The 67322-nt window shown below is 35.6% G+C and overlaps 1 protein-coding gene and 1 non-coding gene across 3 annotated transcripts; one reads left to right on the forward strand and one right to left on the reverse strand.

The window, feature by feature from the left end:
• Positions 1–26309: 26309 nt before the first annotated feature.
• On the reverse strand, positions 26310–26382 carry TRNAK-CUU (transfer RNA lysine (anticodon CUU)). Its single transcript has one exon. It is a non-coding gene; the product is annotated as a tRNA-Lys (tRNA).
• Positions 26383–26467: 85 nt separating this feature from the next.
• On the forward strand, positions 26468–60704 carry LOC112023959 (uncharacterized). 2 transcript variants are annotated; one of them, XM_024056589.2, is made up of 18 exons: positions 26468–26550; positions 26875–26988; positions 28398–28518; positions 28715–28815; positions 38834–38987; positions 39087–39225; positions 45717–45810; positions 46230–46364; positions 47880–47980; positions 52299–52412; positions 53221–53447; positions 54552–54607; positions 54697–54882; positions 54979–55102; positions 55327–55385; positions 58948–59093; positions 59235–59399; positions 60144–60704. In XM_024056589.2, the coding sequence occupies exons 2-18, from the start codon at positions 26898–26900 to the stop codon at positions 60444–60446; spliced, it is 2316 nt and encodes a 771-aa protein (XP_023912357.1). In that variant the 5' UTR covers positions 26468–26550; positions 26875–26897; the 3' UTR covers positions 60447–60704. The 2 variants fall into 2 exon arrangements, with proteins under 2 accessions (XP_023912357.1, XP_065616648.1); XM_065760576.1 differs by lacking the exon at positions 28398–28518.
• Positions 60705–67322: the final 6618 nt, after the last annotated feature.

Consider the following 67322-nt stretch of genomic DNA (forward strand, 5'->3'; position numbering starts at 1 on the left):
TATTTTCCATTTATGTTGTTGCCCTAGTAATAAGGTTGTTTAAGGTTTCTTCATATATATATATATATATAATAACTCTGCATCCAGTCCATCCCTACTATGATGTAATGTTTATGAATTCTGTCTTTCTTTCTTTCTTTCTCATAATTAAAAGAAAATGTCAGAAACTTTTATTTATTTATCCTTCATCCAGATTCTTCCGTAGTTGAATTAGTGCAACTAATACGAAGCCAAAGTCGGCCAACTTAATTTGATCCAAACCGCACTATCAAAACATGGGGCCTATAAATACAATCCTATTGACCATAAAGAAGCTTCAAGTTGCACTATCCCCATCGATATATCTTCACCACCTAAATTAATTATTGACCGTGTCGTATGCCTAGGGCTAGGGGTATGGCCCAACCATGACGATTCTTCAAAACATCATGGGAAAAGTTTTGAGAAGTTTTCTCACATTATTGCAGTCTGCTTCATTATATATACAAATATAATACAGATCAGGATGGCAAAAAAAAAATGCATGCTTTTGTTCAATGCACACGCTCGCTCATCAAGATAAATAGGAGAAGAGAGAGAGTACAGCTAAAATTTCCTGCTAATTAATGGAGGGGTGGAAGCTGTACTCCCTCGCTTCTCCTGCTTATTTTTGATGAAATTCTACATTTATCCTCTCTCTCTCGCGAACCCATACACACACAAACAGATGTACTATGCACTTTCTGGTTGCATCACAATTTCATGCAAAAAAGATTTTGTCCAAGTTGCAAAAGGTATACTGTTGTTCATCAAAGCGCGCAGAAATAAGCAGTAGGGATTTTTTTTTTTTATATATAGTAGAATGCAGCAATAATACTTTTTTCCCATATAAATTAATTTATTATCTTTTTTGCTGCTTCTGCTACTAATTTAAGTGGTGCTACCATTTTTTGCATCTCTTTTATCCTTTGTGTTTCGATTGTTAACCAAGGTATACCTTTGTATCATTGACCCGAACAGATCAGGGGATGTTAATTAATTTACAAGCCTTCTATCCTTCCAGCAAAGTATAGGGAAATTCCTGTCTTTACTTTTTTTCTTTTTAGTAGGGAAAAAAATTGCTATTCTAGATCCTTCTTCCTTGTAGTTAGAGAACTTCAAACCCCCACCTTTGCTTCTGTTGCTGTTATGTATGCACTAAATAGCAGATATTTCTCATCTTTGGTCCCGGTTTGGCCCTCTTCCCCCCTTATTGTTCACTAACTTCTATTTCTTCCTCTTATCATGAGGATGGGTTTTGTATTGTTGATGACTGGTGGCCTGTGTGCGCTGTCCTGATATGGGTTGAGCTGACTGGGTTGTCTAGATTAGGGTCATGGGGGGTTTTAGACTTCAGGTCTTTTTGCATCAAAGTGGTTGATCCATTGTTAGTATTTTAATTTCTTTCCGATTGGAACAGTATAACTATTAATTTCATTTCAGTAGCTAAACCAATATATGTAACTCATTTGTTTCATCTAGATTAAAATCTCAATATGTTCTAACATGTTTTGGCTGTTTTAGCTTGTATATAAATTCCCATCATGTAATGATAATGTTAAGGATGAGTTACTCATTAATTAAAAAAAAATCAAATTTGAGCTCAAGTTTAAGATCAACAAATCAATCTATATCTACTATAAAACTGAAGCATCTACTTATTTATTTATTTTTTTACTCTTTTTTAACTTCCTGAGTGCATACCATGTTGGATTTAAAGCTTCCACAATTTTTCGCGTCATCAAGCCCATTTTTTTTATTAATTAAATTTTTAGGTTAAGTTTTTACTTGCTACCCAATAGCTCTTTCTCCCTCCTCGATAAACCCTTCTTTTCTGCTTACCTTCCTCTCTATCTGACAAACCATGGGAAGGGGCAACGATGAAAAAACCAGGTTTCTCAACAACTGAATCCAGACCGTATGCTATTGTTTTTCTCTAATTTGTCAGAGGCACACATATATAACCAAAGAGTCAGACCAAAGAAACTGACTCTTTGTTTTCTCCTCATCGCTTTATAATAGTCCTCAAGTCCCATCAGACTTCTCTCTTATTATTCTTGTTTATTTGCTGGCTTTGTTCTGCAATCTTTTTCTGACAATTCTCTGCAGCCCTCAAACCTTTTAGGCAAGCATAGAGAGGCAAAGAACCCACTCTCAATGACTCTATTAGGTTCCCTACATAATTTTGATTTATGCTTCTTTTTTTTCTTTTTTCTTTTTTTGGTTTGTTTTCCGTGAAATACCGTGTATCTTTTATTTTTATTCTCGGGATGTATTTGAATTTTGATCAACAATTTTCTGATATAGCTGAGAAGAGCATCACCTTTTGATTTGTATTGTATATATAGAATTTTGTCTTAGACGCAATTAATGATAAGGTTTTTTTGTATTTGTTTAAGGGAGCAACCAGCTTGTGCTAACCAGAAGGAAAGAAAGCACAGAAGAACGGGCTGTTAATGATTGTTATTTTTATTCCGTTTTCATTAAATTTTAGCATAAATATTAATAGATTCTTATCATGTTTTGTGACGTAAGGTAATTTCAAAAGTGGAATTACATAATGATAGAACAAAGCAGAAGGCCATGAAAGCCGCCTGTAGCCTTTTAGGTATCGTTTTTTTCTTTTTTTCTTTTTTTTTTCTTTTTTTTTTTTTTTTTAATGCTTTTCAGAGTATGTACTTGGTTATGTGATGGCAGTGCTTATCTTCCTATTTAATGATTAATTGTGACATATAAAAGAGTCAATCATGGAGGTTTCAGTTGCAATAGTAAAACTTAAGAGGGTACTTAATATTTCATGTCTTTTACCCAAATTATGAACTTGAGGCATGGGAATGTTTTTTGTTGTTAGTTTGTGATGATTGTGACCCCTCAAATTTTAGTAAATACAACATTCTTGATGGTTGTGATGTCAAAGCTTACTTCTTTATATTTTTCATTTCATTTTTACGATTTTGTAGAAATTTAGAAGGCTATTTTGGCGTTACAATGAAGAAGAAAGTTCCTGAGAACAATAGGTTTTTGTTGAAGTCTGATGAGAAGGGGTAAAGGGAGTTTTGAGAAATTGGAGAGTTTGTCGACGAAAGCGGATGCTAGTTTAGGACCTTAGGTAGTGCTTCTGAAATTGAAATATAAAATTTCTATATTCCCAAATTCTCCACTGAAGCTTAGGTTTCCATGGAAAATTTACAATTGTTGTCATTAATTTAGTTTGTGAACTCACTAATTTGTCATCCTACTACCATGACCGCAGGATTACTATAGCAATATTAGCATGTGGGGATAATAAAGATGGCTGAGAAAGGAATAACAATATCTTCTCTTAATAGTGTAATTTTGTGTTAAAAGTTAATTTTTGTTCTTCTCTTATGATTATTATATTGGAATTGGAATTATTAATTCAAAATCGTTTATAACTAATTGTACCATTGATCAAAGTTAACATATATAGCTTTTGCTAATTATACCGTGCATTGCATGGGTTAGTAACTACTTTTAAATAAATTCAAGCATGACTTCATATGTTTGTGAACACTAATAAGAATACTTTCTACTATTAATGGGCGTTTATATATATATATATATATATTAGGATTTTGAAAGTTTTCAAATAAGTAATTACAAGGTTTTTCGAATTTCTAGATGTCTATGATAAATTAGAGGGGTTGACCTAGGTCAAAGTCTTTTTGTGACTATTACTTAGAAATATATATCATGATCAAATGACATGGTCTTGTGTCATGCCAAGCCATGATTTGATTTGAGAGAGGAATTTTGGTTTATTTGAACACATACACATATAATATTTGAGACTAATTTGAAAAAATAAAAACCATTCATTTGAAAACTAAGTAAAATTTCAGTGTAAGAAAACATGTTGTCGTTATCTCTATGTGTGTCCGAGGTCCTTCTCCCCCTTGACACTTGTCAAATAGATCACTTGAACCTCCCATACTCGTGTTTGATCAAACCTCTTCGGATCCGAGGACGCATGACTACTCGGACATATGAGTATCTCCTCGGATGGTATACGTGCTCATCCCCAGGCGTCCCCCATTGGCGTGGGCTTCCGACTGAAGGCCTTATCTCCTCGGATGAAGAGTGTTCCTCATTCAGGGCCTCGGGCCCAATAAGTTGGGCTGGGTTTTTCTCCCCCCACAAAAACCAACATAAAAATAAAACAGTTATTAAATTGTTTTTAATAATAGGCCTTTTTTACATGAATAATCCTTTTTTTTAAGGTAGAAATTCTACTTACAAATGGAAAGATTTTTAGTAGGTAGACATATACAATGTGCAATAGACATAAATATCTATATATTTTTTTTAATATAAACTCATAAAATATTTCATTTATAATGATTAAAAGCTACATTATGAGCATTTTTTTTAAAGGAACAAACACACTCACAAGGTAGAGGGAATAAGGTTCTAATATAAAGGCACATCACAAACTTCACTTAAAAGTCATGGTAACTTTTAAAGAAAGGTGGAACAAGTTATGCTTACATTATGAACATTTATGTAAAAAAAAACAAATTGAGAAAGTATTATATATCATTTTTTATAACTTTTGAATTTTATCAACAATATTCTCCTTTTTTTTCTTTTTCTATTTTTGTGAAACTCTTGCCTTTTTATTTTCCTCTTCCCCCTAACAATGTATTCGACAGTAAGAGACTTTACTATTTGAGTTAATAAGAACTTAGCCACTACATATTGTAAACTATAATTGACATTGATATAATACATTTCTCTCTATTTGTTAAATCAAATTTCATGAGTAACATAGATAATAGATTAATAATTATATCAAGAAGAAAATTTAATTTAAGAAAAAAAAGAGGATTATGGGAGATGTAATAAGCATTACCTAATTATAAATATTTAATTTTTTTAAAATTATCCCTTTCTCGACCCCCTTTGTCAAAACCTTAATTTAGCATAGTTTGGATGTATAAGAGTTCATGGTAATCACCATTTCATAAAGTCAAACATAAACTTTGTCCCTCTCTGTGGCGTCCATATTAAAAAAAATCCTAATTTTCTTACTTTCACTTCCTTCTCATTTTCAAAGAAAAACCTTCAAATTATATATATATAATGGAAAGCATTCTCTTTTTATTTAGGCATAAAACAATTTCTACAAATTGTTTTTGTAATTTTCGTAATTTCTAATACAAGAAAATGAAGTTTATTTAACAAAATTTGAAAATTACAAAAAAAAATTATTAAAAAAAATTTAATTTGTATATTCTATCCTGCATCAGTTTACCAAACTCACTTTGATCTCTTCAATTTACTCTCACTAAATTGGTAATATACACCAAAGGATCAATTAGTGAGATTTTTATCTTTTCAAGCTTAATTAAGAAAATTAGAGAGAATACAAATGATGGATTTGTTAAAAAAAATTACAGTAACTATTGCTTAGGTAAGCTTTTAGATTATAATTTTGTTTATGTCTATTTACACGTGGATGGTTATGAATACAGATTCATTTTTGTTTGGGATCATGTGATTGTGTTTGTTAGATTGACTCATTCTTATATATATAATCGTAAGTATATTATTTTCTTTTGTTTTTGTTATGATGCTTTAATTATCATTATTGTGTGATTAATTAGTTTAATAATATTCATGTCATGTATTTCCATGATCCCAAATGTTGATAAAGTTGAAAAATAGGTGATGTTGATCCATATGTTTGTAATTGATTTAGATATGAATATAAGATACTTTGTTCCAGTACTAATTGTATGGCATACTTGTTCTAGATGATTACTTCAGACATTAGGAATAATATATGGTTATATTTTTTAGATAAAATGTATTCACTGTCTTGTTTACATATACATCTCCATTTTTCAAATTAGATGCTGATTATTATTGTAATATTTATGTTGGATTGTTTATATTTGGTTTTAGTAGTTTTTCAATTAAAACCAAGTGATTTAATAGTAGAACATTTTTTAAGTGTTATGATGGAAGATCCATATATATTAGTGGTTGTTTATCATAATTGTTTTCTTATTGACTATCTTAAAAAGAGTTATATTGTTTTGGAAAGAAATGGAGAGATGATTGATACATGTAAGAATTGTGATATTAACAACTAATTAACTGTAGGTATAGAAAAAATGGTTGCAAATATTTCAAGTTAGAAACTACAAAAAACTTTATTATATAATGTCTAACTAAGACCAAGATATTAAAAGTTGTCTATACTTTAAAATAAGATGTTAACTTATAGTGAAGGAAGATCCATATATATTAATGGTTTTTTTTTTTTTTTTATCATAATGATTTTCTTATTGACCATTCCCTGAAAAGTTATATTGCTTTGAGAAAAAAAAGAAAAAGAAAAAAAAAAGAGTTAATTGGAAAAATGTAAATGAGAATTTTTATGTTAACTGCTTATTAACCATTGAGATAGAAAAAATGTTGCAAATATATATTACAATTAGAGACTACAAATTATTTTATTATATTGTGCCTAACCAAGACCAAGATTATATATTTTGTCCATACTTCAAAATAACCAATTCACTTTTTATGCCTTATGGTAACATGTTGTACTTTGAAAATATTATATTTATAAAACAAAAACAAAAAATAATGAATTTTAATTTTTCAACATTTGTAGTGTCAACCATTTTAAGGCCTTAATTATAACAAAGTTTGGAGGGTATGTTGAACACAACCTGTGAGAGATTGTGTCCCCAATCTGCCAAATCAAAGTTTGGTCAAACTTATGTGAACAAGTAGAGTCATGTTGGTGTCTCTTAATAGTGGAGGTTCTACTTATTATATTTTTCCCCTTATATTGAGGTGTTTTACAATAGAGTCACCACTTATTTTAATTCAAGGAAAAATAAGAAACCATATGAAAATACAACATTTTTATAAATATATTTGAATGTACATCATTTTAAAAATAACTAAAGTAATACATGGCGTTGACTCTAGATAAAATCTAAGAACAAATACATTGTTTTGATCCTAGTTACAATCTAGAAATTGAAAGTGCAAGGAAATATTCTAATCTTTGAACCTTTGATTTGAGTTTGGAAGCTATGTTACAAGATGAAAAAGTGTTAGGCACCCATCTTGTCTAGAGAAACTAAAAGCTAGTAAATGTGTTAAAACACAAGAGCTGTTTTGACCCCCAAATTAAATTTACGGCTCGATTGATTTTACTCTAACTTAACTAAGTACGGAATAAAGTAAATGCGAGTAGATAAACAAATAAGCTACTCTAACCCATATTCATTATAACACAGCAGTAAAATGAAAGGTAAAAGAGTAGGGAAGAAGAATGCAAACACAAGATAACACGCCAATGTGTTATTGAAGAGAAAACTGAAGAACTCAGAGAAAAACCTCTCCGTCGCCCTCCAAGAGGTAAATCGATCTACTAGACAATCAGTTAAGATACATGAGTAGCAAGAGACCCTCCAAGCCTAATCTACCTGATGCACCTAAGCCCTCTAAACTCCTACTCTAATAAGGCTTCTCGAAACCGTGTCTTGTCTAACTCTCCGAATCCTGCAATACGCCCGATTGCATCCACCAAAACCTGACTTCTTCCAATACTTCCCAGTAGCACCAAAACCTTACTTGACACTTTAAAAGGGTGTGGTAAGTATTTGGGCTATCAACCTTTCAAGTATATGGAAATAGAGAGGTAGTAGTTGAGGAAAATCCACAATGAATTGTGTAGAGAATTATGGGTATAACAATCTTTAACTCTCAAGGTTTGTGGTTAGGGCTTTCTCTCAGAAGCACTCCTCAACATATGTGGGTAATGGGGGTAAATATAGTATGGGTACAGATAGTGTGCATCAGAAATGGTTGTTCAGTAAAATAGAACGTTTTGTGGGTATCTCGCAGGAAGGCCTTACCCGTGAAACACTTGCGAAAACCAGCCGTTACCAACCTGTCCTGACTCTTCGCATTCTAGTCACATGCAAGGCACATGCTTCACTTCGAAAAAAATGTTGCAAATATATATTACAATTAGAGACTACAAATTATTTTATTATATTGTGCCTAACCAAGACCAAGATTATATATTTTGTCCATACTTCAAAATAACCAATTCACTTTTTATGCCTTATGGTAACATGTTGTACTTTGAAAATATTATATTTATAAAACAAAAACAAAAAATAATGAATTTTAATTTTTCAACATTTGTAGTGTCAACCATTTTAAGGCCTTAATTATAACAAAGTTTGGAGGGTATGTTGAACACAACCTGTGAGAGATTGTGTCCCCAATCTGCCAAATCAAAGTTTGGTCAAACTTATGTGAACAAGTAGAGTCATGTTGGTGTCTCTTAATAGTGGAGGTTCTACTTATTATATTTTTCCCCTTATATTGAGGTGTTTTACAATAGAGTCACCACTTATTTTAATTCAAGGAAAAATAAGAAACCATATGAAAATACAACATTTTTATAAATATATTTGAATGTACATCATTTTAAAAATAACTAAAGTAATACATGGCGTTGACTCTAGATAAAATCTAAGAACAAATACATTGTTTTGATCCTAGTTACAATCTAGAAATTGAAAGTGCAAGGAAATATTCTAATCTTTGAACCTTTGATTTGAGTTTGGAAGCTATGTTACAAGATGAAAAAGTGTTAGGCACCCATCTTGTCTAGAGAAACTAAAAGCTAGTAAATGTGTTAAAACACAAGAGCTGTTTTGACCCCCAAATTAAATTTACGGCTCGATTGATTTTACTCTAACTTAACTAAGTACGGAATAAAGTAAATGCGAGTAGATAAACAAATAAGCTACTCTAACCCATATTCATTATAACACAGCAGTAAAATGAAAGGTAAAAGAGTAGGGAAGAAGAATGCAAACACAAGATAACACGCCAATGTGTTATTGAAGAGAAAACTGAAGAACTCAGAGAAAAACCTCTCCGTCGCCCTCCAAGAGGTAAATCGATCTACTAGACAATCAGTTAAGATACATGAGTAGCAAGAGACCCTCCAAGCCTAATCTACCTGATGCACCTAAGCCCTCTAAACTCCTACTCTAATAAGGCTTCTCGAAACCGTGTCTTGTCTAACTCTCCGAATCCTGCAATACGCCCGATTGCATCCACCAAAACCTGACTTCTTCCAATACTTCCCAGTAGCACCAAAACCTTACTTGACACTTTAAAAGGGTGTGGTAAGTATTTGGGCTATCAACCTTTCAAGTATATGGAAATAGAGAGGTAGTAGTTGAGGAAAATCCACAATGAATTGTGTAGAGAATTATGGGTATAACAATCTTTAACTCTCAAGGTTTGTGGTTAGGGCTTTCTCTCAGAAGCACTCCTCAACATATGTGGGTAATGGGGGTAAATATAGTATGGGTACAGATAGTGTGCATCAGAAATGGTTGTTCAGTAAAATAGAACGTTTTGTGGGTATCTCGCAGGAAGGCCTTACCCGTGAAACACTTGCGAAAACCAGCCGTTACCAACCTGTCCTGACTCTTCGCATTCTAGTCACATGCAAGGCACATGCTTCACTTCGCAGGAAGCCTACTCACGAGCTACTCGCGAAAACTGCTTTAGTCTTCAATTGCCTTGAGTCTTCACACACACTTTCTCTTACACAACCCTTACAAGAAATCCCACATAAAATACAAGGTACATAAAATTGAACATAATTACAATCAAATTTGGCATGAAATTAAAGCCAACATAAAATAGTTGTAAATTACAACTTTACATAAACCAATCTTCTATACTATGATGGTCAATGGTTATATTATATCATCCAAATAGCAAGTCGTATCATTTAAAAACACATTGTCCATGATTGAAACAAGCATTCATATAAGCATGGTGAAAAACCATAATTAAAACATATAATCACATTTAAATAATTTGGAAACATGGTGATTATGTGTGTTGTAGGTGAAAACCCTAATTGAAACATGTAATTCAATTATTTTAAATCAAAGGCATGGAAACATGTTTATAGTTAGGTGTAAAAACTTAATTCTAAACATGTGATCACATTATTTGAATTAAAAGCCTAGAAATATGTTTAATATCAAAACTAACAAAGTTCTAAAATCTAGCACACTTGCATATAAGAACATATGAAGAACATTATGAGTCTGTTTGGATAAGTGTTTTCAAGGACAAAACGTGTGATTAAATCTCAGTTTGGAATTTTAGAATCATTTAGCATTGCGTTTTTAACTAGATTACATTTACAAATCGCAAAAAATTGCGTTTTAAAAAAGCGACTCTGGCATGCTTTTCTCAAATTGTGCAATTTTAACCAAAAATCATGTAACGCCCAACACTTTAGACATTGACAATACCTAAATTGCCCTCTAGCTATTGCTTAATTCTCAAACGATTAAGTAAATAGAACTTCAAACATCTTCCCCAGAATGTTTGTTTCAGCAAACTTCTTGCTTAAGGACCACCAAAATATAAAACACTTCCCTCCACACTTAAATACCACGAGTTGAGAGCTTGAGTCCCATTGAAGAAATGAAAACCAGCAATTGTAATCATGCGAGTTTCAATGGTTGGTGTCCTTTGCAAGAAATGTTGTATCCTAGTCCTCACACATGTCTCTTAGTAGTTAGTTCTATTCTAATATTCACACATGTATTCCACTTTGTGTCTTGTACACAAAATGGACTATGATATACTATTAATTATGTTCTCTTTTGCACGAGCTAAAAAAAATTTCTATCTTTACCATAAAAACAATATAGTTAAGTCCTTTTTGGTGGGTTCTAGTTAGCTTAACTAATAAAGTCTCTGATAATTGTATAAGAGATTTGAGGCTCAATCCATGTCTACACCAAAAACTGATTGGTGTCTTAGTCTGATGATAAAGAGTTATTACCAGGAGTGGATGCCATAGGTTGAAACTCTCACTCAAAAAAAAAAGAGTCATTTTTGGTAATTTGCACCTAATAACTTCAGAACAGTTTTTCAAAAGTTTTACCAAACACTTATTAGTGGTTTTAAAAGCTATGTTTTCAAAATACATGTTTTTAAAATTCTGTTTTTTTAAAAACGTACGTCTTAAAACAGCTTATCCAAACAGACTCTATGAAAACATCCAAGAACATAAATATAAGCATTAAACAATATTCAAAATAAAAGCGTGTTTTTTTTTTTTTTAGAAACAAATAAAAAGAGTTTTAGAAAAAAAAAAGTTTTAGATATCATATCTACATGCATTAGCACTCCAAGGGAAGCGATGGGTTCCTCTTAGAGGTCATTAAGGAGTGAGGCAATATATAGGGAGGTTTGAAAACTCAAAATCGAGAGGATTTGATGTTTATCCCAAAAGGGCACCTTACTTTGTTACTTCCTCTAGAGTGCATAGTTAAGGTGTCAATGTCAAGTCTTAATTTTGTGTCTAATTTACTATTTTTGCGAAATAGGAATAAAACTTTTATTTCATAATTTTTAAGCCTATTCTTTGGATCTTGATACACTCAATGTGCATTGTATTTTATTTATTTATTTATATTTGATATACAATACTCATCATTGATAAATATGTTAGCCACTCTAATTAAATTATATAATAGATGGAAGCAATTAACAATTAAAATATATATGAAGAAATTAAAAAAAAAAAAAAAACTTAATTATTTATCATTAATAGTTTTTATTCCAAATTCTTGTTATTCTTGTTATTGTGGGCGCAAGCGCCCACGACGTGGTGTCATCCCCCCATCGCATTTCAGGGAGTACGCCTTGGCCTAGGATGGACCATGGTAGAGGGTGTAAAATGGAGTTGCCACCTAGTTTAGGTTTAGGAACCATAAATATAGCGCTCTTTGTGGAAGAACTGATTTTTACCAAAACATGTGTTCGGAGTTTAGGTATGGAAATGAGAAGGTGTTAGGCACCCAACCCAACCCCACCTAACTCGTGGGTTGGCTTCCACTCATTGTGTTCCAAATCTTAATTTCGTTAAAGGCATATTTGGCATATTATTGTAACTCACACACACACACACACTAGCATGCACCTAAAGCAATCAACATTGTATAATTATCCCCAAACCTAATATTCATCTATCATGACATGTAAGCATATATCTCTAAGGGCAAAAACATCACAAGGCAAGTCAAGACAAGCATGTCAAAACATCAAAAGCATGAAATTCAATTAAGCATAGCATGTTTATTACCCCTATCATATTCGTCAAACAAATGCATGTTCATGTGATAATGCATGGCTTACCTCGCTTACCTCTTTGCATTACAACATCCATGCATCAACGCATAATTATGTTCAAATGCATGTTCATGGTATCCAAGCAATCTAAAACCCTAATAGGCATTAAAGTGATAAAACAACAATGAAATGAAATAAAACAGAGAGACAAAGACTTAAGGACAAATAAAACAGGTTAAATAGAAAATGAAACATGTGAATAAGATAGAAGAAAAACAAACATAAACAAAATTAGGGTTTCTGGTTAGGAGTATGCTTGCGTATAAATAGGGCATGCGTACACAGCCCAACTATATGCGTACACATACTACGTGGATGTGTTCGCATGCAGATAGCATGCATGCGCATCCACATCAAAGAACACTCACTAGAAATTGTAGGACAAAAACTTTGAAAATAGAAATCTATCAACCTAATATGCTTTAAACACAAACAAAATGTAAACCTAGGCTAAACAAACATGTTATAAACATATAAACACATATAGAATCGTAAAGAAATAAAGGAAAACAAAGAAAAATGAAGAGCCAAAGTTAGAAACTTTACCTCAACACTAGGACTCTTTAAAGTTTGATTTTGACCATTCCCTTTAGTCAATCTAGTCACAACCAAATCAAAATAAGTTAATAAAATTTAGAACTCAAAGATCAAGACCAGAAAATGTCTTAATCAAGCAAAATTTGACTCAATAATGTTTTGTGAAAAACTCCCTCTGTAAGGCCGCAATTTAAGTCCCTAGCCTAAAGGATGGATGATTTTAGGCCCAAAAAGCCCAATACAATGAATTTGTAGAAAGTGAGTTGAAAAACTGGGTTTTAATGAGTTAGACAACAAGTGGATCTAGATGACAAAAAAATAAATATAGACTGGTTTAATCTAAAGAAAATAGTCCTCGACACAATCTGAGGAGATCAATTCTTATATATTTCTTCTCAAGTTTGATTACAAGTTCAACTCTTGATTGCTACAGTGTTTTTCTCTTAATTTTTCGATCCCTTTCCTTCAAGGTCTTCTTTCTGTTTTATACTCTCTTCCTTCCTTCATCACTACCCTCCACGTATAGAGTAGATTGTTGGTGTTGATTCTTGTTCTATCAGCACATTCATGAAATCTCTAGTAGTAGTTGTAAGGCTGAAAATTACTGTTCAGATATCACTTCCTTATTAATGTGGCCAGAGAGTTAGTTACAGAGCATTAAATGTGGTGGTAGCAACTTTCTCTTTAGATATTTAGGACTTTCCTTATATCCTGCGCTTCTATGATGCTTATCTGTATCAATAGAATTTCCTAGAACGTTGCCTTAGATGGCAGACCACCCCTTTGGACCTTGGCTTTGCTCAACCGAGGAGGCATTCGTCCTCGGACTACCCTCGTGGACCCTTATGATCAAAACTAACATCTTCACTTACTAACACAGACTCTCATGATAATGTTCACCCCTCCTCAGATTACTTCATGTCCTCAGATTGGGCCCCCGACCCAATATGTACATAGATATATATATATATATATATTGTTGGTTCTAATGCCCCTACAATAACCCCTCAAAATTCTCCTCTTTGGCTCCTTGGAAAGAAATGAGGATTTCGATATCACTACAATGACCCCATACCTTATCACACATCATCCCTATCTGCGCAGGTATCTTTTTAACTGCCCAATGCCCACTCCTAACACTTTGACATCCCAGACGCACCTTTATTAAATTTATGCGGCTATATATTCCTTACATTCTATGGCATGATGCAGATCCAACAGCTGAGGATTTTGTGGGAACTCGAGCGGGAATTTTCCCGCTTGTCACCCTTTCTTTGATATAAATATCATCTAAACACTTTGTTCACCTCACTTTAGCACTCATAGACTGAACTTGCGCACTTACTCAATTTACTCGTGCCCTCACATATACTAAGAGCCAGTCCGAGGAGAGTTTTCTTCTTCGTGTAAGTCTTTATAAGTCTTTCCATTCATTTTTTCATCTACTTTTCTTTTCTCCTTATCCTTTTCTCCTCGGCCCTTCTATTTTCTCTTTACCTTTGTAGTACCCCTTTAGTACCTTCAACCCTCTATTAGGAATGGCTATATTTGCTTACATGGTAGACTTCACGGAGAATATAGAGAGCTTTAAAGCTCAATATAGAATCTCGCCAGGAGTCTCCATTAGGTACTGTAAGCAAAGGGACTAGGACACTGATAGGCAGGAGGGAGAGGTGGTAATCCCGATGATTGCCTTTATAGATGGAGGGATGAGAATCTCCATAGGCACAGTCACTAAGGATTACCTTAAGGCTCATAGATAAGCTCTCACCCAATGTGCCCCAAACATGTTTAAGATTTTAGGTAGCGTCAATGCTCTTAATGAGAAAATGAGCTTAGGTCTTACCCATCATGATGTTAATTGGATTTACAACCTCCACCACCTAAAGGGGTAGGGGTATTACTTGAAATCTAGGCACCTCGAGGTTAGGCTCATCCAATGCCTCCCTGGTTCCAACAAAGGCCTGAACAAAGACTTCTTGATCGTTTCAAGAGAGGGGACACCAAGTGGGCTTTAGGTCTAGGTTAATTATTTCAAAGTCACCCCCTTCCCCTTTTCTTTTGTTTATGTTTGTATATGAGTTTTCCTTTGATTTGCGCTTTTTTTGTTGACGATGTTTTTTGTTTTTCCTAATGGTTTTGCGGATAAGAACACTACTGTTCCTAATTTCAGTCTTATTACTAGCCGAGCTTAGACAAGATACTAAAGGCCGAGGTGTTCGTCCATAGTGACGGTTAGCTAAGAGCGGCACACCTAATCCTCAACTACACCCCATCTCTAAAAGCTTCCAGGCGCCGAAATGTGTTATAAAAGCTAAGGACCCACGCCTACACCAAATAAGTGTTGCCGTTCTAGGTTTTCTCATCACTGGTGCTATCCCAGAAGGTATACCTAAAGTACCCTTGCCACCTTAGTACACAACCGAAGAGGCCACTTCTTCTCATCCTGCCATCAAAGAGGAAAAAGAAGAAGAGATAGTAGACGTCTTAGACTTAAAGGATGACTACAAAATTTTCAACCAGCCTCAGTCCCTAGAGATCCCTATTGGTGACCTCGGCCAACCTCTCCTGGCCCAAACCACTCACCACCAAGAAGTTATTAACATACTAGACACTATGGGGATACAGCACAAGTCGAGGTCCACTCTTCAAGAGCTACTAGAGTCCCAACTAGAGGGGAAACACGCCTGGGAAGGCAACCCAGGCCAGGCTTCCTACCCGTCCACCCACCCAGCCCCTCCGATCTGATCCCGCCAACCACAAAAGGAAGAGGGAGCATAAGGGTAAGAAGGTGGTGGAAGGAGGAAAAACTCACCCTTACCAAGAGGTTGAGCCCTAAAGAAGGGCCAAACAAGCCAGAGTGGGGCAAACGGGGGTTGACAAGAGGAGTGATTCTCAAGTCAGACCTCTATCCTAGACCCCCACTCCAATGCTGGATGGAGCTCCTTTGCCCGCCAATGCCTCTATCAGGGACTTCCTGCAGGGAAGGCCAACTACATGGCCAATGCAATGGAGTAAACACTGCTGCTCCTTGAAGACATGGCCGATCTAAGGTCCATAAGGAGGCACGAGGTCTTCCTCAGTCTGAAAATGGACCTCGCGATGGTATGTCCTTCAATTAGCCTTTTCTCTTTTTTATTTATTTTTTATTTTTTTTTATAAATACTGCAACTTTCCTCCCCTTTCTTCCCTTTACTGTTTCCTTTTTTTTTTTTTAATTTATGTTTCTTTCCTCGGCAGGCTATTCAAGCCACATTCCGAGCAGAGGAGATAACAAATTTCTACCACCGATAGATGAAAGAAGAAGAAGGAAGGCACATTGCAGTCGTGGAGGCCTTCAATGTGGCTAACAAAAGAATAAACGAGATGAAGAATAAACTGACCAAGGTAGAAAAGGACAAAAAGAGTGCTGAGGTTGCCTTGGACAGTGTTGAGAGATAGGCTGAAGGTCAACGAGTGCTCCTTTGTCAGGTCGAAGACTAGATGGTCACCTCCATAGAACAAATCATCACCCTAAAGAAGAAACTAGAGGAGGTCGAGAAGGCAAGGGACCAAGCCAAGCAAGATGGCTATGATGTGGGAGTGGCAGAGATCGAGGAGGCTCTTAGGGCTGAGGTCTCAGGGGTATGTAGAAACTACTGCCTCTAAGTGTGGAATGAGGCCCTTAACCAAGCTGGGGTTAAGGCCATTTCTGCACTTAGGAAAGCAGAAAGTGTATACTACTCTTCTACTATCTGCACACTATGCTTAGCCAGTTCCAAGGTTGACACCTCCTTTAAGGTGATAGAACTTAGGAAGGGCAACCCGGTCAAGGTCCCTCCTTCCTCTAACAACCCTTCCGAGGAGGCTTAGAAGCGTGGGATTGCTGAAAAGAAGCTTATGCTAACAAGGGAGTGGCCCCTAGTGCCACAAAGCCCCCAGCTATTCCTCAAGATCCACTTAAAGAGAAAGAGGTGCCCTCTAAGATAGAGATAGTTCTAGCAACTCTCCCAGTGCCTGCCAAGGGTGATCTTAAAAGTAAGGACTCAGGATCTTCAGAGGCAGCACTCCCCCCATCTACTAAGACCCCCCCAAAGGAAAAAATTGTAATAAAAAAGAAGTAGTTTATATTAGCAGTTTTTAGTTAGTTATATATATATATATATACTATTGTTCTTATTTCCAGAACTTGTAATTCAGTTTGATATTTTGTAAGCAATTTATTGACAATTATAAATTTTTCTTCCATACTTGTGTTATTTATATGGATCCTATAGCATAGCTTTTGTTTCATCTAACACTTAACTAACATGGAAATGAGATATAACTCCTTTCATTTATCTACATAAATGGTAGCATAGTTACTGCACCCCACATGATTGGTAATAGAACAAGTTAAATCTACTAAATCCATGATCTCAACAAAGTGTAACATTAACCTCAAAAACATACATAATGGTAGAGCATATATTCATATCAGATTTCCCATAGTTCTCCACTTATCAATAAGTCTAAAGAGCTGGGGATGACAATCAATTCTTAAACAGGTCATAAATATACTTCCAAATGCTTTAAGTGATGCTTATGAATGTCCATTTGATCATGTCACTACAACAAAGATCTTTGCCATTCAGCATGGCTGGCTCTGTTTGATACTTAAATAAATAATAGAAAGCATTAACTTACTCAAAGCATGTGGTCTGAGGAACCAAATATAACTAAGGTTCTGTTTGGTACTTAGAAAAATGACAACAAATATCAATTTACCCAAGATATGTGATCTGAAGAGCCAAGCATGACTAAGGTTCTGTTTGATACTTAGGAAAATGATTACAAATATCAATTTACCCAAGGTATGTGGTCCGAGGAACCAATTATGACTAAGGTTCTGTTTGATACTTAGGAAAAAGATTACAAATATCAATTCACCCAAGGTATGTGATTTGAGGAGCCAAGCATGACCAGTGTTTTGTTTGATACATAGGAAAATATCATGAAGTATTAATTTACCCAAAGTAAGTGGTCCAGGAACCAGGCATAATTAAGGTTCTATTTAACACTTAGAAAAATGATTTAAAATATCAATTTACCCAAGGTATGTAGTCTGAAGAGCCAAGCATGACCAAAATTCTGTTTAATACTTAGGAAAATGGCATGAAGTGTTAATTTACCCAAAGTATGTGGTCCGAGGAGTCAGACATAACTAAAATTTTGTTTAACACTTAGAAAAATTACTTAAAATATCAATTTACCCAAGGTATGTGGTCCAAGGAACCAGGTATTACCAATGTTCTGTTTGATATTCAAATAAATAATAGGACGCATAACGCATAATGTAATAAACCAAAATATGGCACAAGAAATTTTCATTAATAATAATACCTTCTCAGGTTGTTTACATTCTAGGGGCGTGGTACAACATTTTCATCTAGATCTTCAAGATAATACACACCTATTCCAGCTACCGCAGTGATGCGATATGACCCTTCCTAATTGGGCCCTAACTTTCCCCATGCTGGGTTCTTTGCAGTACCTAATACATTTCTTAATACTAGGTCTCCAGGTGCTAATGGCCTTAACTTTGCATTGGCATCATACCATTGCTTGAGCTTATGCTAATAATACGCCAGTTGGATCATGGCATTTTCTCTTCGCTCTTTAATTAAATTTAAGCTTTTTCCTAATAGCCCATCATTGTTGCTCAAAGTGAAAGAACTCGTTCTCAGTGTAGGGAATCCAGTCTCTAGAGGAATAATAGCCTCGGCTCCATAAGTCATTGAAAATGGTGTCTCTTCTGTTGATTTACAAAGTGTGGTCTAATATGTCTAAAGGACGTGTGACAGCTCTTCCATCTATTTTCCCTTTTCATCATCCAACCTCTTCTTGAGTCCACTCACTATGACTTTATTAACAGTCTCGGCCTGTCCATCCTCCTAAGGATAAGCTAGAGTAGAATACCTATTTGTAATTCTCAAGTCGCAACAATTCCTCCTGAATGCTTTGCTATCAAACTGAAGACCATTATTAGAGATAAAGGTGTGGGGGATCCCAAACCGAGTGAAAATATTTTTTTCAAACAAATCTCTTGGCATCCACATCCCTGATATTTGCCAATTGTTCAGTTTCAACCCATTTAATAAAGTAATCCATGCCGACCAGCAACCATCTCTTATTCCCTGCTGCCTTAGGGAAAGGTCCAATATTATCCAAGCCCCATTGAGCAAATGGTCAAGGGCTAGATAGGAGATTAAGGACTCCCCCTAGTTAATGAATGCTTGGGGCAAATCTTTGGCACTGGTCACACTTCTTTACATATTCTTGTACTTCCTTCTGCATGTTCGGCCACCAATATCCTTGTGTAAGGGCTTTGTGAGACAAGGATATGCCTCCTGTGTGACTTCTACAAATCCCTTCATGTAACTCCTCTAGAAGTAGCTCTAATATCTTGGGGTGTATGTATAGTAAATATGGTCTCTAGAAAGAGCGCTCGTATAAATTTTGGTCCTTGAACAGCCAAAACTAAGGAGCCTTTCTTCGTACCTTGTCAGCCTCAAACTTCCCTTCAGGCAAGATATCCTCCTTAAGGTATAGTACGATAGAATCCATCCAGCTAGGTCCCACTTTAATCTAATGAATATGAACCACGTTTCTCCTTATTAAAGTGGGTTTACACAAGTCTTCCACAAGGATCACCCAAGGTAAACTTTGTGCCGAGGAGATTGTGAACGTGGCAAGAGAGTCAGCATGTGTATTTCTACTTCTAGGGATTTGAAATAAAATGAAAACTCAAATCTCGACTTCAAGTGTCTAACCTGATTTAAATATTCCTGCATTCTGAGATCTCTAACTTCCAACTTTCCCCCTACCTGGCCTATAACCAATCTCGAGTCTGAAAACATCTCCACTGTCTTTTCTCCCATTTTCTGAACCATAGTCATCCCTACCAATAGAGCCTCATACTCAGCCTCATTATTGGTGGCTGAAAAGCCCAACCTTAAGGATTTTTTAATAATGATCTTCTTAGGAAAAATTATAACTAGCCCCACCCTAGATCTTGCACCATCAACATGTACTTTCCAGGGTAAAGGTTCTTGTAGGGAGACCATACCAACTGATTTTCCATCCATGTTCCGCGTCTCAACTTTTTCTTCAAATGGGGTTTTAGCAAAGGCATGTACTTGATATCAAAAGCCCCTAGGATCATACCCCACTTGGTAATTCTTCCTGTATAATCAGCATTCTGGAGTAGAGATCTAAGTGAAAGTTGGGTTAGGACAACAACTGTGTGTGATTAAAAAGAGTGGGAGAGCTTACGGGTAGCATGCACCATTGCCAAAATGGCCTTCTCCAGTGGTAGGTAACGGACCTCGGCCTCATGTAGTGACTTGCTCACATAATAAACTGGCCTCTACACACCACTATCAACCCGTACCAGCACCAAGCTCATCACATGGGAGGCTATTGCAATATAAGCAAACAAAACCTCATCTACCTCAGGCCTGGACATAATGGGTGGCAGAGAAAGGTATTCCTTTAACTGCTAGAAGGCCAGGACACATTTCTCGGCCCATTCAAATCCCTTCCACTTATTTAACAACCGAAAAAAAGGCCTACACCTGTGTGCTGACTGAAAGATGAATCGATTTAGGGCAACAGTCATTCCTATCAACTTCTGGACCTCTTTGGGATTTCGAGGTGACTGCAAATTGTTAATTGCCCTAATTTGGTTAGGATTGACTTCAATTCCACGGTGAGTAACCATATACCCCAAGAACTTCCTTGACTTGACACCAAAAGAGCAATTAGAAGCATTAAGTCACAGTTTGTGTCTCCTCAAGATCTCAAAGATATTCCTGAGGTCATTAACATGCTCAAATTCCAACTTACTCTTGACCACTATGTCGTCTATATAAATCTCAATGTTTTTTCCTAGTTGTGGCTCAAACATCCTGGTCATCATCCTCTGATAAGTAAGAGTGACAAAAGATGTCTTCTCCTGATCATTAAAATCTAAAGGTATCTAATGGTACCCTTGAAAGGCATCCAAAAATCTCATCCGAGGATGGCCTACTATTACGTCAACTAACTGATCAATCCGAGGCATGGAGAAGGGGTCCTTTGGATAGGCCTTATTTAAGTCTATGAAATTTACACATATCCGCCACTTCCCATTCTTCTTCTTCACTACCACTGTATTAGCCAACCACTCTGGGTAGAACTCCTCCTTAATAGCCCCAGCTCGCTTAAGCTTGTTCACCTCCTTTTTGACAGCATCAGAATGTTCTTTAGATGAGTGTCGAGGTAGTTGCTTCCTAGGGAGGATAGTTGAGTTAACATTCAGATGATGGTAGATGAAGTCTGGATCCACCCTAAGAGCTTCATAAGTATTCTATGTGAACACATCAATATTCCTCCTTAAAAATGCTAATAGTTCTTCCTTCTCCCGAAGAGGTAGCTGAGCTCCGACTTGAAAAAACTTCTTTGAATCACCATCTATAACAATTTCCTCTAACTTCTCACACTTTACTTTTTTCGACACTGCATCCATAGATAGGACCGAAATCTTTGATTGCTATGAGCCTTCCTCAGTAAAGGCCGAGAACTCAGCTTCAAGCTGATGTATAATTGCAGCCACCAGAGATTGCCTAGCCATGAATTAACTCCAACAAGTTCTTCAATTTGATCTTCTGATGGATATTTCACCTTTAAATGCAAAGTTGAAGAAACGGCTTTTAGGGCATGAAGCTAGGGTCTTGCCACAATGGCCGTGTATGGAGAATAAGCATCCACCACAATGAAGTCCACCTCTACTACCTCTAAACTTGCTTGCACGAGTAGTTTAGTCTGACCCTTTGGAATGACAAATTTCCCATCAAAACTTACCAAAGGTGAATCATAGGCTGTCAAATCCTCAGGTTTCAAGTTCAACCCTTTATACAAGTCAGGGTACATAATATCTGCATCACTGCCCTGGTCTACTAACACCCTCTTCACATCATACCCTCCTATCCTGAGCTTGACCACTAAAGCATCATCGTGTGGTTGTATGGTTCCAATTTTGTCCTCATCCGAAAAACTCAACACCGATTGAATCTCTACTTTAGCCCTCTTCGGCTCAAAATTAGAGTTCTTGGCGGGTGGCCGAGTTACAGACATTTCCCTGAAGGTATGAGAACCAGTTCTCCCAAGAGCAGCAAATATGACATTAATTGTGCCCAAAGGGACCTTGAAGAAGCATTCCCCTGAGCCTTTGACCTTGCATGGTCTCCCTGCCCATTAGGCCGATACAAAAACTGTTTTAACATTCCATCTCTGACTAGTTGCTCCAGATAATTCCACTGAGTTCTATAGTCCTTGGTGGTATGTCCTCATTCCTAGGGGTACTGACAATGAAGACTTTGGTTGCACCTCATGGGGTTTCCTCCCATCTTGTTTGGCCATTTGAAGTATGGCTCATTTCTTATCTTCTTCAAGACTTGATGTACTAACTTTCGGAACACCGTGTTGACCACCTTAGGAGCCTTAGACCCAGATTACCCAGCAAAATCCCTTCGGGGTCTGTTATTATTGTATCTGTCCGACCTGAAATCTCTCATGTCTTAAAGGATAACCTTAGCCTTTCCTTTCCCTTACTGCTGGTCTTCCTCAACTCGCTTGTATTCGTCAATACGGTCTATAAGCTGATGCACACTCCTTACCTACTTCTTGGTCAAGTATTTTCTCAAATCATGCTTAGCAGGCAAGCCAACCTTGAAAATCCTTATAGCCACGTCATCAAAGTCCCCATCAATCTCATTGAACATCTCCCAGTATCTGTCCAAGTACGTTTTCAAGGTCTCCCCTTCTCACATGGACATGGACAACAGGGAATCTAAAGATCGAGGAACCCTATTGCACGTAATAAAACGAGATCCAAATGCCCGGGTGAGCTCCTTAAAGGAATTAATAGAAACTGCACCTAGGCCATCAAACCACCTCATCACCACAGGCTCTAAGCTGGATGGGAATACCTTACACGTCAAGGCCTCATTCTTGGAGTGCACTGCCATCCTCTAGTTGAAGTGGCTTACATGTTCCATAAGGTCTGTACAACCATTATACATGGTAAACGTTAGCTGAGTGAAACGTCGAAGATGTCTTCCTCTTTTAATCCTGCGTGTGAAAGGTGATCTAGAGATTTGGATGAATGCCCTACTCATGGCGTTGTTCCCCAGACCTTTGCAGGATGGATTTTTACTTCTGCGCCTATGGTGGTAATCCTCATTACCCGAGAAAGGCTCATTGGGGGGAGTCCTCGATCTGGGCCTATAATTGCCATCTCCTTCCTCACTAGAAGAAGAAACAAACCTTGAGGGAGTTTTCCTTCGTCATTCACAGCGCAACTTCCTCCGCAAATAATCAATCTCTAACTACATGTTCCTAGCATTTTCCTCATGAGAAATGTGACTCCCAGTTTGAGATGACTTTTACTAGTATGAGTGGTATGCACACTTCCCTTCCGGTCCCTTCTTCGTTCAAAATGGAGGAAATGAGCTTGACATCGAGACCCCATAGATTCCTCCTAGTGTGGACCTGAACCTACCATATTTGAACGTTAAATTCACCACAACACCAGAACTCCCCATAGACAGCACCAATTGTAAGGCTGCGATTTGAGTCCCTATCCCAAGGGATGGATGGGTTTAGACCCAAAAAGCCCAATACAATGAATTTATAGAGAGTGTGTTGAAAAACTGGGTTTTAATGAGTTAGACAACAAGTAAAGTGGATCCAAATGACAAGAAAATGAAGATTGTCTAGTTTAATCTAAAGAAAATCGTCCTTGGCACAATCCGAGGAGATCAGTTCTTATATATTTCTTCTCAAGTTTGAATACAAGTTCAACTCTTGATTGTTACAGTATTTTTCTCTTAATTTTTCGATCCCTTTCATTTAGGGTCTTTTTTCTGTTTTATACTTTCTTCCTTCCTTTATCTCAACCCTCCACGTGTAGAGTAGATTGCTGGTGTTGATCCTTGTCCCATTAACACGTTCCTAAAGTTTTTGGTAGTAGCTATAAGGCTAAAAATTACCATTCAGGTATCACTTTCTCATTAACGCGGCTAGAAAGTTAGTTACAGAGCATTCAATGTGGTGGTAGCAACTTTCTCTTTAGATATTTTAAGACTTCCCTCTATCATGCGCTTCTGTGATGCTTATCCATATCAATAGAATTTCTTGGAACATTGCCTTGGATGGCAGACCACCCCTTTAGACCTCTGCTTTGCTTAGCCGAGGAGGCATTCGTCCTCAGACTACCCTCGTGGACCTTTATGATCAAAACTAACCTCTTCACTTACTAACACGGACTCCCATGATAATGTTCACCCCTCCCCAAACTACTTCATGTCCTCGGATTAGGCCCCCAGCCCAATATGTACATAAAGATATATATATATATATATATATATATTGCTGGGCCTAACACCCCTACACACTTTTTGATTCATTATTTTATAGCAAATCTTATATGTTTTTCCCATTGGAATCCCTCCTCTTGAAAAAGTACCATTTATGGTTTTATATAATTGAAAAATAGGGGTTTGGGGTAACTCCTAAACAATGTGGGATTTGTTCCAAATCTAGTTTAAATGCAAAAAATTTGTCTTACATAGTTTCTAGAATCCTAGCATGTGCACACATGCATGTGTATGTGTATGCATGCATGAAGCATGCATATTTAGAGCTTAAGCATGTGTGCACATACGCGTACGCATGTCCTAGGGTTTTCATGGTATTTCTTTTCCAAAAATAGTTTATTTGGTCCAAAAATAAGTTATATTTTCAATAAACACTTTCCTCAAGTTAATTTCCATTTGATTGGGCCCTAAACCAAGCTTGAGCAAGAATTCTAACATTATTGGGGAACAAGGGCCTGAGTCATAAAGGGTTCAAAATGCGGTGTCTATAGTTATGTTATGCACTTAACCCTCCAAATTTCATCACCATTGACTCCTCTTCCAGACCCATCACTACTAAACCATTCTCTTCCTAACACAAACCCATTAGAGACTGCTCCTCCAAGCCCATCACCACCAAACTCTACTTGTCCATGTCCAAGCCCATCGAAGAATATTGTTCCAAGCCTGTCACTATCAAACATTATTCCTCCAAAACCATCACCACCACCAAAGAGTGCTCTTAACTCCAAAGTTGCCAAAACCATCTACTTAAGTGCCAACAAGTTCTAAGACTCCAGTTTCAACATCTTAAATAATAATAACATAAAGAATGGCATAAATTACAAGATAATAAATGATTTCAAGATGCATTGAGAAATACGAAAGGCAGAGAGAGAGAGAGAGAGAAAGAGGCACTGGGTTGACAATATGATATAAAGAAGAAGAGAGACAATTAATGAGAGAGAAGAATTAGTTTCAGCCCTATATTTCAGCAGCAATTAATCACTAGCACCATTGCTCACTAAAGCATCACTATTGTTTTTTGGGTGTAAGTTTAGTACCGGCTTGGTCTATATGTATTGGTCGAGAACCAAAATTTTCACCTATATGAATGAAATGACTTGATATGGGGCTAGTATTTGGAGCGATACAAAAAAACTGCATTTATATACCAATCTAGGTATTCATGAGGAAAATGCAGTGTGAAAATTGTCTCACTTGGTAGACAACCCGTTTTACAATCTACATTTAACCTCAACTAGGGGGAAAATGGTTAATTCACATTCAAAGGGTAAAATAATAATTTTGACAATAAGATATGCAATTACTTCACATAAAACAAATTTAGAAGTCTTAAGGATCGAAACGATATGTCATGGGCTTTAATTGGACTGTGTGATTAAATTATATCACAAAATCAAATTTCAATGGCTAATATGCATTCACATGATTTGGGCTTAATCACATAGGAATATGATCAATTGATTTTAATTGGTTTATTAAAATAAAAAATTTAAAATTAATGATGTGTCACAATCTTATTGGATGAGGTTTACAAGAATTATGTGAGTGTCTATTTAGATAAATTAGAATATTTGATATTAAATAATTAAGATAATTGTTGGAATTATCTTGTGTAAATGGGTAATTAAATCAATAACTTGGATTTAATAATATCAAAAAAAACTATTTTATAACTAGAAATTAGTCTTATCAAGCATTTCACAACGCTAGCTTCAAGCTCAAAGTCGCTGTTGGAAGCTCAAAATTCAAAAAGTATTGAAAGATGTACCAGTACAAGGTACAAGTCAACACTTGGACCGTCCCCCCATTTTTCGATCAGCATTTAGATCAATTCTCCATTTTAAAATTCTAATGCTAAGCACAATTTTGTATAAAAATAAAAAATAAAATAAAAAGAAAGAAAAAGGAAAAGAAATCATGTTTTAGAATGCATTTTACGAGTTAAATTTAAAATGGATTGAAATTCTAATGCTAAGCACAATTTTGTAAAAAAAGAAAGAAGAAAAAAAAATAACGTTTTAGAATGCATTTTACGAGTTAATTTAAAATGGATTGAATAAAAGGATAATACGCCCACCGTGGGGCTCGAACCCACGACCACAAGGTTAAGAGCCTTGCGCTCTACCAACTGAGCTAGACGGGCCTGTTTGGTATTCCAATCTATTGTTATTTTTTTCTACTTTATTTTGTTTTAGATGCGATAAAACTGAAAAACCCTGAGAAGTTCAGAACCCCAACGTCCCTCATCTTCTCTCAGACTTGTGGATTTCATAAGGAGGAAACGGCTGCCTCCTCTCCCTACTCGTCTAAGGTATTGTATCAGTATGATAATTCACCATTTACATTTGTTGCTTGGACGCTTAGAAAATGCGAAATCTTTCAAGGTAAAAAATATATGTGGAGTGAGAAACTCCACTCGACGTTCGTGAACGACTGCATTTTGCAATTAAAATGTGTTGGGTTGGATAAACGAGTTGCTCGCAAGGTGTTTGATGAAATGCCATGCCAGAATTTTTTTATTTTATTAGATAATCCAAAAATGACTATTGTAGTACTCTCTCTGTTTAACATTTTCTTAACATGTACCCACCCAACTGGTGTTATTTGTCTCCTTCTCCTTCTCCTTCTCCTTCAGGTTTTGAGAGTTCAACGGGAACCATGAAACCTCAACAACTTTTTCTTTCCTCGACTTTGAAACTGTTCAAACGATGGCCATACAATTCTCGCCATGGACTGCACTGGAGCACTAGTAAGTCAAATATAATTGTATTCTTTCTCAACTCCCTTTTTTTCATAAATTTTGAATTCCTTTCTAATTTAATTTGGCAGAGTCACCAAGTGTTAGTCAATTACTTTACGTGATCCCTTTCTTTTTCTCTCTTCTTGTGCAAAGATTTTTGATACGTTTCTTTAATTCTAACAGAGTATAATATTTATTAATAGGCCTTTCTCAAACCTCGGATAGATTGATTGATTTTGAGAGATAGTTCATCATGTCCCAGCTCTCAGCTACTTACTTGTTGCGTTGCTATATCTCATTGCCTGCTCTTTGCTCTAGGAGCTTTGTGCTTCTGATGATCATATCATAAAACTTGACTGCTCTTTTCCTTCCTGTTTTGCTTGATCATTGTATTCTGGTTTCTTGATGTTGTTACCCCTATAGTACATTTCCTATGTACTTGGGCTGTGTTATTTTTTAACAAAATTTTTATGTTACTCATAAAAAAAATAAATAAATAAATAAAAAAGTATTTTGCTCTCCTCTGAACCCATTCACTACGACCACAAGCACAACTGGGTGATTCGCAGACCAGCAATGTAATTTGTTATGTTTCTATTTCTGTGACCTCCATCCTCCTCCATATGTTTTTGGGGAAAATGTTGTTTAATGGACGGCAGAGGTGGACTGATTTGTTTGGGATTTTTGTCAAGGGTAATATTGTAATTTTACCATGTAAGAGTAAAATGAGAAATTTACTTTTTTTTTTTTTCTTAAGGTGACTTGCATGTGACCGTTAGTTTTAAACTCAATCTGACTTCAGGGCGCAATTTCAAGCTTTTTTAAAATTGAGACGGTGGTTGTAAGTTTTAATAGTTTGGGGTGTAAGTGCAAAGACCCCTATAATTTAGGTTGCCTTTGGTCTCGTGCATGGGGATTTACTTCTACAAAATCCATTCCACTGTTTTTAGATTCACTTTCTTTTTGTACATAAGATGTTTTATTTTCCTTTGTTGCTTGTACATATTTCCTTTGTTTACTTCATCTCTTTGATGGAGTAATTTCTTTTTAATACAAAATTTTCTTACCTATCAAAAAAAAAAAAAAAAAAAAAGGTTGCATTTTTGCAATTAAACCTCCATTTGTTCTCCCTCTCCTTTCATTTTTCTTTTTCTTTTTAGCTGTTATTATTCTTGTTATCCCATTTCATTAGGTTTTCAAACTTGATTTGGTAGAAGGTCAAAGCCTTCTATTGTGTGAAAATTTAGAAGACATCAGTGTTATATACATTCTGTCATGTGTCGGTCATGAGTAAGAACCTGGTGTTGTTTCTGTAGAAACAATTTTGCATTTAGTTCTTTTGGTTATAGCTCTTCAATCTGTTTATATAGAAGTGAAAGATGTCAATCTAAGATTTATAACAATTTTCCTTTTGCTAGGTGGTTATCATCAACAATCTAGAAAAGCTATTAACTTTTCGGTGTTGTTTGCAATCCCTCTCCCTCATTTTTCAAAAAGAATCAACAGAAAGATAATAGAGAGTAATTGTCAAGCCAAGCGGTAATTAAATCTTGATTTCTTTACAGTATTCTGTATCTTTTGTTTTACTTTATATACAATTTCACTATATGTCATGGACATCTTCAATAATTTTGTGGATCATTTTTATATTTGTGAATTATTAGTGTTTTATATTTATTTTTGGTGTGTCTGTGGAAGTGTAGCTTTAATGACTTTCCTAACTTATGATTAACAGTCTTCTTTCAGGTTCTCAAACGATAACAGAAGTATTGCATGAGTGTCCCCCTGAAAGTGATCTTTTTTCCTTCATAAACTTCACTTTAGATGAGCTTGAAGGTATTGAATTTATTTCCTTCTTCCGAATTTGCTTGGGTAATGTGCTGATTGCTGTTTCTTGTAAAGATTAAATAGTAGATCTTCTCAAGAGTTACTAATTTTTCCACTTATCAAAAAATATATTTGAGGTAAAAGGACATTTTTTTTTTTAAAAAAATTATGGGAAAAGAGATACACCAATGGATTGTTAATTTTATAAATTCTCTCTCCCTTTCTTCATATCTGGTGTGGTAGAGCTATTCTCGTGCATATCAACAGATCAGCGTTAAATCTTTTGATCAGCTTTGGCTTAGCTTAATTTTGAACTGCTATGCAGTGAATTTAATCACTCTTTCATGCTTGGTTAGATTTCTAGTGCTTTTTATATGTAATTTACCTTTTTGCTTACTTATTGGTCTTTCTTGCTCATTACCATTAAAATCTACTACAAAAGATATGCAATTCTATAAGCATGTTAATTAACTGTCAAACAATGATAGCTTAGAACAAATGTTGTCAATTCTTGTGCTTGGATTCCATTTTTCAACTATTACAATTTGTAAAGAATTTTTTTTTTTTTTTTTTTTTTGGGGATAAGTAATAGAAAGATATATATATCAGAAAAATGGAGTCACCCAAGTATATAGAAAATATACTGGGGTGAAACAATTAGTTACAAAAATTGCATACATCTAATAAATCAACAATAGAAAAGAAAGATAGATTCCTCATGGCAGTCAGCTAGTTCAATAAAGTTCTGAAAAAGAATAACTTTAGATCAGGCATAGAATGCTCGGTATCCTCAAAACTTCTGCTCTTCCTTTCCCTCCAAATGCACCACATCAAACAATGTGGGTAATCTTCCAAATGTGACAATTTCAATGACGACCAAAGTGACCTTGCTAGCAAGCTAGAAGATCAACTACAAATTTTGGCATCACCTAGAAAACTCCAAACAAACCAAAAATCATGGACCACAACTCTAAAACAATGGGGTAATGTATCAAAAGGTGGTCAATAGATTCACTATTACATTTGCACATATAACAAGAAGTTATGAGCTTTACCTTTCTCTTCCTTAAGTTGTCAACGGTCAAAATATTACCCAAAGCTGCAATCCATACAAAGAAATTTACTTTCAAAGGGACCTTGGATCTCCAAATGATTTTCCAAGGGAAAAGATGATCAGTAGTAGCAGTATCAATATCCGAGTCCAAAAGTTGGTAATAAACACCTACCTTGAAGCCCTTTTTCTTATCCAGTTTCCCGCACATCTTATTCTCTCCAATCCACCTAATTTCCCTAGACATAGTGCTGAACTTTCTATGTATATTTAACCTTCTATGTCAAGAAACCTAGTATAGTGCTGAACTTTCTTAACGGTCCTGCATCACAGTGTGTTGGTTTCTTTGGATTGGGAGGATCATTTTGGGAATGTATCTCAAAGGGTGCTTCCCCGGGTTATTTCTAATCATTGTCCACTCTTGCTGGAAGCTGGTGGTTTTCATTGGGGATGTTGTGCTTTTAAATTTGAGAATATGTGGTTGAAAGCCGAGGGTTTTGTTGAGAGAGTTCAGCAATGGTGGAATGGGTACTATTTTGTGGGGTCTCCAAGTTTCATTTTAGCCCAAAAACTAAAGGCTCTTAAAGGTGATCTTAAGAAGTGGAATAGGGAGGAGTTTGGTGACTTGGCTTTTAGAAAAAAAAAGTTTGTTGTCTGAATTGCTGGGGCTGGATGCTATTTCAGAGGTGTGGGATCTTTCGAATGAGGAACAGTATCGCCATATACAGATTAGAAGGGATATTGAATATTTAGCTTCCTTGGAGGAGATTTTTTGGAGACAAAAATCTTGTGACTTGTTGGTGAAGGAGGGGGACAACAATACTTGCTTCTTTCACAGATTAGCAAATTCTCATAAAAGAGCTAATCGAATTAACAATATTGAAGTGGATGGGATTGTTTATGAGGATGAGATAGAGGTGTGTTCTCAGGTGGTTCATTTCTACTAGGTTTTGTATTAGGAGACTGAGATGTAGTGACCATCTATGGATGGGTTGGATTTTTCTTGTATAAAGGAAGAAGAGAGGTTGTCTTTAGAGAGGGCGTTCTCTAAGGAGGAAGTTGTCCAGGTTTTGAAGGAAATGGAGGGGGATAAAGCACCCGGTCCAGATGGTTTCACTATGGCTTTTTTCCATAAATGTTGGAGTGTTGTGGAAAAGGATGTCATGGCTTTTTTTTGAACATTTTCATCGTCATTCTGTGTTTGAAAGGTATATGAATGCCTCTTTTCTTTCTTTAATTCCTAAGAAGAGTAATGCTCTTAATATTAAAGATTTTAGGCCCATTAGTTTGGTGAGTAGTATGTATAAACTTTTATCTAAGGTTTTGGCAAAATTCTTTTGTTGGTGGGAGGCAAATTTTGGATTTAGTTCTCATTGCCAATGAATGCCTAGATAGCAGGTTGATCCTGTACCGCGTGTGGTTTGCAAGCTTGGCATTGAAAAAGCCTACGATCATGTTAATTGGGATGCTTTGTTCTATCTTTTGGATATGATGGGTTTTGGGGTAAAATGGGGTGGGTGGATAAAGGCTTGTGTGACTTCAGTCCGGTTTTCAATTCTAGTGAATGGTTCCCCTGAAGGTTTCTTTGGAAGCTCTCGAGGCTTGAGACAAGGTGATCCTTTATACCCTCTCCTCTTCCTTTTGATTATGGAGGTTTTAAGTAGGATTCTAAGAAAAACTAAGGAATGTGGTCTAATTCATGATTTTCATGTGGGATCAATGAACTCTGTTGGTGTGCGCATTTCTCATTTGTTGTTTGCAAACGACACTATTTTATTTTGTGATACTTCTAGGGATCGATTGCTGTTTATAAGGTTGGCCTTATCGTGTTTTCAAGCTTTTACAGGTTTGAAGGTTAATATAGGGAAAAGTGAGATTGTCCCTATTGGGGAGGTGAATAATCTAGATGCTTTGGCTAATATCCTTAGTTGCAGGGTGGGCAGCTTGCCTATGAAATACTTAGGGATGCCACTTGGTACATCATTCAAGACAGCTTCTATTTGGAATCCCATTTTGGAGAAAATGGAGAAGAAATTATCGGGATGGAAACGCCTTTATTTATCCAAGGGTGGTAGGCTCACTTTATTGAAGAGCACTATTTCTAGCCTTCCTACTTATTTTTTATCGTTATTTACTATTTCTATAGTTGTGGCTGCTAGGCTAGAAAGAATCCAAAGAAACTTTTTATGGGGATCATCTGAAGGGAGCTTCAAATACCCTTTGGTGGCGTGGGATAAGGTTTGCTCACCGATTGAAATGGGAGGTTTGGGGATAAGAAATGTGGTGTCCTTTAATCAAGCTTTATTAGGGAAGTGATTGTGGAGATACGGGCATGAAGTTACTCATCTTTGGCGGAGGGTTATATCCACTAAATATGGGGAGGGTCAAGGGGGTTGGAGTACTAAAATTTGTAGGAAAACTCATGGGTGTGGTTTGTGGTAAAGTATTAAAGAAGGGTGGGAAAGCTTCTCTAAGCATTTTTCCTTTGTTGTGGGTGGTGACACCCAGATTCATTTCTGGCATGATAGATGGGTTGGGGTTGATCCCCTTAAAATCCTCTACCCTGAGTTATATGTGATTTCAACGGATAAGGAAGCTTGTATTTCTGATGTTGTGAGTCATCAAGAGGAGGATGATGTTAGATTTTGGAACCTGAGATTTTATAGGGATTTCGAAGACTGGGAGCTTGCTGCTTCTTTTTCTCTTCTTGATTTTTTCAAGTTCATCTTCCATGTGGAGTAGGTAGCGATTCTTTGTGTTGGGGTCTTAATGGGAATGGTAATTTTGATACCCGTTCCTTTTACAATGAGTTAAGGACGACTCCCAACTCTATCTTCCCTTGGAAGGGCATTTGGAAAGCAAAGGTTCCCAAAAGGGTGGCTTTTTTTCTATGGACGGTAGCTTATGATTGCATTCTTACATTGGATAATCTCATGCTTAAAGTTCGCCCTTTGGCAAATTGGTGTTGTATGTGCCGGTGCAGTGGGGAATCTGTGGATCATCTCCTTATTCACTGTAATGTGGCGAATTCTTTATGGGTTTTTATGCTTCAGGCTTTCGGTATTCAATGGGTCTTGCCTAGCTTTGTGGCGGAATTATTATTTTGTTGGAATCATTGGCTTGGGAAACATGATTCAGATATTTGGAATTTAATTCCAAGATGTTTGATGTGGACTGTATGGATGGAGCGTAATCGTTGGTCCTTTGAAGATTCTAAGAAGTCTTTAGTTGAGTTAATTGGATTGTGCCAGAGAAATCTTTTTGATTGGTCTCGGTGCTGGGGTTTTACAGAATGTTCTTCTATTGTTTAGTTTTTTTCTTCTCTTAGTTTAGTCTTTTGATTGTTTTCTGTGGTCTTTTGTTTTGTGCTTGGCTGTGTTCATTCTCGTGAACACATTGTATGTTTCTTTTTCCTTTTTCATCAATAATAATTCTTATATTACCTATCAAAAAAAAAAAAAGACCCTAAAACAATGTCAAACCAAATGAGCACCATACGGAGAAGAAGAAGTTGATCAAGGTCTGCATCACAAAAAATGAGAGTATCATTAGCAAAGAGGATATGTGACACTACTAAAGAACGTCCCTGTAAGTTGCCCACTCTGAAGCTTGATAGACAACCCTCATTGATAGCTTTAGCCAACATTCTACCCAAACAATGACGAAAAGCAATGGAGACAACAAATCAATTTGTCTCAACCCTCTAGAACTTCCAAAGAAATCACAATGTGAACCATTAATCAAGATGGAGATCGCAAGGTGAACCATTAATCAAGATGGAGAAGCGGGTAGTAGATAAATCAAGAAAGCACTGACACGGCAATTTTCCTATCTTGCCCATGCTGTACAGGTATGGGACGACATGGCTGCACACATGTCCTTTTTTTATTTTAAATTTTAATAATTGGACACGGCCGGGACTCGGTGAGGAGAGGGGGAAAAAAAAGGTAAAACTCCTAACCTGATTGCTTCTTCTCACGCCGATCTCCTCCTCCTCCACCTCTCAATCTGTCTCTCCCTCTCGGTCTCTTGGTCTCCTTCTACCTCTCGATCTCTTGCTCTCTTTCTCCCTCTTGATCTCTTGCTCTCCCTCCCAATCTCTCTTTCTCTCTCTTTCTCCATCATAGATATCAGTTTAGGCTAGAGATGGGGACGTGGGTTTCTATTCCATGTTTTGGGCTATTTTAATTTTTAAATTCTGGGATTTTTTTTTTAATTAACGTTAAAAATAAATAAATAAATAAATAATAAATGGTGAAATTAGATGGTAGGTTTTGCATTTTGGTCTATTTATTTTTACTTTTATTATTATTATTTTTTTTTGGTGTGCCTTTCACGTGATAATATTTAATAGGGGAGCAGAAAGTTTCAGCTTTATTGAACCTTCTCCACTCCTATTTCCAAGTAATTTTCATCTGCAAGTTATTCCTTTTATTGAATAATATATAAATATATATAATTAATTAATTAATATACATATCCGTGCCATACTCATTGTCCTACTTTTTCAGAAATTTCCGTGTTGCCGTACCGCACCCGTGCAGGTGCTTCCTAGAGATAAGCAGAAAAAAAATCCATTGCCTCCACTTTTCTGAAAAACCACAACACTCTAACAAAAGAATGAGAAAACTCCAGTTCACGTTAAATGGCTTCTCTACCTCCAATATACAAAGTACTCCTGGTTGGCCAGATTTTAATCTACTATCTAGACATTTTTTGGCAATCAAGACAGAATCAAGAATTTGCCTCTTCAACACAAAAGCATTCTGAGATGATGGAATGATATCTCCCAAAACTACACTCAACCGAATAGCCAGAACTTTAGCAATGATATTGTATACCCCCAATTAAACTAATAGGGCGAAAATCCCTCTCTTCCACCGCATCAATATTTTTTGGGGAGAGTGTGATGAAGGTAGAATTTAGACTTTTCTCAAATTGGCTATTGTCATAAAAATACTGGAACACAGCCAGAAGATCAGATTCGAGAATATCCCAGCAAGATTGAAAAAGAAAACCACTGGGAAACAGTCAGGTCCTGGAGATCTATCTCCATTGAAGCCCCTTATAACCTCATGCATTTCTGCTTCTTCAAAAGGCTTTTCCAACCATGATGCTTGTTCCCTGGAAAGTCTAGGGAATTCCAACACATCTGGGAAAGTCTAGTGACTTGCAGTTCCGAGTATAAACTTCTATAAAACTGAGTGATACTGTCAATAATTCAATCCTGATTAGATGTCAAAGCTTCATGAACCAGAAGACTTGAACTACTGTTATGTCTTCAATTAGAGTTGGCCATGCAATGGAAAAACATTGTATTACAGTAACCTTCTTTCAAATGCAATACCCTAGACTTCTGTCTCTTACTAATTTCTTCTAACAGTGTAATCTTTTTAATATCTGTGCAGAGTCTTTCCTTCCCTAATTTCTCCTCAACCAATTAAGGAAATCTTTCTGCTTTAGCATCCAAGTCAGTCAACTTCCTCCATAAATTCTGTTTCCCTGTTGTGACATTGCCAAACTTTGTTTCATTCCATTGCTTTAAATCCGATTTCAGTGCTTTTAACTTCATGGCCAAAATATAACTAGGAGTCCCCTGAAAACAATAAGCTTACCACCAAGACTTCACCTTGTCAACAAGCCCTCTGCCTTCAACTACATGTTTTCGAAACGAAAAGGTCTATACACCCATTTTGTTGATTACCTCCCTCTTAACTGAATATGAAAGTGATCCTATAAAACTCTAGGTAAGCTTCTTTGAGAGATACAAGTACTCATCCCAATGGTGGGAGAAAAGAAAACGATCAATTCTAGAACCTGAGGAAGAATTAGACCAAGTGAAAAGACGTTATGTGTAGTTCTAGTTGAAGTAGTATTTAAAATGTGAAAGTGACAACAGTGCAACTATTATTTTATAGCTTGATATTTGATCATTGTCTTATTATGTTGGATTATGGGGTTTTGAAGAAAGGGAGCCCTTCAACTTTGAGAATATGTGGTGCAAGCAGGTGGCTTTGCTGAACAGGTGAAAGTTTGGTCGAGTAGCTATAATTTCAAGGCTTATCTGGTTTTTGTACTGCTAAGAATTTTAAAGCTTTCAAATATTATTTTAAGGAAATGCCGAAATGGATTAAGAAATTGTTTGGAAATGTAAGGGGTTAGAAGGGGGAGACTATTAACCATCTTCTCCTACATTGTGTTTGGTCCATAGTTTAAGCTTTATTTGGTGTCTCATGATGGAAAATGTAAGGGGTTAGAAAGGCGAGACTATTAACCGTCTTCTCCTACATTGTGTTTGGCCATAGTTTAAGTTTTATTTGGTGTCTCTTGGGTCATGCCTTACTTGGAGAAAGATCTTCTAGCTTGTTGGAGTAGTGGTTTAATTGCCATCAAAGCACAGACTTATTGTACACTGTTACTTTATGTCTGTGGTGCATTTGGGAGAAGCCTAATTCTAGGGCTTTGAAGGTATTGAATCCGTGTTGCTTCAATTGAAGTTCTTTTTCTTAGATCTCGCATTTTGATTGGTTAAAAAATATTGGGGATCTTAGTTGTTCTTTTTTGGAGTTCCTCAATCTTAGTAATTATAGGCTTTAATTTTGTTGTGTATTTCTTGTATACTTCCTGCATACTTGGACTTTTGCCCTTTTCTCTTTCAATAAAATTTTATTAATTATAAAATAAAATAATCCTTTTTGGTTTCTTGAAGGCACACCACATCACATCTCCATTCTTTTATCATGTTCTTCACCACTGCTCTTTTATTTGGGCCATGGCTCACATTCCAGGACATTAAAAATAGCTTCTTGGGAATATATCAACAGTGATTGTGATGTTGGGAAGTTTTGGAGGTTGTTGTGTTATAGAAAGTTTGAGGTGGCCTCTTTACTGCTTTGAGAGGAAATAGTGATGTCATTTTCTTTGGAGGATAGAGCATAAGGCAATGTAGGGGTAGGTTGTGGCTGGTTTAGGGTTAAGAAAATTTTGGAATTAAGGTTTAAAACTTAGCAAGAAAGGAAAGGTTCAAAAATGGCTAGGGTTTTGGTAGAGAAAAGGGAAGTTTTTATTTAGGATTGCAAAAAAGGAGAGAAAAGGTGAGAAAAAACTAAGATTGAATTTGTCTATTGAGTTGCAGAAATTATAGTTAGATCATATCTTCACTGTCCTATTGCTGCGGATTTGTGGTCTATGGTTTTGGGTTTATTTGGAGTTTGTTGGGTGATGCTGGATGACTTGTTAGCTTGTTCGCTGATTGTTTTCAGCATCTTCAGTGTGTTCAATTGTGGATGGCTGCCCTGCATTTGCTTGATCTCAAATTCTTTATCTTTAGGACTTTGTTGGATTGGATGTCAGTTTTGCATAGCTAGTATTTATGATGTGTTGTTGTTTTGATTGATTCATGTAATTTGTGTGATTGATTGTATGGTCCCTAGTTGCATACTATGTGTATACTCTATTTTTTTATAGCAATAAAAATTTCATTACTCATTAATTTTTATTTTTATTTTTTTGTTGCAGAAATTGTAGTTCTATTCTATCCCCTGATTAGAAACTAAAATTAATTTATAAAATAAGAACTTCAATGAAATATTTTTTATAAATACTTGTAATTAGAGCTTGTTAGAATGAGCATTTTGGGCAAAATGGTCACTGGCTTATGGGGAATATTTGGAGAATGACTCATTAATGGCCTTTTGCATTCTACTGTGTTAAGCTTTCTTTTTGAGAGCACGTATATCTGCTGTAGGTATTTCTCCTCTTTTTTTTCCCTGATTTTATTGATAGTATATATTTAGAGGGTAATTGTTGAAAGATACTCATGTAAATTTCTTGTGTACCTTATTTTTCTTACTTTGCTGAAGTGACAAATAGATATGATAGATATCAATAAATTGTTTTTCTCTCTTATTTTGATAAGTAAGAAGAGAATATTATTAATAAAAGAAAAGCAAGAGAAACACAAAGAGTTCACGGTAGTGGACAATGGAAAAAAGAAACAACAAGACAAAAACAACGCCTAATCTATTCTAAGAGAAGAAATAAAATCCGTAAGGGAAGAACAATCCGAGAAACCCCAACAACGAGACCAATCAAAGAGGGTCCTCTGGCAAAACTCTAGTAACTGAGCCATGGTTTTCCCCTCGTCCTCAAAAGCCCGCCGATTCCGTTCAGACCAAATAGTCCACATTAAATAGCCTGAGACCAAATCCCAAATATCAGAACTATGCTTCTCGAGCCAATGAAACCAACAGAATAATAAGTCCTTGACTAAACCTAGCATGACTCAAACGATCCCAAACAATCGAAGCATATACATCCACAAAGAATTAGCTATCGGACAATAAAGTAATAAGTGATCCACAAATTCCGCATTACAGCAGCATAAATAACATCAATTCGCCAAAGTGCGACCACGAAGCATAAGATTATCCAAGGTTAGAATCTGACATTGAGCAGTTATCCACATAAAGAAAGCTACCCTTTTAGGAACCTTAACTTTGCAAATACCCTTCCAAGGGAAGGTGGCAGGAGCTGCATTACGAATCTTATGATAGAAAGATCAAGTATCAAACTTCCCACTGCCATTAAGATCCCAACAAAGCCTGTCACACCCTCCACCCCTAGGGATTTGGATTTGGATGAAATGAAGAAGGAAGTAGGAGGCCACCAACTCCCAGTCATTGAATTCCCTCTTAAATCTTAAGATCCATACTCTGTCATTATCGCTCACTGAAGGGCTTAACACATCAGAAATACAAGCCTGCTTGTTAGCTGAACACAAAAATAACTGAGGATAAAGACTTTTAAGAGGGACATCCCCAGTCCACTTATCATGCCAAAAAAGAATACGAGATCCATCCCCCACCACAACAGAGAAATGCTTAGCGAATGATTGGGTTTGTAAATTTAATTGGACTCTGGTATACTCCTTTTCCTGCTTCCCTATATTTGATTTCTTGACATATGAGTGCACAGGTCCCTATCATTGTTGGTTGAATTTTGGTGAAAGCAAGGATTCCTTCAGGAGAGTTGGAACCTTCTTGGTTGTTGCTGGACAGTTTCTTGACAATTCAATAATTGACTCAAACTCTCTCTCTATGCTTTTAAAAGTAAAGTCACTTCAGCAAAGGTAGAATAAGTTCACATAGTTATTTCTTTCCAGTTAAGTTGGGTGAATTTATTATCCTTAAGTTTCTTCTGACTCCTTCTCCCTCTTTCCCTGTTCTAGGTTCCCTCAGCTTCATATTATGGGTCTTCAGTGTGGCAGTTCAGTTTGCTCTCCTATTGATCAAAGTCACCTAGTCCAACTGATAATGAAGGAGTACATCACATTTCCAATTTTATTGTCTAACAAGACATTTCCTGAGGTGAGGTATAAATTCTTTGTTCAGATTTTCAGGCTATATTAAGACCTTTTGAGTGCAAAAAGTGTCGCATTCATTATGTTGTATTAGGCTGGCTAACTTGTTCTGGTTGAACTTTATTTTCTGGCCTTGTTGGGTAAAATGGGTAAAGACCTCCAGTCATGCATGCAATGTTCATAGTTTTATAAGTTGGAGAGTATAAGGAACTAGAGAAGAGAGATGTTCAAGATTTTAAGGTACATAGTAGTGGTTGGAGTCTTGGGATTAGCTGTAGACCTAGATATTCTGGGTTCGATCCCCATGAGGAGTTCCCCTAGATAACTTGATAGTTGATACATGATTATGGCAGGTGGGGTCATGTATTCGTGGTGAGGTTCCATATCATATAAAAAAAATTATTAAAAATCTAAGTAGATGATAATTATTAAAAATATAGATATATAGAGTACCAAATATACAAGAAGATCACCTTAGTGTTTTTTTTTTTGATAAGTAAAGAAAATTCCATTCAAAGTCATAAAAAGGAGCCACCCAAGTATAGAGGAAGTATACAGCAGGGAACCAAAACAATCAAATACACAAATTACAAGCATCCATCAAATCCATCAAATCATGAACCGAAAAAATAGAAAGACTTCCTATGATAGACATCCAATCCGATAGTGTTTAAAAAAAGAAAAGTTTTAAGTCGGCTGTTGTCCCCTTTCAGAATCTTCCCATTTCTCTCCCACTAAATGCACCACATCAAACAATGAGGGACAACCATCTAGATAACATTATTACGATGATGACCAAATTTTTTTTGATAAGTAATAAGTTTTATTAATATAAAAAAATGAACAATCAAGTACAAAAATTACAAGAATCAAGAAAATCAAGGAAAAAGGTGAAATATTGGTTTCACAAAGCAACCAACCAATCCAATAAAGTTCTACAAAAAAAAAAAAAAAACTTGAGGTCTGGTATAGATCTCTCATTATCTTCAAAACACCTACTATTTCTTTCTCTCCAAAGACACCACATTAAACAATGGGGGACAATTATCCATATATGACCATTTCAATGATGACCAAGCCTGCTTTGCCAACAAGCTAAGAGCCCCACAACAAACTGCGGCATAACCTAGTTTACTCCAAATAAACCAAAAACCATAGACCAGAAATCCATAGCAGCTGAACAATGAAGAAAGATATTGTCAATTGATTCACCATTACTTTTGCACATATAACACAAATCTAATATCCAGATCTTTCTTTTTCGTAAATTGTCAATTGTCAAGCATTTCCCTAAACAAAAAAAGCCACTTGAGAAGGGATTTTCTGCTTCCAAATACTTTTCCATGGAAAACAACTATCATTAGAGCCCACTAGAAGACTATAATAATCATTAACCATGAACCCCTTATTTCTATCTGCTTTCCAACACATCTTATCCTCACCAAAACCCCTTACTAAAGAGCCATAAATGGTATCCATGAAGCTCGACACAACCTCTAATTCCCAAGCATGAACACCCCTAAAGAAACTTACATCTCAAAAAATTACCTCATTAGCGGACTTCAGAAGCTCAGCTACACTTGCCTCCTTATCTTGGAAAAATTGAAACAATTTAGGATAGCTGGCTACAAGAGATGTCTCCCCACACCAACGATCATGCCAAAACTTCACCCTTGACCCATCACTAATATAATACAAAATGTAATGTGAAAAAAAAGGCCATATCTAACTAATATTTTTCCACAAACCAACATCATAAGGACCAAAAACAGATCTGGTACACCAGCCACCCCATACACATCCATATTTCATCTCTATCACTTGCCTCCAAAGTAGACTAGCCATTACTAATAGTCTTCCATAAACTCACCCCCTAGGAGCCTAGAACATAATTAGAGCACCAACCTCCCTCCTCACTTCCATATTTAACCCTTATAACCCTCTCCATAATGCTTCTCTCTCATACGCAAATCTCCACAACAATTTTACCAATAGCGCTTCATTAAAATATCTTAAATTTCGAATTGCTAAACCCCTAGACTAGATAGGAGAGCATACCTTAAACCAATTCACCAAGTGACGTTTTGAATAATCTCCCAAACCACTCCAAAGAAAATTTCGTTGAAGTTGTTCTATATGATTCACTATATCCGCTGGAATCAGGAAAAAAGGGAAAGGAGATAAATAGGTAAATTGGATAAAGTAATTTTTATGAGAGTAAGTCTACCCCATTTGGAGAGATACAACCTTCTCCATCTGCTAACCTCCTTTCCACCTCTTATTTATCCTAGTAATATCATATTTTATTGAATTAGAATGAAGTCAAAATTTCATTTCGAATCGTAGGATCCTATGACCCCATTTTACCCAAATGATCCAAATCACACAAGGATCTGGGCAGTATTAGTTGGATTGTGTAGGATCCTGTTCCCTGTTATCCAAGCCTTTGTGGGCTTATTTAGATTTATTTTTATTTTTACTTCAGGCTAAATAAATCTTGGATTGGGTTGATTAAGTCTTAAATATTTAAGTGGTTTACAAAAAATAGCTTATTAGACATTGCTTTAACTAAAAAGAGCCCGTAAATCATCTTTAGACGCCAATTGAGTTATATAGTTGGTATTGACCAAAAACCAAAAATTAGCTCATTAGACATTGCTTAAACACAAAAGAGCCCTATAGTAAAATCATCTTTCACTGCCAATGAGTTATATACTCAACTAGCACTTTCTTCAGGCATAATAAATAGTTGGATGGTGGGGTTGTGGGGTTCAAGGTAAAGGATGGTTGTTTGTGAATGGGGAGGAATTTGCAAACTAGAGGCATATTAACTGAAAAGTAGCAGCTTCCTATCAATGATTATACATTGAAGATGGAGATCGACATCCCCGTGTTGGGTGGTTTGCCTTTCTCTTCCATCGAGGAAGAGGAGGCCAATCGGCTGGATAGAGGCTTCACAAAGGAGGAAGTTTTTGATGCAGTAAAAAACATGAGTGGTGACAAAGCTCTAGTAACAAATGATTTCTCAATGGTGTTCTTCTAGTCTTGTTGGAGCATTTTGAAGCAGGGCATCATGAAGGTTTTTCACTATTATTTTCATGAACATGCTGTGTTTGAGAAAAGCATCAATACCACTTTCATTGCTCTTATTCCCAAAAAAAAAAATCAGGGGCTTTAGAGATTAAGGATTTTTGGCCTTAATCATTGGGGTCTACAAAATCATGGCCAAAGTATTATCTAATAGGTTGAAGATGGTTTTGGAGAAAGTGGTGTCTAACTCATTTTTGTTAGAGGGAAACAGATCTTGGATTCAGTTTTTATTGCCAATGCATGTTTAAATAGTAGGTTGAAATTTGGTGTGCCATGGCTGTTGTGTATGTTAGACTTGGAGAAATCCTACGATCATGTGCATTGGAATTTTTGTTTTTATCTCCAAAAAAAAAAAATTGGGGGTAAGGCTATCTATTAGGACCTCTCCTAGACCCCACAAAAGTGGGAGCTTTGTGCACTAGGTACAGTCTTTTTATATATTGCGAAGATTTGGGTTTAGTCCTCGGTGGAGGAGGTGGATTTATGCATAGATCTCCATAGTTCAGTTTTAAATTTTGGTAAATGATAGTTTGAGTGGTTTTTTTTTCCTCCCCAAAGTTCTTGGGGGTTGGGACAAGGGGATCCGTTATCTCCATTGTTATTTTTCATCATTATAGAGGGTTTGAGTTGGTTGTTGGAGAGGGCAGTGGGAGGGCATACCTGTTGGGATTCACTGTGGGATGCATATCTTATAATGTGATCACGATATCCTACCTCCTTTTTGCTGATAATATGTCAATATTTTGGAGGTTGACTATGAACAAATGTGGGATTTGAACAGTGTGTGTGTGTGTGTTTACAAGCAGTCTCTGGTCTAAAGATAAAATTGGGGAAATTCAAGCTGGTTTCAGTAGGTGATGGGTCGAATGTTGAAGCATTAGTTGGTATTTTAGGTTGCAAGGCTTCTAAGTTATTGATGAGAAATCTGGGTCTTCCTCTAGGATCTGCCTTAAAAGAAAAGGCTGTGTGGAATTCCAATGCTTCATAAGTTGGAATGATGATTGGCTGGTTGGAAAAGAATATGTCTCTCTAGGGGAGGCCTAGTGACGCTAATAAAGAGCACCTTATCCAACCTCTTAGCCTATTACTTAACCATTTCCTATTTCTATAGGGTTACTTGTTGGGTAGAGAAGCTCTAAAGAGATTTCTTGTGGGGTGGATTTGGTGATGAGTTCAAGTATCATCCGGTTAGTTGGAGATGTGCGTGTGAGCCTCTTCAAAGTAGTGTTTTGCCCATCAAGAATTTAGTTTTGTTCAATCAGGCATTGTTAAGGAAGTGGCTATGGAGGTACACAACTGAGAGAGGCTTTGTGGAGGATAGTGGTGGAGCACAAATATGAAAGCATGTGGGGAAGACGGTGCTCAAACAAAACTCAAGGTCCATATGGGTAGTCTTTGCAAATTCCTAAGGAAGGGTTGGGGAAGGCTTTTACCAGTTTACTAGTTTCAAGGTAGGCAATGATTTTTTTCTTTTTCTTTTTTTCTTTTTTTTTTTTTTAAGTTTTGGCATATCTCCTGGTATGACGGACAACCATTGAAAGAGAGGTTCTCAAATCTATTCAGTATTGCAAGAGACAAGGATGCTGCAGAGGTAGTCTTTTAAGGTATGATTGGGAGTCTTACCCACTAGGATATTACTTTGTTAGATAGGTTCATGATTGGGAACTGTAGTCAGTGGCCTCTTTTATGGATTTCCTTTATTTAGGGAAGATAAGGCAAGGTGGGGTGGATACTCTGCGTTGGAATCCTTCTTCACGGAATCTCTTTGAGGTTAAGATGTTTTGAGATATTACTTTTTACACCTCATTCGCCTTTTCCCTAGAGGAGTCTATGGAAGCCTAAAGTTCCTCCTAAGGTCAATTTTTCATTTGGACAACAGCTTTGGGGAGAATTCTAACTATTGACAACCTCAAGAAGTGTCAAATAATTGTTCTTGATTGGTGCTGTATGTATAAGGGGATGTGGAGACTACCGATCATATACTCCATTGCCGTGTTGCTCACAAACTTTGGAGTATGGCATTCTCTATTTTCGAGGTTCAGAGGGTTATGCCTAAGGATGTTGTGGAGCTTTAGCAAGCTGGCAAGGAAAGTTTAGTAGGTGTTAAGTGTGACGATTTGGAGAGCGATCTCACATTGTCTCATGTGGGGCATTTGGCAAGAGCAGAATGCTGCAAGGAAATCGCTTTGTTGCTTTCTTTCTATGTTTTATTTTTTTGGGTAAATTGCAAAGTACACCCCTGAAGTTTGGGGTTGCTTGGATTTTACACCTTGAAGTTTGAGAAGTTGGATTTTACGCCCTAAAGTTTGGTTTCTTAGCAAAACTTCACCCTCTGTTAGTTTAGACTGTTAAGTAACACGTTGGTGTGCTAATGTGTCTATTTTTTGCCAAATCAGCCCTAAAATGACGCTGCTTCACTTAAAACAAAAAGAAGAGATGGCACAGAGACATTTTACCCAAACTAGAGGGAAAAAAAAAACTAGTGCTAGTATGACATTGTTTCAGAGCAGACGCATGAAGCCAAATTAAAACCCATCTAGTGTTGTTGTAAAGCTGAAAGAAATTTGCAAAAGAAGACAGTTAGGTGAAAATTTTCCTCCGTTTTCTATTTTCCTTTTAACTTGAAGAATGGAAAAAGGCCCCAACCAAAAGAGAGAAAAGAGACAGAGAAGAGAATTGAAGCAAATTGCAATTGACAAAGCTCCACTTAGCTTAGCATAAGCATAGCCACATTGACATTACCCCTAATTCAACCATTCCCAGGGTAATGTGCACCCTGCTGATCAATCTCTATTCACATGTCACCTGTCCTTTCTCTTCCAATCCGTTCATCAAAGCCCTGGCTAGCAAAAACACACATACAAAACCCATCAAATTCCAATTCTTTTAGAGAAATAAATTTTAATAAATGTTCATCATCATCGACTTATAGTATAGTTAAATTGAGAGAGAGAGAGAGATTAAAGGACTCAGAGATCATTAAATTAGTTGGATGGGTTATGATATGGTTATTGGGGTTTGAATTTGGGCATAGGTTGAGTTACTAAAACGGTGTCATACTAGCACTAGAGTTTTGTGTTTTTAGTTTGGGTGAAACGACTTTGTGCCAACTCTTCTTCTTCCTTTTTTCTTCTTTTTTTAAGTGAAATAGTGGCAAAAAAATAAACATATCAAAACACCAATGTGTCACTTAACAATTTAATCTAACAGAGGGTGGAGTTTTGCCAACGGAACCAAATTTCAGGATGTAAAATCCAACTTCTTAAACTTTAGGATGTAAAATCCAAGCAACTCTAAACTTCAGGAGTGTACTTTGCAATTTACCTTATTCTTTTTTAAACTGTAGATAATTTAGTGCTATTGATTGTTGATTACATTTACATAATTATTTTTGGCTAATGTATGTAGGTGGCAAATGCTGCATGTTATATTCTATTTAAAGATTCTAGGAGTAAAGTCATTTACCATGAGAAGGGCCTAGATCTTGGAATTCTTAACAAAGGTATGCATGTTTGCTGTTATCTTCCACACCGTAGCACTTTGTACTCCTTGTATTAAAAAATTTAAGCAGAAACATCCTCCAATTAATGTGAAATTATAAAGTATATTATAAATTGGTTTGTTATGTAATACCTCCTTTTGAATTTGATGTACTTCTTCTCTGATGGAGTTGCCCTTGCTTACGTTCTCTATACCTGGTTGCGCCCCCTTGGGCTGCTTCCAATGAGTTTTCATGTTTCTACAAACTAGAAGAATTCAAATACCAGGGTCATTAATGCATTACCCTTTCTTTTTTGTCTCTTGTTTTTCTTGGTTAATTGTTATATACTATTATTGTTTACTTGATATGACAACTTTTTGTTTTTGAAATGCATGGGAGATCTACATGAACGCAGTTTCAATGTGTGTGCTTGTTTGCAGCTGTTGAGGAGTTTAGTGTGCAACCTGATGAGTCTAGGTTTGTCCATAACTTGAAAAGCACTTGGTTTAAGAAAGCTGAGATCACTAAGGAACCGTATTTATGTTCTTTGCGGAATTTGCTTCTGTACTTCCCAGGTAAAATGTTCCAAATCATGATTTGTTGTTTGAATTTCCATTTGGTTTCATTTGCCTTTTGGCATATTATGAATATGGTTGAATATCTTCATGATATTCATCATGTGTACTAGGGTTCTTCTGCTTTCATTTTAATTATTTTTTTTGGTATTATTATCCTAGTACATGTGGAGTATACAAACAAATAGCAAAAAGAGATTTCTGAATTAAGCATACCAGGGCCTTATTTCCCTTATAAAAATTAAAGGGAAGCCTGGCTCCTAAGATGCTTGCAAAAGATATCATTCTTGATCACTGCTTTAGTACCCGTTTGGATCCCACGTCCAGCTTCCACGTTTAGCATTTTCCCTTTTTTTTTTTTTTGGACCAGCACCTCTTGCACTTGTTCGTGGGACATGAACAGTGCATTAGGACAAATGAACAGTGTTTGGGGGAGTGAACAGTAATCCAAAAATTATTTTTTTTATTGTTTTTAGCAATAAGTTTTTAGTTTTTGGCAAAATAAGCGGTATTCAAACACACCCTTAATTTCCACTTACATCTGAATTTGGATATTTCTATAGACTACCTTTTTGCTCATGGAGAGCCCTGAGTATTTATTGGTTATTCACATTGATAAAAAATAAGAGCAACCAATTCGTAGGATATTTTTTATTTTGTCCTACCTTTAATGACCATCTCATCCTCTTATTGTGACAAGATTGGAAGATTGTTATTGTCATATTGTATGTAGAAGACTTGGTCTTTTATATACATATTTGCATACATTCAAGAGTTGTATGTATTTATGTACCATGACCTAGCGCATAAGTGCCACTAGGAGGCTTGAAGGAATTTTGACAATTATGTTGATAACCAGACATGGTAGCTATCATTTTTACTCACTTTGGGCTTTCTGTTTTAGGAAATGGAAGCTGTGGTTCCGTAACTGTGCGTGTTCAAGATACCTTTTATACTACTAGCCTTTTCTTTTTGTTTGAAAAAGTGACATGTACAATATGTTATTGAACTAGGTGTATATTTTTGTGTGGGGAGGCTTGAAAGAATTTTGACAATTTTGTGTGTGTTGCCATGCCAAACACACTTTATCTTAGCGATGATTTTCCTGTTGATTTTTTAAATTTATTGTCTTCTTGTCCACCAAGAAATAGAAAAATTGAAATCACTTAAATCTAGGATTATTAGTCAGGGCTTGGAGTAACTAATAAGAACATGGTGATATCATTTATTTCAAGCTGCTGTTCAACATATTTCAGGATCAACTTGATACCTGTTATTTGAACAGTTTGACATGACTTTTCACCGTCATTGAGATTTTAATGGACCTAAATTAGGTTTTGAATCAAGATCACGTCAAGGCAAAATCTTGAGATAATATGTAAATAATGAAAATTGGTTCAGTTGATTTAATTTTTCTTGTTTAGATCAGAAGTTGTGATGTGATCTTTACTAGTTCTTCATGCTGCAATAAAATACTAATCTAATTTTCTCAAAATCTGCCATTGTTTATTACAGGTTGCATCTCTGCAGATGAAAGCAGCAATCGTCTCTTCCTTTCAGACAGCAATCATCATCGAATAATCATATTAAATGGCAATGGAAAGATTTTGGATTGTGTATGTATGAAAACCTTTAAATAGGTTCATGTCAAAATGCAATTCAGTTTTAAGTCTTCCATTTACTGGTGGTTTTATTGTTTGGTTTTTTGTAAAAAAATAAAATGGATATCCCAAATAACAAACATATGCCCATGCACGGACACAGTCACACTTGCACTCTCACAGGACAGGACCCTCACATGCATGCACAAACAAACAAATTTTACACGCATAACTTAATGATAAAGACAAGGGTTTGTTACAAATATGAAATTAAAATGAGAATTATTAATTCTCGAAAATGGAGTTGTTCCTTTGATTTGACAACGTTACGAAGAATTACAATTGCTGTGATCATCTCAATTACCATAAAATTAGGGAATATTCACACTTTTTTGTAGGAATGTTAATTCTCACATATCTTGTATGGAAATTACTAATCTGATATGTAATTCAAATTTTCTCTAAAAAAGTAACCATGTTGAACTAGTTTAGAAAAATAAAATTCTTATTTTCAACCAAAAATATGTTTATCAATGTTTAAGGGTTTTTTTTTTTTTTTTTGAGGGGGGGTGGGGGGTAGAAAATTATCCATAAGGGTTAAATTGTTGATTTTATAGCTACTAAATGTGTAAGATTATTTTAAACAATAAAAGTCACACTTCTATTAAATAAAAATAAAAAATAATAGAAGTCATACTTGTAAATATAGTGTTGTCTAAAAATACAATATAATTCAAATTCTTTTTCATAGGCAAAATAATTCAACTTCTAAGCATATTCAAACAAATAAGTGCTTCAAGATTTCTTGGAATGCATTTCCATACGTAATTTATGATTGTTCTTCTGGTTAAATTCTGTACGATATTCTTTCATGAGAGCTACAATGAAAAGGGATGTGTGGGAGTCTATAAAGAAGAGCTGCCTATCTCAAGATTTTGTTATAATATACACAATTTAACTCTTTCTTTTCATTTCAAGACAAATACATAACAAGTTTGGCTTTTACAAAGCCACCTTTACTTTTATTCAACTATAGGCATTCAGCAACTAACCATTTGTGCAAAATTGACTGTCAAAAGACAGTAGTATAGGTTTGAAGACTGTTGTCTACTGAACTTTTGATACTGATTATTTGAGTTCTCTCAAAAAAGTTTGAGCCAGGAAGTTCATTTGGGGGACAAAAATACCTCCCCATGGTCACTACTCTCATTGGACTTTTTCTTTTCTTTTCTTTTTTTAATTCAATTTTATATTTGATTTTAAATGGATGGCCAATACTTCAGAATGAAGATAGGCAGAGTGACCGATGCAGTCCTAACCTTCAGCTATTTTGTATGATCAACACAAATCAAGGGCCAACTATCTTGTGATTGTTGTTGTGATGCTGAATGGTGTTGATTTTCTTTGAAGCTATTATGGGCTTGAAAGTCAATGTTGTTAAGAGTGAGATTGACATAGGACAAGGAGGAACAACAAACTCTGATTTAAAACACCAAGGCAGATCTGGTATCGCTTGGGTTTTGAAGGATTATGGTTAGGTTTTGGTGGGGAATAGGCTATAAAACAATAGGGATTATAGGGTTTTTAAAGTGTCAAGGATTAATAGGGTTTGGAAATGAAAACAAAGGTGAAAATCAAGATTTGGGTTGCTGTGAATAGTGATGTGAACAGTAATTGTGGATAGTAAAATTAAAGAAAATAGATAAATTCTAGAAATCACATCTAGACTTCCTAAGCATCACACTTAGGGTTCCTTGGCATCACACCTCGGAGAAGGTTGCATCACACAAACCATAAAAGAAAACATAGCTCTTAAATTCTAAAAACATTCATTAATAATCAAACTAAATAACCAAACTAGGATTTCTTAAAAACCTAATAAGACTTGGACTTAGACTCTAAGCCCAACTAAATAACCAAACTTAAATAAAACCCAAAAGAAGATCTATGGACTGTTGGCATAGCACATTCCAGAGTATTATGAAATTACAAAATTGCCCTTGATACTTTTTTATTTTTTATAGATAATAAACAAAATTGCCCTTGATACTTAAAATCAAATAAAAAATATAATAAATCTGTCTTCTCATTGCCTCCTACATCAGAGATTGTTCTAGTTGGTGAGGTAGGGAATCCAAATGCTTTGGCTCGTGTTTTATGTTACAAGGTGGGTAGCTTGCCTATGACTTATTTGGGTATATCTCTTTCCCATTATAAGGATTCTTCTATATGGAATCATATTTTAGAAAAAATGGAAAGGAGGTTTTCTGTTTGGAAACATCTATATTTGTCAAAATGTGGCAAACTTACTTTGTTAAATAGTACTATTTCAAGCCTTCCTACCTATTTTTATCTTTGTTCAATATCCCTCAAGCTGTGGCGGCTAGACTACTAGAAAGGATTTAGATTAATTTTCTTTGGGGGGCTTCTGAGGAAGCTTTTAAATATCCTTTAGTTGCTTGGAATAAGGTTTGTTTGCTAGTGGAAGTAGGTGGGTTGGTGATCCAGAGGATTGGATTGTTTAACCAAGCTTTGCTTGGAAAATGGTTGTGGCACTTCGGGAAGGAAAGTAATAGGTTATGGCGCCAAGTTATAGCAACTAAATATGGTGTGATTGGAAAAGGTTGGTGCACTAGAGAGCAGAGAACTTCTTTAGATAGGTAGTGTATGATGTGGGGGAAGGTCATCTTATTTGATTCTGGTACAATCCTTGGAGTGGACATACTCCTCTAAAGGATTTGTTTCTAGATTTGTTTGCTTGTTCTCAGTTTAAAGAAGCCTGAATTTCTGATTTGGTTGTTTTTGCATTAGAAGGGTGAAGTAGGAGCTAGATTTTACAATTTCACCAAGCTTTACATGATTGGGAAGTAGGAGGGTATATGTTCTTTTTTTGAGCTTCTTTATTACCATATGATGAGGGGTGAAGGGGATGATAGTCTAACTTGGAAGTTGACTCAGATTGGTGTGTTTGATATGCGCCCCTATTATAATTTTTTGTCTAGTTCTCTTACTAATGTCTTTCCTCAGAAGATCATTTGGTGTGTAAAGGTGCCTAAAAAGCTGTCTTTCTTTTCATGGACAACAACTTGGGGAGGGATACTCATAATTGATAATCTTGTCCAGAGAGGGTAGTCCCTAGTTAATTGGTGTTGCTTATGTCGTTGTGATGGGGAATCTATGAACCATCTTTTACTCCATTGTAAGTTTGCTCATGCTTTGTGGAGTGAAGTTTTTCAAGTGTTTGGGATCCAATGGGTGATGTCGAAGACGGTTAGTTCTCTTCTTTTTGCATGAAGGAATTGATCTAGGAAGCACCTATCAACTACCTGGCATATGGTTCCAACATGTTTAATGTGGTTAGTTTGATAGGAACGTAATACACGTACCTTTGAGAGACCCTTAGATCTCGTAAAATCTCTTTTATTTGGTACTATGTTTTAGTGGGCTTGGATTTGGAGTTTACGCAATGTCTTTCCGTTCCTGATTTTTTGCATTTTGTTAGCTTTAGCTCTTGAGTTCTATGTATTTGTTTCATGTTTAGAGTGGTCATCATCGCGATTTGTGATTTGTGTTTTGTTGGCCCAAAAATCCGGTATTTACTATAAATAGACTGGGGCTTTGGTAACTAAAGGATATTTCTGATCATTCTCCTCTAATATGACACACTCTTTTCAAGTTATATGGTTAATAGGATTAGTTGACTGGAGGCGGATCTGTTATTCTTTTAGAAGGAGAAGAATCAGAAAGATATGTGGACAACTTGAGAGCAATCAAGACCAGTTCTATCTGACATGAAGGATTCTATAAAGAGAATTAGTGTGCTGGAGATTAATAAACTAAGAAAGAGACGACCAAAAGGATCACTTGAGGAACTACTTCTTAGACTATCTTAGAATAAGAGAAGCAAACTTTTGAAATTACTTGAAGCCTGAAGCTGTTCCTGCAAGGCAGGGAAGCTTCTCTGTAAAGTGGCTTGCTCCTCCCACAGAACATTGCTCCTCAGAAATGCCCTTCTCTGAGCTGGGGCAAGACACCAGTGGGTTGTTTTCTGCTGGAATCCACTCCTCTAAGACTTGACCCCCCTTGTTAGGCAGTTCCATTTATTGAGTCAAACTCATTTGATTTTGTATACCAAGCAATCCAAGTTCCTAGTATGTAAATTTTTGTAATTTTTATGCAGTCCTCTATTTTGTTTTAAATTTCATGATGCATTCAGATTACCCTTTTATTTTTCCTTCCCTTGGGTTCTGGTCATCCCAAATTTCATCCCTGCAAAAAATAAAATAAAATAAAAAATAAATCTATATTCTGATATTTGTTATTTATGTGTCAGATTGGTTCTTCCCCTGGTTTTGAGGATGGAGCATTTGAGTCTGCCAAGTTGGCCCGTCCAGCAGCTTCATTTTATCATGCTGTAGATGATTGCCTATATTTTGTGGATTCAGAGGTATACTTTTGGAACTTATTGAATAGCTAATTGTGATATGACAGATTTTGTATCAAGACCCTTGAGTTCGATATATTCTAGGCAGATAAAACTGTGCTGATTGACAATTTCTTTAAGAACCCAGCCTTTTGAAACTTTTGTGCAACTCTGCTGCACCAACTATCTGATTATTGATGGATTCTGCAAGACTTTTGGAGGAAAAAGTAACAGATATCATCTAATCCTTCTCTACTTATTGTAAATGGACCACAATTTTTTGGTTTTCCATCGTAGATGTAAGGTAATAAAGACTACTGGTTGATCAACCAATTGCCACGTGAATGAGTAAATGAGTAATGATATCAATTAGGTCATATAATCTGATATTGTTGCCTTAGTTTATTAGTTCACAAGTCCTCTGATTGTGAATAATTTCTGATTGGCAACAGGTTTATTGTGCCTTGTATTAGATGCTTTTTTCACGGCAAATTTACTCTTATTAATATTTCACTGAAATTTGTTATTGCCAGTGATAAATTCTGTATTTTTCCTTGTTAAGTACTAGAAAATGTATGCTTGCATTATCTATATATTGCAAACTATAGATTACGTAGCAAACCAAGAGTAATAATTGAGGCATAGTAATTTTAAATTCTTCTCAACTAGAATTCACAAATTCTTTTAGGTTTGCTCAGCAAATTGCTTTTCACTATTAGTTCTCTATATGACTGCTCTTTTTGTTAAATGAGAGATGCTGTCTTTTCTCACTAGACATTTTATTTACGTTTTTTTTACTAATAATTTTATTTGCATTTGTCTGTCTACTAAGAACCATGCCATCAGGAGAGCTGATATGGGAAAGAGAATTTTAGAGACTCTCTATCCAACAAGCAACATTGATAAAAAGAATAATGGTTTATGGACCTGGATCGTGAACAAGCTGGGTCTAGGAAGAAGTGTCGATACAAAATCTGAAGATTTGGATTCTGAATCTTTGATGTTCCCTTGGCATCTGATGAAATCAAAGGATGATACTTTATTAATCATAAACCGCAGGTAAAGGACACTATTTTGTAACTATAACTTCTACAGTAAATTGTAGATACTTGTTTCTTTTCTCCAAATGCTGCAACCTTGGAAGACTAATTTGTTGCAACTTCAAAATTTTGTCAATTCAAGAATTATTTTATTTAGATCAATATGTAAGTCCAATTGAAGAAAAAGTCGTGTAAGGTTTTAAAAGTCTAGTTATAAGTATTCTTGGGTTGGCACAGTTTTTTAATTTGAGTTTTTATTTTATTAGTGTGGTGAAGGGCAAGGATTTAGTTCTTTTATTTTCTGAATTTAGCAGCTGTTTATGTATTCATTTTTGGAGACTCTAGAATCTAAAGTATTGTCTGTACTGTACTGCTGCAGTCCCAGGGGCCTCTACATCTAGGCTCAAAAGTGAAAAAGATTTTCAACATAGGTGTTTTTTTTTTTTTTTTGGGGGGGTGAGGGGGCTATGAAGAGAGATTATTTTCTGCTTTATTCTCAGAATTAGTAGTAGTGATGAGGAAAATAGTATTTGTACTAATTTGTTTTTGAGGTCAGACTTTATTGTGATGGCATGTGCCTTTTGTTTAAATAATGTCTTGTGGGTTTGTGTCCAGGAATTAGTCTCAAGGCTGCCTACTAACTACCTTTTACAAAGCCACATAAATTTTGGGAGCTATGTATATGAGTATAGCCTTTCTTGTTTGGATCAACTAGTTGCAGCAGTGGAAAACATGTTAGAAATTTCTTACTGACACTGTTATGACGTATACACAAAATATTTATAACCTTTTAGATATCTCAACAATTGTATCAAGGGAAAGGATAAAAGCATAGATATTCATTTTCATGAGTGAAAACATATCAATAATTCAATTAGCCAATGTTGGTCCAGCTAAGGCAGTGCAAAGATATTACTGCCCAAAAAAGTATGTTGTCCTGTGTGAAGTTTGCAAATAGAACATAATTTTGAGCATGCTGATTATGCTCAGTGTCAATGTGTCTCTACTAAAATAAGATATAAATGTCTTAAATATATTCAGTTACTGGCCTACATATTTGTAGTCGACCATACATTTATGTAATTCTAAAGGGGCGGGTATCATAAATTGGTTTTATTTGCAGCTTTGAAACTCTTTGGATCATGGATATGACTTCAGGAGATATAGAAGTTGTAAAAGGTTTGGAATTAGTTTCTTGCCTCCTGGTTTCTTGTTTAAATTGTGTCAACTTATAGGTCTAATATTAGCTCATGAAAATTCTTACGAAGGATTTCCAAAGATTTTGGAAACCTGTGGACAGTGGATCATGGAGAAAGTATCCCTTTTGAAACAGATTCCATGTGATTGGTTGCAACCGCAGTTTGAAGCTTCCGGTTCACAAGAGGAGCTTTCGTATGCTTGTCTCATGTCTTCATTAACAACCTTGCAGAATCACATATTCATTTGTGACACAGGTATCAGTTTTTACTGGATTATGATCATCTACCTTTATTATGAACTTATTCGATGGGTTGTGTACTGTTCTTATTTCATCTCATGTGTTTCTCTAGTTGGACAGAGGATTCTGAAAGTTGATGGAGATTCTGGTGTCTTTTCAAACCTCCAATTTTCAAATTTTGGGATCCTAGGTTTACCTTATTGGTTGTCTTCCCCTTTAGAGAGAGTTTATGCTGTGTAAGTATATGTTTACTTATGTTGAAAATGTTGAGGCTTTTTCATTATAAATATTTGGCCGTGTTTGTTTTACAAATGCAAATATAAAGCAGATATGGTTCCCACTAAACTCACTATTTTTTCAATCCAATATCTGTCTAATGTGATGGCAGTGTGCCGAGTTTCTTTATTCTGAACCCCACTTATATTCCCCCCCCCCCCCAACTTTCTGGCTGCTTTGACAGTAATTATGGACTCTGTGGAGCACAGATTGATCAGCTTCAATGTTTCAGATTGCTGCCAGGTATTATGTTTGAATTATAGTTGTCAAAACACTTAGCAAAGGCTAGGTGATGGGCCTACCAATTGCCTAGGCAGTTGCCAAGTGACATAACATGTAAGGATTTTGCCTTTGGACTTTGATTTGAACAACTAACGCACTGGTACGTGGTGTGCACATAGTAATAATGGCATTTCAAAATTATTGATGATGTGCTAGAAACAACGTGCAGATAACATGATTAAATCTATGATAACCTTTGATGAAAAAACAAAAATACAAAGTGAGTGTCAATAATTTTTGAGGTGCTTTAATTGGAGGCCAAAACATGAAAAAAAAAATGTATATACACACACACACACATGTTCAAAAATAAGAATTATACTAAATTTCAAAACTAAATTTCTATGTGAAAAATAGAACTAACACCTATTCATTTTTTCAAAAAATAAAAAAAAAGAAAAGATATAAAAAGATTGATTCTTGATACATTTCTATTCAATCATTTGAATCTAATGCAACTTGTCTTCTAAAAAAAAAAATTAAAAGTCATCAATAATTGCTTTTGTACTAAAATCATGGTAATTTCCCCTTCAATGTCGAAAGAAGTCTAAGTTGGTTACTATTGCATCAAACGGTGGTAGTAGGAGTTGGAATATTCAATTCCACCGTGCTCTTGATGATTGGGAGGTGGAGAGAGTGTATGTTTTTTACAAGCATACTTATTCCAAAATGCCAAGGGGTGAGGGGGTTGATAGATTGGTTGGAAGTTAACCTCGAATGGTGTTTTTGATGTGCGCTCTTTCTATAATTCCTTATCCAACCCTCCTACCATCTTTCTGATGTTTGGAATTCAGTAGGTGATGCCAAGGACAGTTGTTTCTCTTCTTTTTGCATGGGAGAATTATTTGAGGATAGACCTTTCTTTGGTTTGGTATATGGTCTTAGCCTGTTTAATGTGGCTAATTTGGAGGGAATGAAATACCTACAATTTTGAGGATTTTGAGAGATCTGTTGAAGTCTTTGCTAGTTGGGACTTTGTTTGTATGGTCTTGTATTTGGGGTTTTACGCAATGTATTTCCGTATTTGATTTCATTCAATCTGCTTTTTTTTCTCTTTGATTTGTTTGTATTTGTTTCAAGTACAGTTTGTTCATCATCATCACGAACAAGATGTATTTTTTTTAATGAAATTATCTATTACCTATCCAAAAAAAAAAGAAAAAAAAGGAATTCGTTAAAAGATCATCTTTTATTTTGTTGTGAAGCCTAGTTTAACAAATTCATCATAATTGAAAATGCTTGTTATACGAATGGATCTTGTTGGGTGAATTGTTTCATTGTTGTATGTCCTACTTAGTTAATTTTTTCTTACTTGGACCCGCAGTACTTCTTTTGACTACTCCTAAGATATAGTGGAAACATTTTGTTATGGTGGAGAGTGGGGAGTGAGTANTTAGCAAAGGCTAGGTGATGGGCCTACTAATTGCCTAGGCAGTTGCCAAGTGACATAACATGTAAGGATTTTGCCTTTGGACTTTGATTTGAACAACTAACGCACTGGTACGTGGTGTGCACATAGTAATAATGGCATTTCAAAATTATTGATGATGTGCTAGAAACAACGTGCAGATAACATGATTAAATCTATGATAACCTTTGATGAAAAAACAAAAATACAAAGTGAGTGTCAATAATTTTTGAGGTGCTTTAATTGGAGGCCAAAACATGAAAAAAAAAATGTATATACACACACACACACATGTTCAAAAATAAGAATTATACTAAATTTCAAAACTAAATTTCTATGTGAAAAATAGAACTAACACCTATTCATTTTTTCAAAAAATAAAAAAAAAGAAAAGATATAAAAAGATTGATTCTTGATACATTTCTATTCAATCATTTGAATCTAATGCAACTTGTCTTCTAAAAAAAAAAATTAAAAGTCATCAATAATTGCTTTTGTACTAAAATCATGGTAATTTCCCCTTCAATGTCGAAAGAAGTCTAAGTTGGTTACTATTGCATCAAACGGTGGTAGTAGGAGTTGGAATATTCAATTCCACCGTGCTCTTGATGATTGGGAGGTGGAGAGAGTGTATGTTTTTTACAAGCATACTTATTCCAAAATGCCAAGGGGTGAGGGGGTTGATAGATTGGTTGGAAGTTAACCTCGAATGGTGTTTTTGATGTGCGCTCTTTCTATAATTCCTTATCCAACCCTCCTACCATCTTTCTGATGTTTGGAATTCAGTAGGTGATGCCAAGGACAGTTGTTTCTCTTCTTTTTGCATGGGAGAATTATTTGAGGATAGACCTTTCTTTGGTTTGGTATATGGTCTTAGCCTGTTTAATGTGGCTAATTTGGAGGGAATGAAATACCTACAATTTTGAGGATTTTGAGAGATCTGTTGAAGTCTTTGCTAGTTGGGACTTTGTTTGTATGGTCTTGTATTTGGGGTTTTACGCAATGTATTTCCGTATTTGATTTCATTCAATCTGCTTTTTTTTCTCTTTGATTTGTTTGTATTTGTTTCAAGTACAGTTTGTTCATCATCATCACGAACAAGATGTATTTTTTTTAATGAAATTATCTATTACCTATCCAAAAAAAAAAGAAAAAAAAGGAATTCGTTAAAAGATCATCTTTTATTTTGTTGTGAAGCCTAGTTTAACAAATTCATCATAATTGAAAATGCTTGTTATACGAATGGATCTTGTTGGGTGAATTGTTTCATTGTTGTATGTCCTACTTAGTTAATTTTTTCTTACTTGGACCCGCAGTACTTCTTTTGACTACTCCTAAGATATAGTGGAAACATTTTGTTATGGTGGAGAGTGGGGAGTGAAAACACCAATGCAGCAGAGAACTAACACATGAATCGGATCCACTTATATAATTGCAATAAAAACTAAAAGAGGAAATAGAAGTACAACCATTCTATGATTGAAACAGCATGAATCACGAAAGTTAAACATCACATTTATTATCATTATATGTCTAATATTATTATTAAAAAAAACCTATTAATGTAATACATCAAAAATAAAAATAAAAAAATAAAAAAACTGCAAACACACAAAAAAAGAACTCAAACAATCCTTAAGGTAAAACCATGAAGCATGGCATCACTAAAAACCCAAGTCTCAAACTTTTAACTTTGGATCTCAAACACTGAACAAGCAAACTATATTGCCAATCACATATGCATCAATTGACCATTTTATTTTCTAGATTCTTTGGGTCAACTTTCAATTTAGAAGTGCTAGTTATTAATTTGGGTTGTGGGGATGGCCCCCTAAAGAAATTTGTTGTTTCTTTCTTCTTCTTCCTCTGGGAGTTCAGCCAATCAAGTCAAAGTGCTTACCTTGGCTGAGCAGTATTTTTGAAATAAGCACTTGTTTTGTTCACATAAGGAGATAATGCTACTGGCTTGTCACATAAGTAATAAGCACTTGCTTGTCAATGGTAAATTTACCTGTCAGAATTTTTGTGATTCTCATCTAAAATATTCTCATTGTTCGAATTATGCAATATGTTTTAATCTGATTGGTGATCATTGAATTCACCTATATGTGGCAGGTAGGATCGATATTCAGTTAAATGTGGATATCCCTGTGGATACTGAGCTTGTAGAACCATTACAAGACGGATGTATATGGCACCAGGCAAGAGGAGCTGCTACTGAAGTCTCAGCAGTAGAGGATGTTGCTGGATCATCTGAGAAGGTTCTCTCTCTCTCTCTCTCTCTCTCTCTCTACTTTGCAGTACTTTATTTTCTGAAATATTTTTTTTGTTCCTTCATAAACTTGTTAGTCATACTCCTATTATGCCTGTTGCTTAAGAGTTCACCTTTTGAATGAATGTAGGTTGGTGTTGCCCAACAGTGGTATGACGAGTTGGATAGTCTTGCCTTCTCTACACCTGAAACAGAACTGACTGTTGAAGATGATAATATAACTAAGGATAATAAATTTCAAGATGAAAGGGTTCACATTAACTGTGCTGTTAATACAAGTCCAGGAACAAGTGAGGTATGCTTGTTCAATTGTTTGTATTTTTATCTGTTTGTTTCATTGTTTGAAAGCAACAGAATCTAAGAGCAATGAGAAATTTTCTTTTTTTTCCTGCCAACTGTGCTCGACGCTGGAATTTGGAGCAAAAGAACCATCTATCCCATAAATTGTGAATCCGGAAATAACCATATTTAACTTAGAAACAACCTAATCAGCTGAGTTGGTTGACAAGTAAAACCAGTTTGTTTTCTGCTTCAAATTTGAGTTGTAAAATGAATTACTGACTAGTGAATGTTTCAATTCAATTAAACGATGTTGGATGCAGCGAACTTTCAAATGAATTAGTTGTAACTTCTATATTGGCTCAATTATTACTTGTGAATAAAACAGAGCTCAAATGATTATATCTTTTTTCCCCTTTGTTGGGTCTATCTGATGAATAATAAAAATGGTGACAAGAATATGGTGTGAGAAAAATTATTTGTACTCCAAAACCTTTTTCGTTTTTTAGATTATGACTTCCCTGGTCTTCCTCTCTTGGACAATCTTCTCAAAAAGGTCAAAAATAGAACAGAGGTTCAATTAACATCTTGTAATACAATTATATAATACTATAAATATGGCTTGTAAAACGTTTGTCTACAATTGCAATGTAAAATTTGGATGTAACATTTTTGGGTTCATACTTTGTATCTGTTATTTTCTGAGACTCCATTTTTGTTCACTTAGTACTGATCATCTTCTTTCCTAAAAATGCCACAGGTTATTATTTGTGCGGTGTTGTATCTAAAACTAAGAAAAAACCCAGATTTAGAAGAGGACAATCAGGAGAAATACGCAGCACGGATAGTGGATATATTGAAACCAGAGAGAACCATAAGAACAGGAGGAGAGTCATGCATTCACTTGTTAAAATCAAACAAGGATTTGAGAGACCTCATTTTCATGAAACCTCTGCATGTGAGGATAAAATTTGATAGTCCTGATCACCCAAAAGCTGATAATTCAAAAGATATAGTATTAACGGACTCCTCCGTTGAGGTCAATGTGTCACTTTACTCATAATGCTTAGGTTGATGAGTACAAATTTTTTCAGTCATTTAGTTCAATTTTATTGTAATGTTCTGTAATCTATCATTAGGATTAATGGTTTTGCTGTTCTTAAGGAAAATGACTACTCTGATACAGGGAGTGAGTAAAGTCATGTGTTTTGGAATTTCAATGTGTTCGGATGATCGTAGACTTGGATTATTGAAGGGTAAGTATGATAAGAGTATCAAATACCAGTTCCTTTTTGTCTCTAAGAGAATCGTAAGACTTGTATGAACTGCATTCTCAATGTTCCAGAAATATCCTTGAATTTATGATGTTAGAGAGAGAGAAAGAGAGAGCAATGTTTACTAGCTTCATTTTATATAAAAATACGAGGTTGTTACCCTTTAATATATTTTTGTGGCAACACCTAATTTTTTCATTTGTGATAGGTAGATGGTAGGGGGAGAGGAAGCGAAGTTCAAATTACAGACAGGGCACCACAAATGATGTTATTATCATTGGATTATCTTTTGAATCCCATTCTAATGGTTATGAAACATTCATCTAGCAAAGAATTTTGCCAAATTATCAGCATTTAGCAAGTTAGAAAAATGGAATAACTAAACTTGGTAGGAAGAACTAAACTTTTTGTCAGTGATGCAACATAGACAGTACACGGGGAAAATGATTGTTTAGTTTTAATTTTTGAACTATGTAGTCAAATAGTCTCCTTTTTAAACTATGTAATAAGATACTCTTATTTTGAAACTTGATATTGTTGATGTCAAGTTTTGAATAGAACTTAACATTAGTAATGTGCATATTTTTTAGTGGCACTCGATGTTTCTAATGTCGAGATTTGCTCAAAATTTCAAAAAAAAAAAAAAAAAAAAAGTGGCAAATACCAAGGTTTTAAAAACCGGTATAGTGAAAAAATCGAAAAATGAACTAATTATCGATTTTCTAGTTGAACTAGATGGTTAAACCGATGACATCATAAATAATTTAATTATTATTTATTTAAATTATACAAATAATTAATAATTTTTTAATATACTAAAACTAACAAACCAATAATAATAAATATATTTCTTTAAAAGAAAATACAATAAATAACATCTTTTTAAAGAATTTAATATAATAACATTACAAAACATTCATCCTTAACATAATAAACTTAAATATTATGTTTTTAGGTTTTTGTCTAAAACGACATAGTTTTAGATTGGGAAAAAGTATAAAAAAAAAAAAAAAAAAAAAAAACAGTGTAGTTTTAAGTTTTCAACCCAACCGGTCATAACCGGTTTGACCACGTCGGTTCTCGGTTTTTCAATTGAATCGGCCGGTTTTTGATTTTTTTTTTTTCGGTTTTTAAGTTATTTTCGGTTTTTGCCAAGTACTTATTGTAGGGTTTGGCTTACCTTCATTACTTTTTAAAAAAGAATCTTCTTTTTCTTTTTCTTTTTTTCAATGAGCAACTATCATATCACTAACTAACTAAATAAAATGTGGAGATTAAAACACTTTACCATTTGTCATTGTATATGTAAAACAAAATGACATATTTAATTAAAAAAATACTGGAGGTAAGCGAAACCCATTATTGTGTTGTGTACCCATCTATTTTTCTTTTTTCTTTTTCTCCTATTCTAAATTCTAAACCATACATACCTTATGCCTTGCAATTGTCAATTCTTTGATGTTAGTTGTTTGATGTGAGTTGTTTTTTGGTGATTTTTTATTTTACTTACCCATATTCATCCCTTACCATTTGTGTACAGAAGAGTTTATCATATAAGAGAACAACAACATAAGCTGTTTGAAAGAAATCAAGCCATAACATTAAGAAATTCATAATCTAAAAAGTAACAAGTTTAAATCTTAGTTTCGATTAAAGAATAAAGAAATTGTATAGTAAGTAGTAGAAACACGTTATCAATACAAAGAGTGCATCAATAAAAGAGATCAGCTTATTTGCAACGTCTAGAGTTCGTCGCTAAAGCACAAAAAAACCATTGCAAAACGCATTACCAACAGCAAAAAGTCGTTGACAGTCATTGGCAAAATTGACAAGGCCATTGCTAAAACTCATTTTCTACCACAAAAGGTCATTTTAAAGTAGTTGATTTTTTTGTCAATAATGCAACTTCATACGAGGAAGTTTTTGTGACAAACTAAGGTCGTCGTTAATTTATATTTTGATGACTAAAAGCCATCGTAAGTACAAAAATTCAAATTCATAGGAAGAAGTTGCATGATCATATACCTTTTGCAATGAACAATGGCTACCGTTCATGTATTTTTTCGCCAACTATAAGCCATCGTCAATACTAAATTTTTTTAATAAAAACTATAACATCAATGTGACCATTTTTTTTTCCCGGCAAACTTTAACCATTATTAAAAACCATTTGCAACAAAATGGCTCCGTTGAAAAGAAAAAAAGAAGTCGTTTTTAATACTTTAATTGAGATTAAAAAAAATGCTGTCGATAAAGAAACTTACAGTCACTTAGTTATAATATATAAATAAAATTTATGTTCAGAAAAAATTTTATATTCCCATATTTAGAATAATTAATATATAAATTACAAAAATATATCTCACAAAGGTTTCTCCATTCAAATAACAAGCATGAATCCATAATTGCTCAAAACTAATAAGTTCATAATGCAATATAAAAACGAAAATATTAAAAGGTCTACAAAATAGCATTGTGTTTAATAAGACATGAAAGCTATATTATCTTTCACCAAATTTGAAAACACAAATATTGGAAGATCAATCATCACTTGAGTCAATGTCTTCCATTTGAGATTCACATTCCTCCTTAGAGTCATCTTCTATGGCATCTTTTACGTCATTATTCACATTGTGAACTCCTCCAACATTGGTTTGCAATATTTTAGATTAAACTTAATAAATTTACAAAAAATTATTACTACGTAAATTATATTTACAATGCATATCAAAGAACCAACTAAAATGTTTTCATTTAACAACATCAACAACAACCACCACGGTAAATGACAATATCGTCAACAAAAAAAACAATTATAATAACACAAACATTGCATCAATGATAAATCCTTACTATCAACAAGAACCTTGAGTTCTCTTGTGAAGGAAAACTCCAAAGAATACATTCACCACCAATAACTATGTTGACCAAGTGGTAATAGGGAAGATAATGGCCTAGGTGATGTTAGAGTGGCAAGAGGTTGGAGGGGCTAACTTGAACAAATGCATAGATGATTTGGTCAATTACGGAGAGAACGTTGAGTCTTGTATTCCAAGAGTTCCAAAGAAGCCAGATGCTGCCACTGAACCCTGTAGCATCCAAGCGGCAAAGGCTTTTAAAACAGAGGGCGAAGCTAACATCTTCTACTCATTGGCTGGATATGCAAGTTTCCACAACAACAACAATTAAGGGTCTATGTGTGTGGATGAGATTAGCAATGTTTCTATGGAAATTTGGGTTTCTAGCACCTCTACAATTCCAAACGAGGAAGGGGGTCCAACAAGTGACGAGGATGTGGGTTTAGTAAGATGCAATACACAAAGCAATTCATTGGTTTGTTTAGAAGGGCATCCATCAATAGACGAAAGCATTAAGGTTAATGGAGGACTGAGATGGTTATGATTGTTTCCTCCCTCCTCAGCAAAGGAAGGTGGATGAGTGTGCTCTCCAAAGTGAGAGTGACTGTCTTGATTTCTTGGGCTCATACATTGTTCTTTCTAATTCTCCTTAAACAGTTTAGGTGACCTCCACGATGAAAGGTACCTCTGAGGACAGTGCGAGGTTCTGTCCAGCAAGAAGGAATGGAGGAAGTAAGCTTGATTGTAAAAGAAACTAACGTAAGTTTGGTGAGAAAAATGTATTATAAATTGCCTGAATTGTGTGTTTAGAGGAAGAAATGGAGTTTCGATCCGAAGTGGTCTTTCCTTCATCTATTTGATTTTAACCCAAAAATAATTTGGGTAAGCTTGAATCCATCTAAGGAGGTTGTTGTTGATTGGACCCAAACGTCCTTGATGAAAGAGGGCCTGATTATTATGGGTGTATGGTTGAAAAAAGGGGGTTCAAGGGGTTAAAATCAGGAATGGCAAGGAGTCAGGTTTGGGCCCCTTTTTTTCATACCCAGACCCGACCCACAGGTCTTTCCCAGAAACCCGAACCCGACTGTTTATTAAACGGATTTTTTTTCTTAACCCCAAACCCGCTCTATTGGGCCTCCACAAGCCCCATCCCTTCATGCCCAACCAAGCCCAAAATCAGAACCACAAACTTCCATTTATGATTTTTTCGGCCTAAAATCACAAACACAAACGCAAATCCAAACACGATCACAGACATAAACACAGAAATCCCAAACACAAATGTCAGATTTGTGATTTTCCCTTTCAAAATCACAAACCAAATACAAATTTTAGATCTACGATTTTCCCTTTCAAAATCACAAACTCACATTGAGACGAACTGAACCCAGAAAAAAGAAAAAAATGGAGATCGAGGTGGAGCGAGGCCATAAGGCCATAAGTCCATAGGCGAGGAAGATGAGAAGGGCAGAGGGTTGTGTTTCAGTGTGAGATCGACGACAACAAGGACGAAACGAAGTTGAGAGTTGTGCCTGACAGCCTGTGTTTAACTACTTATGGGCTTGTGGCCGTGTGAGTGAGAGAGCTGAGAGATGAAGAGGGAGAGGCGGACATGTGAGACAGTGAGTGAGATTATGAGCTGGAGATGAGAGGTAGAGGTATGCTGAAGAGATGAGAGGTGGAGGTGTGAGGCTGTGAGGTGAAATGAAATGAGGGTGAGGGGGGACTAAGGGAGGCGTGAGCTGCTACTGAAAAAATCAGGGACTTAGGGTTAGTTGTAGCTATATATATAAGGGGTTTTTTGTAATTTCAAGGTAACTGGGTTTTATCCGAGTCGGGTTTCGGGTTTTTTTGATGTGACTCAGACCTGACCTGGACCCGCTTCAAGTTTTTTTTTAAACCCATATCGGACCCTATTCCTAATCAGACTGGGTAAAACCCAACCCATTAGGGTCGGGTCGGGCCGAGTACCCGCGGGTCGGGCAAAAATTGCCATCCCTAGTTAAAATGAGGTGAGACCTTAAGGTTCTCTCTTTGCAATGGCTAGAGGGGAAATGCATAAGCAAGAGAGGTTTGAAAGTTAGAAAGTTTGGGATTTCCTAAGAGAGAGATATGAGAAATTTTTGGTGGGTTAGTGCTCTCAAAAGATTTGGATAATTTGGCTGAAGAGGGAAAGGAAGGAAGTGCTACAGTATTGTCCATAGGGATATGGGATGAGGTTTCTATTTTGATGAAGTGAGGTTCAAATGTTAAGAAGGGATTAAGCTGTTTTGGTGAAAGTTCAATAGTCAAAATAGTCTCAGTGGCCATGAGATCAAAAGGCAATGAGCTATAGGAGGAAGGGACAAGGGTTGAAGGGGTAGTGGGTTTAGGTTGGGCGAAAGGGTAAAGCAAGGGAAGAGGTAAGTAAGGGGCATGTTAATTTGTTTTTTGCTAGGCTAGAGGGGAGAAAGTTGATGTTGGAGGTGAAAACTGTGTTAGAAGGGAAAAAAGTTATACGAGCATAGTAACCATAGATTTGCTTGGTGAGTTGTCAAGGTTAGATGGGCGGTAATTTGGAGAAATCACAATAGTATTAAGCAACTGTGATAATTGTTGGGTTTTGAGTTAAGAGGAGTCCTAACGTGAATTTCTCTCTCTCTCTCTCTCTCTCTCTCTCTCTCTCTCTCTCTCTCTCTCTCTCTCTCTCTCTCTCTCTCTCTCTTGATGAAAAAGTGGAGATTTTAAAAAGTGCATTTTTAAAAAGCTGAGTGTTTGGTAAAAACTGTTAAAAAGTGTTTTTTGAAAAAGCTGAGTGTTTGGCTAGCACCTATAAAAGTGGCAGTTTGAGGGATAAATTACCAAAAAGGACAATATATATATAAGAGAGTTTATTTCATACTTTTTTTTTTTATGTGAGTTTATTTCATACTTAAATCAACTACTTCATATACTTAAATCAATTTTTCTCTTTCTAAAAAAATTATTTTTTTTCATTAATATTAGCTAATAATAACCTACCACTTAAAATTTATTGTGAAAATATTGCGATAAAAATTGATACAGATTTTAATTTTAACGTACTATTAAAATTATTTTTTCTCTTTCTAAAAAAATTATTTTTTTCTCACCAATATTAGCTAATACTAACCTACCACTTAAAATTTATTGTGAAAAAATTGTGATAACATTCTTTTTCTTTTTTTCCTTTCTTTTCTCTCTTTTTTATCCTCCACACACGCATTTCTTTTTTTTTTTTCCCTCTTTTTTTTCCTCCACACACGTACCCTTCCTCTTTTTCTTTTTTATCCTTCTTTTCTCCTTTGTTTTTCCCTGCCATTCTTCCAAACGCCAGAACATTCCAAGCCCTCCTTCCTCTTTTTTTTTTTTTTTTTTTCCTGCCGTCGTTTACATTTCTTCGCGGTGGTGGTTGTGGAGGTGGCCGTGGCCGTGGTGGAGGAGTTGAGAGTGGTTGTTGGGATTTGGAGGGTCCCTCCGACGGCGATGGCGGGGACTGTTTCGGTGCCGGTCGCTGCGATGCTTGCGTTCTCGGCATGTTCTAAGAGCCACTGGAACTCATGACTCTTCAACTTCTTCTCCACCGGAACTCATCCATTGCAAGATGGGTACAAAACTCCATTGTAAGATGGGTACAAAACTCCATTTGATCCTAATTTGCAATATTCTGATTTTTTTTTTGTTTTGCATTCTGAGGAATCCTAATTTGCAAGGGATTAATTTTATTTTTCCTTAGCTAATTTGGGAATTTGTTATAGATTTTTTGTGTTTGGATTTGGAAATTTGTTATTGAGAGGGCAGAGGATTTTT

The sequence above is a fragment of the Quercus suber genome, unplaced genomic scaffold, assembly GCF_002906115.3.
Source record: "Quercus suber isolate HL8 unplaced genomic scaffold, Cork oak 2.0 scaffold_372, whole genome shotgun sequence".
Taxonomy (NCBI): domain Eukaryota; kingdom Viridiplantae; phylum Streptophyta; class Magnoliopsida; order Fagales; family Fagaceae; genus Quercus; species Quercus suber.

What these genes read in the sequence shown, in the direction of transcription:
- LOC112023959 (XM_024056589.2), top strand. Translation starts at nt 26,898, where the DNA reads ATGAAACCTCAACAACTTTTTCTTTCCTCGACTTTGAAACTGTTCAAA. An exon ending in TTTGCTTCTGTACTTCCCAG is followed by an intron (nt 46,365 to 47,879) that starts GTAAAATGTTCC and finishes TGTTTATTACAG; the next exon opens with GTTGCATCTCTGCAGATGAA. An exon ending in ATGTTTCAGATTGCTGCCAG is followed by an intron (nt 55,386 to 58,947) that starts GTATTATGTTTG and finishes TATATGTGGCAG; the next exon opens with GTAGGATCGATATTCAGTTA.